Source organism: Anabrus simplex, chromosome 10, assembly GCF_040414725.1.
Source record: "Anabrus simplex isolate iqAnaSimp1 chromosome 10, ASM4041472v1, whole genome shotgun sequence".
Lineage (NCBI taxonomy): Eukaryota > Metazoa > Arthropoda > Insecta > Orthoptera > Tettigoniidae > Anabrus > Anabrus simplex.
The window spans coordinates 49,796,458-49,868,546 of NC_090274.1; the positions used below are offsets into that span (position 1 = coordinate 49,796,458).

General features: G+C 39.0%; 1 protein-coding gene across 1 annotated transcript; it reads left to right on the forward strand.

Annotated features, from left to right (window-relative positions):
- The first annotated feature begins 7,716 nt into the window (after positions 1 to 7,716).
- On the forward strand, positions 7,717 to 50,102 carry ken (ken and barbie). Its single transcript, XM_067154983.2, has 5 exons — positions 7,717 to 8,016; positions 22,636 to 22,881; positions 26,866 to 27,129; positions 31,555 to 32,596; positions 49,569 to 50,102. Exons 1-5 carry the CDS (start codon positions 7,717 to 7,719, stop codon positions 49,739 to 49,741), a joined length of 2,025 nt encoding a protein of 674 aa, XP_067011084.2. The 3' UTR covers positions 49,742 to 50,102.
- The last annotated feature ends 21,987 nt before the right edge of the window (positions 50,103 to 72,089 follow it).

Sequence of the window (72,089 nt, forward strand, 5' to 3'; positions counted from 1 at the left end):
AACCTAGCCAAATTAACTTATTTACATAATGCTTTCTGTAACGTGTTCCTTGGCTCAATACCCTCAGGCGTTTTATGATTTTTTGAAAAATATCCATACTCTACATTGACTCACATTAGCGCTCGTAGTGGTAGAAAAAGGCAAACTGTTAATCTAATCGACCAGATAACGAGGATTAAGAAAAGGATTGTAATGATTAGGAATAAATAAAGAATATATGCACATTCTTTCTTCTTGTTTTGTTTCATCCTCTTTGGGGTATGTTGAAACAATCACTTCTTTGTGTGTTGTTCTTTTCTTAGTGCTCAGTATTTCTTAATTCTTTCTGATCTTCGCTTCCCCTCATCTTCCGAGGTAATAGGTGATGCAGATTTGTCCTGGAACCTTGTATTTTCAGCTCTAGTTATTATTTTAGCTGTTCGATCGAATAGTGAATTTTCTATAATTTTAATTCTATTAGGTCTTTTTCGGTTTCTTTAAACCAGTTGGGTTTTGTTTTGCTGTTACGGAAGAAGTGAAAGATTTGGTTTGTTAATCTGTTAGAGTTCATTCTGAGAAGATAACTGTAAACATTTATCCTTCTTTTTCGCATAGTATCTGAGAGTTTTTCAATTTTCTTGTATTCATTCTTGATGTATGTTATCTTATTGTCCTGAAATTTTGATCCTATGATATTTTTTAAATTTTCCTTTCTTTCAGCTCGAGTTTCTCCATCTGGCCTATGAAATTAATGTTTTGTGTTTCTGATGCGTATAGTGCTTCTGGTTTAATCACTGCTTATACTTCATTATATTGTATTTACCTAAAATACGTAGCTCATATCCCTAGGATATTTTCAACATCGAGTTGCTTACCTGTGGATTTTTTTTTTAAATCTGCACGAGCTGTTGGTAAATATATATAGACATAATTTACTTACATATTTTTTCTACTTCAAGGTTAGAACATGGAAGTACACCTCCTTAGTAACCATGCTTACAGTCGAAATACAATGACGGGGGTGAGGACTATATTGAGGGAATTGGAGCAATGAAAGAGTTTGGGAAAGGGGCTGTTCAACGGCTCTGTGTTATTCTTTAAAGGGTCTTTCTGACCCAACACTACAATGTTAAATGTCAGGTGAAGTTTTTCAAGGTTAAGAAGAATGTCAGGTAGGCAGACAACCTTCAGCAATACAAAGTACGTATTGAAGAAGGCTAAAGAAATAACATCCTGTTTATTGCCGATGGTCAAGGTAAAAATAAAGAAGGTCCCCCCACGTGCGTCTCAGACAGTGTTGAGTCATGTGGATATGTCGTGTGAAATGAGTAAAGTAGAGCAGACGTCCGAGAAGTGGGGACCGTCTAAGAACGGAAGTTTATATGACGATACAAAATTCATCTCATTGTTGAACAGTTATTGCTATCCTCAGATGCTAAGTACAGTAAGCCAGGCAAGAAGCTTTCCCATTCCTATTCAAAACTATATACTTTCACGGAAACATTCGCTACGCTTCGGGAATAGAATAGAATAGAATAGAATAGGTTGGCTTGCGCAAGTTCTTAATTTTCTTAGCAAATAAATATCTCTTGATAAATTTTTCTTCATTAAATCAATCCTCTTTCTTCTCGGTCTTTCCATACATTGACTTCCTTCAACAACTCTTTCAAACTCCCTCCTTCGCTGTTAACGATTTATTTCGTTCTTCTGGATCTGAATTCTTCTTTTCTCTACATGTCCCAACCAGGATATATCCACCCCTTCATATTCCGTATTCCCGCCTCTCTCTTGTTCAAAGAACTATTTATCCGCATTCCAGCCCTCCTTAACTCTTTATCTTCTGGCAGGAACTTGGACGTTTTTTCCTTCGTATGCTTCCTTTTGTGGATTCTTCCATAACTTAACCTAGCCCATTTCCTTCATATCCCTTTTCTCTCTTCTCATTGCTGTCCCCTCTATTGTACATAATGTAATATTTATTTTTTACTGTACTATACCGTTATTATGTATCGTATCTATATTTATCTTACTGTGCTTAGCTAATACATACATACATACATACATACATACATACATACATACATACATACATACATACATACATACATACATACATACATACATACATACATACATACATACATACATACATACATACATACATACATCTCTTCGTTTTACTTTCAATATTTAATTTTTCTCGCTTATTTCTTTTGCCACTATGTTTTATTGTTAATTGTTGTGCCTCTACAGTTATTTTGTTAGTTTTTAATTTTCTTCTGTTACTTTTGTCATTAGATGATTTTTCGTCATTCCTCTTTCATTTTAAAAAAATTCACATTTTGCTACTCCATTGTATATATATTTTTTCATTGCGGAACCCTGTAATTCGGCTTCTCGCTGTTTTGGTTCCCCAAATAAATAAATAAACCCCATTTTAACTCTAGAAAATAACAATTTTGTAAAACATATCCTTTAAATTTTGTATTTCTAACTTGAAAAATCTCGGCTGAGCGTTGATGAGGGAATTAATTAGTTCTTCAGCCGTTTGTAACCCCCTTTTAAGTCGAACTTAATTAAATGCAGAAATTGCATTTTTAAATATTTATGTGAAAAATAAATGTTTTAGTACAAAAACGTTGACTTTCATTTCGTGACTGAGAAAATCGATAAAAAGAGGTAAATTTCGAATATACCATTGTAAGTCGAATTTCAAGAATCAGAAGTTATATTTTAGTTGTTTATATGAAGAATGTTTTAGTGGAAAAACGAAGCTGTTGTGTTTTATTTCGTGACTGAGAAAATTTTAAAAAGGTAAAATGTTGTATATAACCCTTTTTAGCACTCCTTTACACACTTAGGGCCTATACGAACATATCCTTAATATTTCATGTCTCTAGCTTTAATGATGTCGGCTGGGCGTTAATGAGTTAGTCAGTCAGTCAGTCAGTCAGTCAGTCAGTCAGTCAGTCAGTCAGTCAGTCAGTCAGTCAGTCAGTCAGTCAGTCAAACAGTCAGGACATCCTCTTTTACAGATAATCATATAGCATGTGCAAAGTTATCTAACTCCCCAGCTACTTTTCGCCAATATTCAGACATGCTGTTTCACTCGGGACGCAGTAGTAATCCCATCAGAGATAAGTGACAGCCAAATCACCTCAAAACAATGGTCAATGTAACATTATTCTTGATAATTTTTTGAAGTTTCGATATTGTAGGCCTTCACCTGTAGTTTTCTTCCAGCTCTGGGATATTAAGTAGAGCATCTAGTGTTAAGGCTCCTTCTTTTGTGACTCCCTCTTGTTTTATTCTTCAAGACGACAGGATCGGGAATTTTAACCATAACTGGTTAAATTCGCTGGCACGGAGGCTGGGTGTATGTGTTGTCTTCATCATCATTTCATCCTCATCACGACGCGCAGGTCAAATCAAAAGACTTTGCACCTGGCGAGCCGAACATGTCCTCGGACACTCCCGGCACTAAAAGCCATACGCCATTTCATTTTTTATTCTTCAAGCGATCGTGTTTATCGATTTTTCTCATTTCTTTAAACAATAATCTTAACAATGTTCCCTGTTGATACGGACAGATGACCAGTGGTTTTACACTTTAAGACAATCATGACAAAAACCATCGCCACGTAAAACAATTGTAAAATATTTCCATGCTAGCAATGCATGTTAGCAGACGGTTGAGGCGCTGGCCTTCTGACCCCAACTTGGCAGGTTCTCAAATACGCCAGCCTCGGGTCGGTAGATTAAGTGGCACGTAGAAGAAATCCTGCGGGACTAAATTCCGGCACCTCAGCGTCTCCCAAGAAAGTAAAAGTAGTTAGGGGGATGTAAAGCCAATAATAACATTATTGATATGGACTTAGCAACAAAAATCGAAATTCATGAATGGGGTCTATCTCTGTTATCATAGCCGGTATGGTAAAAATGTATTAAGACATAAATGATCGGAACTCTAATTCTATATAACTTAAGTTATTTAGTATTTATCGCCAGAACCTCCATGAAAATGAAATGTCGTAGGGCTTTTAGTGCCGGGATATCCCAGGACGGATTCGGCTCGCCAGGTGCAGGTCTTTCTATTTGACTCCCGTAGGCGACCGGCGCGTCGTGATGAGGATGAAATGAGGATGAAGACAACACATACACCCAGCCCCCGTGCCGTAGGAATCAACCAATTAAGGTTAAAATCCCCGACCCGGCCTGGAATCGAACCCGGGACCTCCTGAACCGAAGGCCAGTACGTTGACCGTTCAGCCATTAACATAAATATTTAGAATTGAATAATAATAATAATAATAATAATAATAATAATAATAATAATAATAATAATAATAATAATAATAATGTTATTTGAAGCCTCCGTGGCTCAGGCGGCAGCGGGCCGGCCTTTCACCGTGGTTCAAATCCCGGCCATTCGACGTGAGATTTGTGCTGGACAAAGCGGAGGCAGGGCAGGTTTTTCTCCGGGAACTCCGGTTTTGCCTGTCATTTTTCATTCCAGCAACACTGTCCAATATCATTTCATCTGTCAGTCATTAATCAATGCCCCAGAGGAGTGCGACAGGCTTCGGCAGGCGGCACAATTCCTATCCACGCTGCTAGATGGGGCTTAATTCATTCCTTCCCTGACTCGGTCACTGACTGGAAAACAGGTTGTGGGTTTTCATAGCCTAGATTAAAGTGCCTCATTCTCCGAGATTACATGCCAAATTGTAATAAATTCTCTTCAGCCATTTTCTCATGATGCCCCGTACAGACAGACAGACAGACAGACAGACAGACAGACAGACAGACAGACAGACAGACAGACAGACAGACAGACAGACAGACAGACAGACAGACAGACAGACAGACAGACAGACAGACAGACAGACAGACAGACAGACAGAGATGAAGGAAAATTTATAAAGTGCATTTTCTTGTTATTGTGGACACGACCGACACAGAAATACCATTTTTAAACGTTCTGAACAATGTACAGACAAAACTCTTATATAGATTACAATTGCAGCTGATATGAAGACTCTGAATTTAAGACCACATGATGCCCAAAACCGTGTAGGAAGGAGAAAAATAAGAAGATTACAGTTATAATTTGCTTTACGTCGCACGAACACAGATAGGTCTTTTGGCGACGATGGGAGAGGAAAGGGATAGGAGTGGGAAGGAAGCGGCCGTGGCCTTAATCAAGGTACAGCTCCGGCATTTTCCTGGTGTGAAATTGGGAAACCACGGAAAACCATCTTCAGGACTGCCGACAGTAGGGCTGGAACCCACTATCTACCGAATACACGTAACTGATAGCTACGTGACCCAAACCGCACAGATGCTTGCTCAGTTTCCTTCTTCTTTCGCGGGCACTCCTCAGCTCACTCAGGGCCGGTTCGTCTTACTCAGAGAGAGTTTTCAGATGTCAGCAGCAGTTTGTCTCCATGTTCCCTAGGACGACCTCTGCCTCTGTTCGGCTCCTCCATGGAAAGAGCTTTCTGTACTAGATGATGTTTCATCACGTTTTCCGAGGTTGCCGCAATAGCGGAGCTACTTTTACCCCATCCTGTTGGCTGTGGGGATCCTCGTACTTTTGTCATGCAGCGTGCCGCTCGCCGACAATTGCAGCATCCGCACCTCTGTGACATGCTTTCGCTGGTCATGCTTTTTTAAATCTCTCTTGTCCAACATTTGGAGCTATATGTAGTGGTTTTGTACACTATGCCCTTCAGTGTGACTGGTATCCACTTACCACACAGAACACCATTTCATCCAGCCAACACTGATCTGGTCATTATCAGCGTTTCTCCAGCAAGGAAGACTACGTATGTCAGAAAGAAATCTGGTATTTTTGGAAAGTGTTAGTGTGCTGTTTGTACGTGCGGAAGCAAGTTGGTTAGGTGCGGTTTTTCCATGGATTCGTCCAGAATTGCCCACCGTCGGCGATTCAATTTATGACCGCTAATAGTGTTAGCGGGTCCGACATTTACTGTCGTATTAAGGATGGGTATGGGAATGAGTGTGTATTACGCTGTTCAGTGTCCGTATATTCTTGGGAATGTCATCATGGTCGAATAAACTACTTTTCTCTTTGCAAATATCAAATGATCATAAGTATGTCTCTTGGTCATGGCCATCCATCAACGGCTGCTAATTTCAGGTGGCAACCAGTCATAAGACGCCTGCATGGTTGTTAGGTAACACTGTCTGACCATCCATCCCTACCTGCCAAATCCAAAGTCAACCTAGCAAGATGAGGCTATATCGATGCCAGCAACAACGAATGTGACTGCGGCGAAGAACAAACTATGCAGCATATGCTCCAGTGTTCATTGTTTCCATCTTCCTGCAATGAAGATGAGCTTTTCCATACAAAACGGAATGCACTGGATGTTGCTAGATTCTGGTCAAAATGTGTGTGAAGTGCTTTGATTTTTATCTGTGTTATAGTTTGTAATGTTATGTTTGTTATGCATAATTGAACTGTTTAAATGATTTTTTTAAAATACTACTAATGGCATTAGGTCTCGGAAGACCATGCGGCCAGCATTTACAAAGTGAGGATACAACATTTCGTGGTTGAGAAAAAAGTCATAACTTATAAATTAATGCTTCAGTCTGATATATATTGGAAAATTACAGCGCATAATTGTGGAGACAGGTTTGATAACAGTTGGCAGTGGGGTATTTAACTTCACTAAAAGAGAGTAGAGATGGTTCTGTTGTTGGGAGTACTTCTTACATGACAGTATGATGTGGTTCAAGTCGGCTATTTCTCCAGGGTCCTCTGGGCAGTGAGGGGTGTCTAAGACCTTGATCCTGTGTAGATGATTCTGATAGCATCCATGACCCAGACGCATTCTTATTAAAGATGAAAAGTGTCTGCAATTTCTTGAACCAGATTTGCGTTGGTATGGTGGGCTGAATTTTAGCATAGTGCTTTCCTCTTCTAAGCTGTGACATTTTCCAGTACACAGACCATGACCTGTTGTTTGGTTGTGGGTAGGAAATCAGAATATGGTAACTGTTAGTAAAGGCGGAGTTCACATGTTGTGTCTTCTTTCGCTAGCTGGTCTACTATCTCGTTCATCGTTATACCAGTGTGGCCTTTAATCCATAGGAGATGTACTTCCTGAGCTGCTTTCTGGGCAGCATAGATTAAGTTCAAGATGTCTGGTACATACTGATGTGTAGACGGGTCCCAACGAGAATTTTGTAGCTTTTGAAGGACACATTGTGAGTCAGAAAGTATTTGGAAAGCTAAAATTTTTGCAGTAACGATAGACATCTCTTGAGGTAAGGAGTACTTTCTTGACACCTGAGAATAAATTATATTTCTGATACGACAATAATCTCTGCCTGCACGGCTGCTGTGGTTACACTTCTGTCATACATTTTGTAACGTCAATCAAGGGATGCAATGGTGGGCCCAAGATGGCGTTGAAGCATGGTTCCGCGGTTAGCCACAGACATTGTTTGCTCGGGGTATCCGTTATTAAGCGGACCGTCAGAACACTTGCTTGAACTAACAAGACGAGTAGCCTATATTTAGGGAAATATATGCCCCATACATCACACTCTACTTCCTGTATGTTTACAGTACATATTCCAGTACAGAAACCAAAAATGTCTCAAGTTTCATCACCATTAGCATCTATATTCTGGAACGTATTTTGCTGGTATGCTGTTTTCACTCACTAATGATACTTTCTTTTGTTCCAAACAGGCTCGGCCATGTTCGACAGCAGCGGTTACCTAACGCTGCACTACGGCAAGCACCACGCAGCTCTGATTGGAGAGATCCGCGCTTGGTTTCAAGGAGAATGCTTCGCCGATGTCACGCTCATCTGTGATGGAAACGAGCATCTTCGAGCCCATCGTCTTGTCCTAGCCTCGGCCAGTCCTCTCATCAAGCGAATACTCCAGGAGACACCCAATGTTGAGAGTCCTGTAGTCATCCAGCTGCCTGGAGTTCGAGCGGTAGACATGAGACACCTTCTGCATTTCCTCTACACAGGAGAAACCTACGTGCAGGTTTGTGAAGTTTATGTATAAAAATATCTTTTTGGTTTGTAATTTTTGAATTATTGAAGTTTTGTTTTATACTTCCTTATTAATTCAGTCCGGCTACTTGGCTGAATAGTCTAGTTCAGAGGACCCCGAGTTCGATTCCCATTCGGGCCGGAGATTTTTACTAAGCGTGATTAATTCCTTTCGCTCGGGGACTTATTGTTTCTGTTCATCTTCATGCACAGCTCTTCATCTACACACTACACACCGCAGTATAGTATAACATAGGCTATTCCTATTACAGTCGAAACCAGTTATATCAACTCCGAAGGGGCCGCCAGTTAATGGTCGTTATAGGCGATAGTCGCACAAACCGGTTATAACGACTGTGAAGGGACTGCCAATTATCGGTAGTTATAGACGATAGTCGCACAAACCGGTTATAACGACTCCGAAGGCACCGCCAATTATCGGTTGTTATAGGCGATAATCGCACAAACCGGTTATATCGACTCCGAAGAGGCCGCCAATTAACGGTCGTTATAGGCGATAGTCGCACAAACCGGTTATAACGACTCCGAAGGGACCGCCTATTAACAGTCGATATAGGCGTTAGTCGCACAAACCGGTTATAACGACTCCGAAGGGACCGCCAATTACCAGTCGTTTTAGGTGATAGTCGCACAAATCGGTTATAACGATTCTGAAGGGACCGCCAATTAACGGTCGTTATAGGCAGTAGTCGCACAAAGCGGCGCACAAAGCTGTTATAACGACTCCGAAGGGACCGTCATTTAAAGTTCGTTATAGGCGGTAGTCGCACAAACCGGTTATAACGATTCCGAACGGATCGTCAATTATCGGTCGTTATAGACGATAGTCCCACAAACCGGTTATAACGACTCCGAAGGGACCGCCAATTATCGGTTGTTATAGGCGATAGTCGCACAAACCGGTTACAACGACTCCGAAGGGACTGCCAATTATCGGTCGTTGTAGGCGATAGTCGCACAAACCGGTTATACCGACTCCGAAGGGACCGCCAGTTAACGGTCGTTATAGACGATAGTCGCACAAACCGGTTATAACGACTCCGAAGGGACCGCCAATTATCGGTTGTTATAGGCGATAATCGCACAAACCGGTTATATCGACTCCGAAGAGACCGCCAGTTAACGGTCGTTATAGGCGTTAGTCGCACAAACCGGTTATAACGACTCCGAAGGGATCGCCTATTAACAGTCGTTATAGACGATAGTCGTACAAACCGGTCATAACGATTCCGAACGGATCTTCAATTATCGGTCGTTATAGGCGATAGTCGCACAAAGCGGTCGTCGTTGTTGTTGTTGTTGTAACTAAAATGACATACAGTCGAACCTCGATACTCCATTACTCGACTTTTCAATATCTCGAAGTAACTTAAATTTTCTGGCTGCTTTTCCTGTTCTTCACGTGTAGGGTCTATTTATTACTCGAAATTCGGCTACACGAATTTCTCGATTTCTCGAAGCAAACATTTTCTCCCTTGAAGCAAAAAATACTCTGTAACTCATATTTTGTACAACATTAACTGTGCAATACGACATTTGTGGTTTATGAGGAACAGTTAACAAGTAAGGAAAGGAGCTAATATGACGGGAACCGAAAAAGTAAAATTTCTAGTGATCAGAAAATCGGCGAAGCCTCGCGGTTTCTCGCGCGTGAATTAATTACCGTTCACGTACGAAAGCAACCCCTGAAGTCGCAGATGACAAGCTCCATTCACGAATCTCGGCGGCGTGGTATTGACGAGAAGTTTCAACGTGAAGGGAGGAAAGGTTAAGAGTAACAAACAGAAGACACTAACGGATTTTTTTCTTAAGGTGTTAACAGAGGCATATTTCTTGTTTCACTACTGTATGTACTGTATCCTGTCTTCTAATAATAATAATCGTATGGCCTCAGCTACCGTGTGCAGACATTTCGATTTGACGCCATCTGACTGTCTGCTAGTTAATTTCGACGTTCCGTTTTACTCTAGGTCCGTTAGATGGCAGACAGAGTAAACCGGATCTCTCTTGGGCGTCTATGGCTGAGATTTAATTAATTTTGTCGGGTAAATACCAAATGTATCACCAGAGATCTTTTACATGCCGACATCGTACGACATGGAGTGTCGAATGGACTTTTTTCCGCCCTTCAAAAATCCGACTACCTCTGCCGGGTTTGAACCCGCTATCTTGGGTTCCGGAGGCCGACACTCTACCACGGATCCACAGAGGCAGCTATCCTGTCTTGTAAAAAGTTACTACCAAGGATTATAATTAAAGTGAGGCTGTAAAATAGAGTTTGTTTGTATATTTTTAAACACTGTCAAAAATAGTGTTTTAAGTCCCGAGGTGATTCGAGATGTTGAGGTTCCGCTGTATATGTAAATTTTAGGTTGAGTACTTTCGTGGTTATTTATCAGAATATGTTAAAACTACCAAAAACTTAAGTGAAATAGTAGGGTCAATGGCGTGCGCTGAACCCCATCTACCCTAGCGCTGCTGGGGTAAAGAACTTTGTATTAACATTTTCTAATTATTCCTTAGAACGCTTTTTATAATGTTTAAAAAATTGCCAACATCCAAGCCAAGTACAGCTGTCCCGCACTGCCTCAGTTCAGCTTCTCCAGCGTGCTGGGTTTCCTTGCCGGCGCAAAAGAGAGCTACCCAGCGAAATTTACGTTCGCTTGGATGACGCATGCACTTGAAGCTTACTTGTCCTGGGAGCTGGGCGGAGCTGTAGGCCCTTCCCCGACAGCAATTTACGGCGACAGGCCAGCTAGCTTAGGTAAGGTAATGTTAGTTTTAATACTTGACACTCGAAGTTTTCAGCGCCACACACTAAAGACTACAAGAAAAATATCAACATGTTAACAGTATAGCCACTTTCACATCGTCTTGCTAATAAAAATAGAGCCAGTATATGAAATCCATTGTAATATAGAAGAATATATTTTAGTCTTGGGTTTCGGCATGTATATAGTTTATTCGAGCAATTCATTGATGGTACGTGAAGAGTATGTGTTGCGATAGCCGCAGAAAAATATTTAGGTTGTCCAGCATGAACACAGTTGTCTGTGATGGTGGTATATAGTTAATTTTTGTAGTGTTCCCCTTGGATTATAGGTGAAGGTTTCGCGAGTTCTGTGGCATTCTTCATGAATATAACGTATGTTATAGGTCGCGACAAATATTTTTCCTCGTTTATCGTTGATGCACGTACACTCAGTATGCGAGTGAAACTATAAAACTTCATCGACGGTAATACACCAGTTAAATTTTGCTGATTGGTTTAGATTAGGCTTTTTAAGTAACAAACCAATAGTTAGTCCCAGTGTATTTTTGTGAAAACATGACTGTACTATCACGAAGCGTCACCGGATGAAACTGTAAGTACATAGTTTAAAATCTGCTATAGATTAAGTTATGATGGTGTCGTCACTGCCGTGAATAACAATTTGTAAATATGTGCGAGCATGTGGTTGAAAATATTCTTGAAATATCTTTCTCAGGTAGACCTTTCCACGAAAAATGCAGCTTTATAAAATGGTAATGTTGACTTTAGAGAGTGTAGTGTTTATATTTAAACAAAAAAAGTTTTTTTTGCAGCTGGGATAATGAATATGTTCACTGCACGCCACCGAGTAGGGGAAACCAGGGCAAAATGATCCCCCGGGGCAAAACGATCATCGTTAATATCTGCTCGATTGGTGGTGGTGCTATCGTGTGGAGAATTCGGGAGGGAATATAATTTCGTGTGGCTATTTCTAGCCGAGTGCAGCCCTTGTAAGCCAGACCCTCCGACGAGGGTGGCCGGCATCTGCCATGTGTAGGTAACTGCGTGTTAATGTGGTGGAGGATAGTGTTATGTGTGAGTTGCAGGGATGTTGGGGACAGAACAAACACCCAGTCCCCGGACCACTGGAATTAACCAATGAAGGTTAAAATCCCCAACCCGGCTGGGAATCGAAGCCGGGACCCTCTGAACCGAAGGGCAGTACGCTGACCATTCAGCCAACGAGTCGGACATTCGGGAGAGAGGTTATAGTTACAAAATTATGATAGATCACAGTGAAGGTGCGTGTGTGGTGCGCGCATGTAAGACTTGCCTTTGCCCTGAAAATGGTTTTCCGTGGTTTCCCATTTTCACACCAGGCAAATGCTTGGGCTGTACCTTAATTAAGGCCACGGACGCTTCCTTCCCACTCCTAGCCCTTCCTTGTCCCATCGTCGCCATAAGACCTATCTGTGTCGGTGCGACGTAAAGCAAAAAAAAAAAAAAAAAAAAAAAAGACTTGCCTTTATAAGGGTACTGATGCAAGTGAATGATGATGACATTCAGATTGCAGCGCACTACAAAATCTTACATTAAAATACAGAACAAACACAATACCATCAAGGGCCACAGTTTTACAGCGAATGGCATGTTCAGTTTACAATCTAAAATCCAACTTTCGAGGCTTCCTCTTGCGAGGGGATGGGAAGATTAGAAGGGATAGACAAGGAAGAGGGAAGGAAGCAGCCGTAGTCTTAAGTTAGGTACCATCCCGGCATTTTCCTGAAGAAGTGGGAAACCACGGAAAACCATTTCCAGGATGGCTGAGGTGCAAATAGAACCCACCTCTACTCAGTTGACCTCCCGAGGCTGAGTAGACCCCGTTCCAGCCCTCGTACCACTTTTCAAATTTCGTGGCAGAGCCGGGAATCGAACCCGGGCCTCCGGGGGTGGCAGCTAATCTCACTAACCCCTACACCATAGAGGCGGACCAAATAAAATATCGACATTCATTAATACGAGAAATGCACGCAACTGTGCGATGTTTATTGAAACCCGTAAATCGCGACGCGTATATCTCTTGTTCTCGCTTGCTATGTTCGTGTTCGTTCACATGTTCACATCAGTCTAGTCGATTCTAGAGACTAGTTGCTAGATTTGGTGTCTTTTAGTAATTTAGTGACAGAATTAAATAGACAGCGACTAGTAACTTTTCTAGAGATTTTAGGAGCCATTTGGAGACAATTCTGGCGAATTTTAATTTATTATTTGACAAAAATAGCATTGCGCATCGCATAATCGATGGGCGCGTGATGCAATATATTAATCTATGCATTTGCTAAGTAATGGCATCTAAGTGGACGACTGATTCACACGCGTGGAGTATGAGGTCATCCCGTTTTCGGAAGGCTTATCAGAGACCGATCATCTCACTCACATGCTTCCTGTGTGGGAATAAATGTGTAATTTTAGCCATGTAGCCTCAAATAGTAACAATTGGGTTTTGGGACAATAATTGTTATAGTACCATACATGTATTGTGCAAGACATGTAGAATAAGCAGTTTTGACCAATTGTATCTCCTGGTTTTTCCTGATTTTCATATCAAAATCTCCTGATTTTTGGTTTTGTTAAGTTACCAGGTATGCAGGGGATACCAGGTGTGTATTCTACTGCTCCCACACTTGTTTTCCTACGAGTGGGACTTGTTTGTTATCAGCAACCTAGAGTGGAATGGGGAGGTCCTTACTAAGGAGATATCATGACTAAACTATCGGAAACGTTCACTGTTAAACTATTGGTCAAAACCACAATTATCTGTTTTCCATATCTAGTTCCCTCCTTCAACTGTTCAGTTTCGACCAATTAGCGACTGGAGATACATGCAAGGGTTAGGCTAGTTCCTCCAATCATGTCACTGCTACATTGCAATTCGCTAGTTTATTTTAACATGAATATGTTTCATGGGCTTGGGTGGGGGGGTTTCTATCTGGAAGTCGCGTCAACAATTTTAGCGTGGACAGAAAATCGGTACCGTGGTAGCCAGGCAACCAATGTTCGTCAATTTCTTTCTCACGTTATTAGCGTATGCCTGCTGTCATTTCTTGATGGATACAGTACTTTTGCATCCATCTCTTGGCACATGTCAGAGTAAAGTGTAGCTTCCACCGAAGTCCCAGTCAACACCCATGGCTGTGACAATATGGAAGCTGCTGGGGTATGGGTAGTGCTGAGTAATGACATTCAGAGCATGACTAGTGCATCTGAGTGTTATGAAAGGGGCTGCTCATAGGGTCAGTCGTGCTGCAATAGTACTTTCTGACCCATTGAGGAAAGCAATGGTAAACTACCTCACTCCTCATCTTGCCTAGTACGCCTCATTTAGGTGCTGCCATTGGTTTTTAGGGTTGCCTTATAACCGCATAACCTTTGGTGGTGCTATTTGAGGATCCAACCAGCCTCTGGGCTGATGACCTAACAAACATACAGTGGATACAAATAGCGCCGAGTTTTAAGGAGATACGGAACCGCCTATCTCGCCAATGTTAAATTTGTTAAGGAATATTGAATTTTCACAACTGCATTGTAATCGAAATCGACTTTTAACCTATTAGGTCGTGTTACATACATTTAGTAGGCCTTCGCGTTGAAGAGATGTTAAGTACAGAACAAAAAATGGCCAAGCGGACATCAGTAGGAATCGAGCCCACAACCTCCACTGGTGTCCAGTTGGCCATTTTTGTTCTGTGCTTAACATCTCTTCGACACGTACTCAATGTATGTAACACGACCTAATAGGTTGAAATTCTATTTCGATTACAATGCGGTCGTGAAAATTCAATATTCATTGACTTGATCCACAACGGGCGACTAGCACGCACTCTACAGTGTGATGGCAGTAGTGTCAGACATATAGCTTAGATCCTTTCTAAAAGAACAAAGATGGCCTTGCCCACCATAGCTCAATTGGTAGAGCAACCGACGCGAAATCGGGAGGTTGTGGGTTCGGATCCCACTGGTGTCTGGCTGGTCATTATTGTTCTGTACTTAACATCTCTTCAACGCGTAGTAAATGTATATAACACGACCTAATAGGTTGAAAGTCGATTTCGATTAAATTTGTTAGGTTCATGTTCTTTTTCCTTAGGATCTAATGCAGTTATGATAAACATATTCGTCGTAACTAATTTAACCTATTAACATAGCCGTTATTTGATTGGGCTTCAGGTGAGTCAGAAAATTATTTTTTTAAATGCCAAATTTTAATAACTTTTTCCTTAAAATAAACAGCCAAACCTCAAATAATCTTAACTAAAGAAACTCCTCCGTTAAAATGTGACTCAGACAGTTAATGGGGGAAAATTACCACAGCTGTGTGATAAATAGTCACGTAGAATAAGGAACAAAGTCTTACATAAAAATAAAAAAAGAAACTGAGAAAAATGCAATTAAAACTTTTCTCACATGTGTTCACAGCTCAGTGCATCCCTGTCCCATACGAAGGAGAAACTGGGTCTTCCTGTGATTCATACAAGTCTTCTAGGTTTCGTTTAGTCTTGTTTCTGGATTCCCTAGCATTTTGTTTGTACTTTCTGAGCCATTTATTTTTTTAGCTTGTTGTAGTCTCTCTCGGTCCAACTACTTCATGGCATTGATACAGTTCCTTCCTACTTTTAATCCTAACTACTGTAATACATGAAATTTGACAATGTCACCTTTACATTGGACACTGCATCCAGAACTCCAAATTTTAATGTTTTATGCCCACAGAAGTGCATTTAGAAATGTGAGATCATATAATATTGTTTACCGATTTGTTGGGGTTTTGACTTTTGCCACGAAGACATTTCTCCAACATCTGGGGACTGGACAGATCTCTAAAAATGAGCTTCATTTCTTTCATGCAGGCAAGAGGAAGATGTGTGTGCTTGGACAGCATATAGAGAATTCTTTCTTCTTTTGCTTTTAAATATTTGCACCAGTGATGGCAATGTAACTCATTTCGTTTTCGCTGGCATTGGTGGCAAATTTCTTATTGCTAGTTCATGTTTAAATTAAATTTATGGCAATTTCTAATTGTAATCATTTTAAAAGACATACCTCAGGAATTCATAAAATAAAAAAACATAAAATATGATTTTGACAATAACCGTTTCGTATGTCCTTAAACGATTTCCACTGTCCTTCCTTCGACGTCAAAGCAAAGCCCCTTAACACACAATAACGTCACCGAAGGTAGCAGAATAATACGTTATCTTGGAAATATTTCTTCTTCTTCTTCTATATCTGTTTACACTTCAGGGTTGGTTTTCCCCTCGGACTCAGCGAGGGATCCCACCTCTACCGCCTCGAGGGCAGTGTCCTGGAGCGTGAGACATTGGGTCGGGGATACAACTGGGGAGGATGACCAGTACCTCGCCCAGGTGGCCTCACCTGCTATGCTGAACAGGGGCCTTGTGGGGGGATGGGAAGATTGGAAGGGACAGACAATGAAGAGGGTAAGAAGCAGCCGTGGCCTTAAGTTAGGTACCATCTCGGCATTTGCCTGGAGGAGAAGTGGGAAACCACGGAAAACCACTGCCAGGATGGCTGAGGTGGGAATCGAACCCACCTCTACTCAGTTGACCTCCCGAGGCTGAGTGGACCCCGTTTCAGCCCTCATACCAATTTTCAAATTTCGTGGCAGAGCCGGGAATCGAACCCGGACTTCCGGGGGTAGCAGCTAATCACACTAACCACTACGCCACAGAGGCGGACCTTGGAAATATTTATGCCCATAAAATTGTGTGCTACAGAATGTTAATGGCATAACAAATGGTAGTAATATTACAAATGTGACGAAGTATTTTTATGTTCATAATGCAAATGTTGTAGTTTAATATAATATGTTTAAATAAATATGAAAAAGAATAATAAATCTATTACCTGTTTAAAACAGATTGAAGACCGATATTTTTAGCAATGTATATTTTGTTGCATTTATATCTACCGTAATTACAATTGTAATTAATATTGTGAAGTTTAATAATAGAAAAGAAGTAATATGTTTATTTAAGTCCGACAGGAATAATAATAATAATTTCTTATGGCTATTTCTAGCCGGGTGCAGCCCTTGTAAGGCAGACCCTCCGATGAGGGTGGGCGGCATCTGCCATGTGTAGGTAACTGCGTGTTATTGTGGTGGAGGATAGTGTTATGTGTGGTTTGTGAGTTGCAGGGATGTTGGGGACAGCACAGACACCCAGCCCCCGAGCCACTGGAATTAACCAATGAAGATTAAAATCCCCGACCAGGCCGGGAATCGAACCCGGGACCCTCTGAACCGAAGGTCAGTACGCTGACCATTCAGCCAACGAGTCCGACAGGAGTGAATGTCAGTAACATTAACCGTCATAAACGTATTATGGCTGGTTTCTTGAAATCAGAAATAATCGTCAACTTCCATTGTTCAAAATGATTCGCAGAGTCATGTTTTAAGGTAAAAATGCAGAATCTCCCAATGCAGCAAAGCCGATGGTAAACCAGCTGTAGTATTACAGTACTACTCTAGTGCTGCGTCAGATATTAATTTATTTATTTATTTTATTTATTTGGGAAACCAAAATAGCGAATCACAGAGTTTTACAATGAAAAATATACTTACAATGGAGTAGCACAATACAAACATATGAAAGAGCAATGATAAAAGTAGCGGCAGAAAATTAAAAACTACAGACACAACAATTAACAATAAAACACAAAGGCAAAAGAAAAGATTGAAAGAAAAACGAAGATAAGAACTTATAGCTAGGCACAGTAAAATAAATACTGATACGACACGTAAGTAACGGTATAGGACAGTAAAAAATATACATTATGTACGATAGAGCGGACAGCACTGAGAAGAGAAAAAAAGGACTATGAAAGAAATGAGCTAGGTTAAGGAAGAATAGGTTAAAGAAGGCATCATCATCATCATCTGTTTACCCTCCAGGTTCGGCTTTTCCCTCGGACACAGCGAGGGATCCCACCTCTACCGCCTCAAGGGCATGTCCTGGAGCTTCAGACTCTTGGTCGGGGGATACAACTGGGGAGTATGACCAGTACCTCGCCCAGGCGGCCTCACCTGCTATGCTGAACAGGGGCCTTGTGGAGGGATGGGAAGATTGGAAGGGATAGACAAGGAAGAGGGAAGGAAGCGGCCGTGGCCTTAAGTTAGGTACCATCCCGGCATTCGCCTGGAGGAGAAGTGGGAAACCACGGAAAACCACTTCGAGGATGGCTGAGGTGGGAATCGAACCGACCTCTACTCAATTGACCTCCCGAGGCTGAGTGGACCCCGTTCCAGCCCTCGTACCACTTTTCAAATTTTCGTGGCAGAGCCGGGAATCGAACCCGGACCTCCGGGGGTGGCAGCTAATCACGCTAACCACTACACCACAGAGGCGGACTAAAGAAGGCATACGAAGAATAAACGCCCAGTTCCTGTCAGAAGATTAAGAGTTAAGGAGGGTTGGAATGCGGATAAATAAAGTTCTTTGAACAAGAGAGAGAGGCGGGAATACGGAATATGAAGGGGTGGATTTATCCTTGTTTTGCGAGTTGGAACATGTAGGGAAAATAAGGATGGACGTTCAGGAGAACGAAATAAACCGTTAACAGTGTTATATAGGAATCTAAGGTCTGCTACTTTCCTGTAAGTTTCTCAGATAATCGAAGAAGAAAGTTCATAATGTATACATGGAAAACTGATCGTAACGTTGGGTCTTTCGTCATTTTGTATATCTCTATATATTAAAAATAAGAGTTCTGTCTGTAAATTGTCAGAATTTAAAAAAGAATGGTATTTCTGTATCGGTCGTCTCTACAGTAACAAGGAAATGCACTTTTTAATTTTCCATAATGTCTGTCTGTCTGTCTGTCTGTCTGTCTGTCTGTCTCTCTGTCTGTCTGTCTCTCTGTCTGTCTGTCTGTCTGTCTGTCCATGTACGCGCATCAGACAGAACGGCTGAAGATAATTAAATGAAAATCGGCATGTAAATTCGGGGAATAAGTTACTACAATCTTGGCCATAAATAATTTTATTCACGCTAAGTGAAATGGTAGTTTAGGGGAAGGCCTAAAATTTAATTCTCAAATATTTATGTTATTATTGGTCCTATCGTCCGCCTCTGTGGTGTAGTGGTTAGCGTGATTAGCTGCCACCCCCGGAGGCCCGGGTTCGATTCCCGGCTCTGCCACGAAATTTGCAAAGTGGTACGAGGGCTGGAACGGGGTCCACTCGGCCTCGGGAGGTCAACTGAGTAGAGGTGGGTTCGATTCGCACCTCAGCCATCCTGGAAGTGGTTTTGTTTTCCGTGGTTTCCCACTTCTCCTCCAGGCGAATGCCGGGATGGTACCTAACTTAAGGCCACGGCCGCTTCCTTCCCTCTTCCTTGCCTATCCCTTCCAATCTTCCCATCCCTCCACAAGGCCCCTGTTCAGCATAGCAAGTGAGGCCGCCTGGGCGAGGTACTGGTCATACTCCCCAGTTGTATCCCCCGACCAAGAGTCTGAAGCTCCAGGACACTGTCCTTGAGGCGGTAGAGGTGGGATCCCTCGCTACGTCCGAGGGAAACACCGAACCTGGAGGGTAAACAGATGATGATGATGATGATTGGTCCTATCGATAAATACTACATAACAAAAGTTATAGAGAATGCAATTTCCAATCATTTATGTCTTATTCAGTTTTACCGTATCGACTACGATAAGATTGGTGGTAGTGGTGGATTATTCATTGCTTTTAATCGCGACATTTCTTCTGATGTCATTGTGATGACCTATGTTGACTTCAGGTGGGAAAACCACAAATACAGTTTTTCTGAGGATGTAAAAAAAGGCAGGTGGTGAATGAGTGTCTGCCATTATAATGAAAACTGAACTCGATTTTAATTGGAAGTATACGTAGAATTCCATTAGTGCGGCATCCAATAGTCCGGAACGCCCGATGGTCCGGCAGCATTCCAGGATTTTTAATATTATTATCTCTTAATAATGATCGCTCCTGAACAATTTGATGCATTTGTCGAAACCATTGAAAGTGTATTTTTTATTGTTTCAAAGTAAATAGTGCAAATGTATCTGATACAATCCAGTTGTTATGCAATGACTTACTTAAATATCTCTATCTCTGGAAATATTCAGTCTGGAAGGCTGTGTGCTATACTGAGTACTGGAAAGCCAAACCAAAACCAAACCCCACGGCACTACAGCCCTTGAAGGGCCTTGGCCTACCAAGCGACCGCTGCTCAACCCGAAGGCCTACAGATTACGAGGTGTCGTGTGGTCAGCACGACGAATCCTCTCGGCCGTTATTCTTGGCTTTCTAGACCGGGGACGCTATCTCATCGTCAGATAGCTCCTCAATTCTAATCACGTAGGCTGAGTGGACCTCGAACCAGCCCTCAGGTCCAGGTAAAAATCCCTGACCTGGCCGGGAATCGAACACGGGGCCTCCGAGTAAGAGGCAGGCACGCTACCCCTACACCACGGGGCCGGCTACTGGAAAAAATTGAATGTATGGGCCACGTTCAAAAACGGATGGGAACATGCCTTCAACAATTGAAGCAGACAGAAGGAAAAGAAGATTTACAGATAAAAACATCGATGAACTTTGGCATTATTATGGAATGACAATAAGAAACAACACGATTGAAAAGAGGAGTGTGTTATTAAACTAATGATTCTGCTGATCAACATTTTACTGCAAAACGCGGTGTTAGAGCTGTTTTCACTGTACGCCTTAACCTATATCGTAGTAAGAGGTTCTACTGTAGGTAAGTGGGCCTACAATCTTAATGAAAACTTCCCAACTTGATTATGACTGATAGTAAGCAAGAGAAACGACGCATTGTGGCTTCCCCGTCGTGTTTCTGGGGGGTAACGTTAAGAGCTATGCAGTTTAATACAGTCTTACTCACAACTTGTACACTACTTAACCTAGAATTTAGTATACAGTGTAGAAGCTAGTTTCTCAATAAGAATCGTTCCCGTCTCCCGTACCACAGTTTGAGAATCGCTGATCTATATGATGTTCAGGTTTGAAGTCTTCAATGCAGTATTTCTAACAATTGTTGTCAATATTTTAATTTCGTAAGTTATCCTGTTTAGGTTTCGTCTTATTTCCAAACCTTGGCGCCTCCGGCTTTGTGAGTAAAAGAAATATGAAAGAATGAATAAACAAACATAAATAGTTTGCTTACAGTAATAGCATTGGAGTTGAGCTGAGAGATGGCTGTTGGAATCCTTCCAGAGGAGAGAGAATGAGCTAAGAGTACGGCTGTTACATAACGACCCGAAGGGGAAAGTGGTGTTACGTGTGGTAAAAGTCGGCGATACTCACCTCGCCTGCTTGCTGGTTCGCTCTGCTTTAGCGAGCATGTAATGCACTGGTTCTCCAACTTGCACCTCCCATTTCATTCTCGACATTTTTTTACCGTGCAGGAAACATTGTGAGATGTCTGGTTTCTTGACATTTTAAAATGTAGGATTTTTCTTAATCTTAAAAGAACATTAATAAATAAAGGTTGCAGATCTTTTCATGTGGTTAATGAAAGTATTTAGGAACGTGTAATAAGTACAGGGATGCCATATCATCAACCTAAGGAAAGAGGACACACTCTACTGATGGAATCTCCAGTACCGTGTCCACCTCCGTAGCGTAACGGTTAGTATTATTAGCTGCTGTCCTCGGGAGCCCGGGTTCGATTCCCGGTACTGCCAGAAATTTAAGAATGGCAGGAGGGCTGGTATGTGGTTCAAATGGTACACGCAGCTTCACCTCCAATGGGGGTGTGCCTGAAAAGAGCTGCACCACCTCGGGATGAGGACACGAGTTTACCTTACCAGTGTCGTGCGGTTAACAATACATTACCCCAGCTGCAATCAAGTTTAAAAAAAAAATATAAACAATCGTAGCCCCACTACACTCTCTGAAGTCAACATTACCATTTTATAAGGCTGCATTTTTCGTGGAAAGGTTTACCTGAGAAAGATCTTTCAAGAATATTTTCAACCACACGCTCGCGCATACGAAACCGTCATAACTTAATCTACAGCAGATTTTAACAATGTACGGTACGGTTTGTACCTCGAAGTATTTTTCAGCCCCCGATGGCTCTTTTTTTTTAAAAAAAATTTCTTACAATTGGCTTTACGTCGCACCGACACAGATAGGTCTTATGGCGACGATGGGATAGGAAGGGGCTAGGAGTGGGAAGGAAGCTACCGTGGCCTTAATTAAGGTACAGCCCCAGCATTTTCCTGGTGTGAAATTGGAAAACCATTTTCAGGACTGCCGACAGTGGGGTTCGAACCCACTATCTCCCGGATACAAGCTCACAGCTGCGCGCCCCTCGCCCGGTATGCAGGCATTTCGAAAGTTCGACTGTACTATATAGTTGTGAAGTCAAACTGATAAACCGTTCTTGTAATTTTCGTTATCAGTTAGTTGATCTCGAGTAAACAAAATTCTGGCGCAAATTCGTCATCCTGGGAACGATGTCTTCCCTTAAATTTTCAATTTTTATTCGTCATCCTGGGAACGATGCCTTCCCTTACATTTTCAATTTTTATTCGTCATCCTGGGAACGATGCCATCCCTTAAATTTTCAATTTTTATTCGTCATCCTGGGAACGATGCTATCCCTTAAATTTTCAATTTTTATTCGTCATCCTGGGAACGATGCCACCCCTTAAATTTTCAATTTTTATTTCCATGTATAATATATAAGCTTTCAGACATAACAATAGACAACATTACAACTCACCAATGACTTTACAAAGAAAAAGCACTAACATTCTTCTTCTTTCTTCCAGTCTGATGACATTGATGGCCTTCAGGAGCTTATCCAGTTGTTGCAGATCAAGTCAGACTTAGTGCACCAAGGATCCTCCTCCCCTACTCCACAACAGCAGCAACACCAAGCGCAGACATCGCAACAGCCATCAGCGGCACCAACCACCGCGCCACCCAGCGAGAGTTCCAGCCACTCGGACTCGACTCGGGAGAAGATCCTGGATGAGGGAAGTCGGCATAGTGAGACAGATCTTCCGCTCGTCAAGGTGACTTGATTTAATTTTTTTCTTATTGATGTCATCAGTCCTTGGATTGGTCTTACTCTGTCCAACTCCACCTCACCCTCCAGATTCAACCTGCTGGTCTCATGGAGCAAACCAGGCCAGCTCTCTGTTCTCACCTGGGCCACAACTTAGGTAAATACCCATGTGTGTCAGTACAAGCCTTCTGAGGAGATATTGTGATATATTGCCCGGTTGGCTGGATTTGATGCAGTTTCCAAACCACCCTATCCTTCCTCACTAGGCCTACATCCTTCGTAATGTCTTGTCTGGTGGTGGTGTTTATTGTTTTAAGAGGAAGTACCCAAACTAGGCAACCATCCTCTATATAACATTTAACTTCTGAGATTGTAATAATGTTTTGAGCCTCTGAGGAAGAGAACTCTGTTTCTAGAAATGGTTTGTAATAAATTTCATATTTAGTATTGACAAGGTGGACATTTAATCGGATACGTTCATGTGATATATTATGTCTCAATATGGACCATTTTAATATCAACCATTATGGTTAAGATTATCAATTAAAATGTTTGGCCTTCACAGATGATCTGGTAATTCTATCCAACAGTAGGCAAGAAGCAATTCAATCCCTGGGAAAAAGTCCATGCAACTGCACCTAAAACTGGACTCCAAATATCATATGAGAAAACCCAATACATGGAAAGATCTCATATGAGTAAACAACACAGTAAAGGTTTCCACCTATTCAATACAAAATATATTCACAATATTTTAAAGTTACATGGAACTAGTTTCGACCGATCTAGGGGTCATCATCAGCCACATCAAAGCAAAGATCACTCTTGACGAAATCCTAAGAACATGTTAATTTTAACAGTAAGATTATTATGGAATAACAAGTGAATGTGGTAAATGAAAAGAGATGTTAGTATGGGACAGGTGAGTAATAGCTAATAAATATACAAGGAATATACATAAGAGGTTTGGAACAAAGTATAAAAGGGGGCTTAGTGTAAAAAATTATATAATCATGGAAAACAGTAAGTCCTTATATTGAATGCAATGTGAAATGACACATATAAAATTATATATGGCTTAGGAAGAGTGGACGTGGTTTAGGAGGGGAAGAGGGCTTAATGTGGGGTTGGAGGGTGCGGGAGAAAGGGTAATTGTCTCGGAAAAGTATCTTTGATTAAATTTAGGATTGATTTGGTTGGCTGCGTTATTGTTTCTGAGGAAAGTGATAAATAGATCGAAGAGTATGTTGGGTTTCTCTGAGATTTCATTGAGATTGTGACTGGCATTTAAGTATTTGAAATTTATAACCCTTAATGGAAGGATCTCCTCGACACTTAGACAAACAAGCTTCAGTAACTCAGTTTGGAAAAATTCCTCATGTAAATAATTTCAAATGCGTAGGGTAAATCATCGAACCATCTGGATTAAATCATGAAGCAAACTGGGAGAGAATTTCTAAATTACAAGAAGCCTATAGAATCACATGGAACAGGTACAATAAAAAAAATCAGTATCTCAGTATGCTAAATTAAAAAACTATAACACAGTAATTAAGCCTAAAGCATTGTACACCTCAGAAACACTGATGATTGGAGGCAGATCACTAAGTAAAACCTTAGAAAAACAAATAAGAAAAATCCTTAGGAAAAATCTTTGGCCCAGTACGCATAGGAGTGTGGATGAAAAGGAAGTTTCCAGAGTTATATCAGCATTCTGAGAAAATATCAGATAATAGTATTAGAAAAAGATAGGTCCGCCTCTCTGGTGTAGTGGTTAGCGTGATTAGTTGCCACCCCCGGAGGTCCAGGTTCGATTCCCGGCCTTGCCACAAAATTTGAAAAGTTGTATGAGGGCTGGAACGGGGTCTACTCAGCCTCGGGTGGTCAACTGAGCAGGGGGGTTTCGATTCCCACTTCAGCCATCCTGGAAGTGGTTTTCCGTGGTTTCCCACTTCTCCTCGAGGCAAATGCTGGGATGGTACTTAACTTAAGGCCCCGGCTGCTTCCTTCCTCTTCCTTGTCTATCCCTTCCAATCTTTCCATCCCCTCACAAGGCCCCTGTTCAGCATAGCAGATGAGGCGACCTGGGCGAGGTACTGGTTATCCTCCCCAGTTGTATCCCCGACCCAGAGTCTGAAGCTCCAGGACACTGCCCTTGAGGCGGTAGAGGTGGGATTCCTGAGTCCGAGGGGAAAACCGACCCTGGAGCTAAACAGATAAAGAAGAAGAAAAAGAAAAATATGACTGAAATTTTATGCCTAGATTCAAAGAATATGGACATGTACTGAGACATGACTCTCTTTCCAAACCATGATGAAAGTACTGGGAAAGAGACCCAGCGGATGACCCAGAATGTCATACATCAAAAACTCCATCGGTGAACTGGCATGTGGTTCGTAATAACAACATAAAGAGTCTAGCAGAAGTGCGTCAGATGTGGCTACAGCGACAAGGCATTGCCTTTAGGAGATGATGATGATGATGATGATTCAAAGAATGGACAGTGAAAGACTTACTCAAAAGATATTTAATTATGCCTTCTCGCTGAAGGTCAAGAATAATTAGATAATCAAAATCAGCATAACAGGTGCAGTTATGTGGGACAGGCCTAGTTTTAAAACATTGGTGAACAAACATAATTTTGCTGAAAAAGCCAAAATGAGAACCACCACTGCATTGTCGGAAGAACGGAAGAGGATGGAGAGATTCTGTGTAGAAAAGAAAGCAAATTCATCTGCTAAATCAGTTCAGTCACACTCCTTAGTTGGGCACAAAGTTGTGAAAAAGATAATACATTAAATTCAAATGTCACTAGTTAGGATGTGTGTATCATTCAGTCTGTATGTTTTTTAAGATGTTTACAGCCATTAGAGATCACAATAAGCAACATTTACACATTTTTAGAAGCTTTCTTGGCAGTCCAGTATCGTGAGCCTGTCTCCTTTCTGCTGTTCTTCTTCATGAAAGCCCTCGAAGTTATTGATCTGGTGTCAGTATTTAGTTCTGTTAATAATGTCTTCTTGATTTAGTCCAACATTTTTTCACATCCTTCCTGACTTCTGTGAACCACTTTATCACATGTGTTAGGTCTACTATCGAGTTTCTTAGTCAACCGCTTGTCTTCCATTCTAAATAGGTGGCCATAGAACTTGAGTCATCGCTTTTTGATGGATTCCATCAGTTGTTCAGTTTTCTGATAAAAGTTCCTCATGTCCTCGCAACCTGCATTGTCCAGCCACAATCTTTGGGCCATTATCTTTCAAAGGATCTTCCTCTCAAACTTTTCAGGTTTGAAACGTTTGAAAATAGTTCAGTAATTATTCAATTTCCAGTAACTTGGAGGCATTCACTTCCACAGAGACATTCAGGTTTATTCACAGTGTTGTAATGTCCGAGTTTAGCTTGCATTGAAATTGGCTATTTCTTGTACAGGACATGTGTTCTTATAAGCTATAAATTTCATTTTAATTGGACACAACATTGTGAAAAAATAATACCTTAAATTCAAACATTTCTAGTTAGGATGTGTGTATCGTTCAGTCTGTACATTTTTTTTTTTTTTTAGATGTTTACAGCCATTAGATACCACAATAAGTAACATTTACACATTTTTAGATGCTTTCTTTGCAGCCTAGTATTGTAGCATTCTCTTTCTGGCAACCTGTTTCTTCTGGTGTATTGTATTGAAAAGGTCAGTTTATTTCTTATAGGTTCTGAAAAATGCTGTGGCCATCTTATCTTGCCTACAGTTGTTAGCTTCTCTTTCATTAGATCCCATCTGCACAATCTCGCTGAAATATTTGAAGCTGTCAACTCTTTCACATATTATTAGTTTTCCATGATTGAAATTCTGTGTGAATATTGTCTAATTTTTGTTAAAATCAGGTCCAGTGTAAGGTTTGAAAATAGTCCAGTAATTATTCAATGAGTTAAAATTTTCTAATGTTGTTTGTTTTTCCTGCTTCTGAATATTATTTGATCTGTTTCCTAGGTAAAGAAAGAAACAGATCCCAAGAGCGAGGGAGCAGAGGATGCAGAGGAGACGGAGCCAGAAGATGAAGAAAAACAGCAGGGCGGGCCTTGCGTTAAGTTCATCTCTCAAAGAAGGAGGAGGAGTTCTCTGAACCCAGTCAACCTGTCGCTCACAAACCCTGACAAATCTCAGTCTCCTCCAGCTCGACATCAAGATTCAGATTCCATGGAGCAGGAGGGAGAGGAAGTTGATCAGTCAGCTGATAGGGATGATAAAATTAAGGTTTGTAATCTGCCTCATCTATGCTTATCTTCAAAAACTAAAAACATTTTGGTTAATACATTTCTGCAGACATCAGGAATAACAAAGTGTGCAGGTTTAGCCAGTGGCAAAGGTGTGCAAATTTTCTTTCATAATCTGAATGGTATATGACCTTTCATGAAATAATAATAATACATTTTTACGAGGGAGTGTGGAAAATATTTCCTGAGACACTTGCGAAGGGTTCGCACTCCACAAGCGTGTGAGATTCTTACCGACTTAAAACCACAAACCCTTTTCCCATGATGTGCATCTCCGCCCCAGAACTGTTCTCGTATTACTTCAGGGCGGCATCGTGCTTTTACCCTCTCAGGCTTCTTCTTTCTTCGTTTCTCCTTTACTGACATTCGTGAGCATCCAAATCACTCTTTTTCTCTTGTAGGATACTTTCTGCGTATGCAGCTATCTGATCCCCAACATTCCTGGTTCCGTAACATCACTAGGACAATAAATTCTGCTGTCAGTTCTCCTTGCTAACAGGCGAGTTGGCTGTGTGGTTAGGGGTGAGCAGCTGTGAGCTTGCATCCGGGAGATGGTGGGTTCGAACCCCACTTTCGGGAGCCCTGAAGATGGTTTTCCATGGTTTCCCATTTTCACACCAGGCTGTACTTTAATTAAGGCCATGGCCACTTACTTCCACTCCTAGACATTAGAAGTGAGTCTCGTAAATAATTTTTCTCCTTTTAAATTTCTTTTCTGTATGTTTATTCATTCCCAGTTCTGGCTATCATTTCCATATTTACTTCTTTGCCCAAGGTCCTAAGTCAACTTCAAGACATCATATTATGACAAGAAGATCATAACCATAATTTTTGTTATTATATGTATTTTAATGTTATTATTCCTGCAACATTGTCTTTGTCTGGTATACATATGTTTTAATTATCACATAATCTGTTTAATTTTATTTGGCTGAAGATGGCCACCCTGGCCCCGCAGTGTTGGGATAGCATACCTACCTCTTACCCAGAGGCCCCAGGTTCGATTCCCAGCCAGGTCAGATATTTTTACCTGCATCCGAGGACTGGTTCAAGGTCTACTCAGCCTATGTGATTAGAATTGAGAAGCTATCTGATGGTGAGATAGCGGCCTCGGTCTAAAAAGCCAAGAATAACAACCGAGAGGATACCTCGTGCTAACCACACACCTTGTAATCTGCAGGCCTTCGGGCTGAGCACGGTCGCTTGGTAGGCCATGGTCCTTCGGGGCTGTCGCGCCATGTGGTTTGGTTTGAAGATGGCCACCAAGTGGCTGAAACTAGTCCCAAGACTGATGTAATATTATTTGCTTTCATACAGTACAATCTTGATAATCCAACATATATGGGACCGGGCAACCGCCGTATTATTGAAAAATTCCTGATTATCGGGAGTTTAAAAAAAAAATTTACAGATAAGTACAGTACATTTCTGTTTCTGGAAAAAATAAGACTTACACAGGTTTTGGCTATGAAAAATAATAATCGATTGTTTTTTGTTTCTTTGATTTATACATTTTATCAAAACACACTCTTGTAATCGTTTAAGCACCAGGACATCATCACTTGCGATGCCATTTTCTTCTGCCCATTGAGAGCATTCAATGCATCGCTGTTGATCACAGTTCACCGAGTCAAAACCTCCAAGTCATCATTAGATTCGTCATCCGGGGATCGAATTTGGCTGAGGATTTCTTCGTCAGACAGGGATTGAAAATTTTCCTCGCTTGCCCCTTGAAGCCACTCGGTGATATCCTCGTTTGTCAGGGTAACATCCACTTCACATTTGTTAGAAAACTCTTGCAAAAATTGGGAAGTCAATTGTAAAGAAGAATTATCATCTTCAGAATGGTCAACCACATTTTCAGAACTGAAAGCAGGGTGCATTGGCCAAACCCTTTCCCACAAATACTGGATAGTGTCACATTTAACTTCGTTCCAGCTGTGAGCTAGATTGAAAACGATGTCTCTGATGTTTTTTTTTTTTTCAAAAATGTATTACTCCATCAGTTTGTTTTATTATATCAGAAAGGAGCGATTTTTTGTAATTAACCCATTGAGCCCTGCATATTTGTTGGATTGAAACTGCATTGGCGCTGGGATTATTTTGGAGGAAATATAGTGTCGCTTCATATCGTGAGAAATTTCTTACTTACGAGACCATTAAAGATTTAAATATACACGAAAACAAAAGGCTTTCATACCAGAAAGTGCGGAACAAGGAATACAGTAAAACATTTTATTTTATTAGCATCACGGTTCCGTGCTCAGTCCGCCTGCTGAGCTATAACACAGCCTTCTCTTTGCATTTCCTCTTAGATTTCCACATCTATTTGTTCTTCTGGAGCATTGCTCACACTAGTACTAATATTACTACTAATTTCACTGAAAAAATTACATTCCTAATCATCATTACTTCCTAAAAGGGGTTATATATCGGGAAATATCAGTTCTATACTGGCAGCCATCTTGTTTACAAGCGAATCTCAAAGTCGAGAGATAGCCCACTTCAAACTAATATTACCAAGCACACTATCGATATATATTGACAAAGATCATATAACATTGCAAAGAAAGAGTCCCTACACAAATCACAAATGCAACCCACTCTGCCATCTCTTGAGGAAAAGTTGAATTACGTAGTAAAATGAGACAACGGAACAGTTCCGTGGTCCGGCATTTGGTCCACTGAGACGAAGCACGGAACGGTTCGGTGGCTCGGGCCCAATGAGTTAACTTTTATTTGCTGAATTACATTTTGGTCCATGGGCTGCAAAAGTGGTGTCGTGTTCGGAGGCATGTAGAGGACTTGAATTTGCCTGTCTTTGGAATGTAGATCCTCTTTTTTAGGGTGTCGAGGAGCATTATCCAGAAGTAGCAAAGTTTTAGGAGGTAAATTGTGGTCTTCTGAAAATCTTTGTTGTATATGGTAGGTTTTGAAGGGATTTGAATTTCAAGATTTTGCATTTAACTGGAACGAACCAGAGAATTTGGTAACTACGACGTGTTTAGTATCAATAGCCTAAAATTTATGTAATTAATGTAAACGTCTAGTGTTTTTCAAAAACTGAATTACAAAATGCACCATAAATAACAGTAGTCTACCACAAGATATGAATCTCATGTTTCCGTATTGGCAACTAAATTCACCAATAACAATTTATTGCTCAAGTTATCCTCCTGTTCAATACATCGCAATAAGACCTATCTGTGTCGGTGCGACATAAAAACAACTAGCAAAAAAAAATTTTTTTTAGATAAGTGCCACAGTTTCTATGAATTTTGTCTTTCTGACGCACTAAAATCAACTTCCCAATTTTGCGATAATCGTGTAACTCTTCATTAATGTGCCAGAGAGCAGGATCAGCATCAGGAAAAGAAGTGATTAAAGTCTGAGTCTCTTTTCCTCTTCAATGTCGACGTCATTGTTATAAATACTGTAGTTTAATTTAAATCAAAGTGTGAGGTACTAGGGAAAGGCCTGGATAAAGTAAAATTAGTACTACAACAAACTTCCGATTATCCGGGTGCGAATTATCTGATTTGCAGGTTATCCATTCAAACCCAACGTTTATTGATTTATTTATTTATTTTATTTCCTTTATTTTTGTCATGGTATTTTAAATATGTGTGAACTGATCCCTTAATGTTCCTTTAAATTTTTATGATGTAAATTGAGCATTTCTGAAGCATAAAGACCTTCAGGTTTGATCACTGTTAAGTAGTGATGAATTTTACTGTTCCAGGACTAGCATTTTTTGTTATAAACATTCTTTGTATATTGAAAAGCCATTTCCATTTTCTGAATTCTTGAAGCTACTGATTTATTTTTAATGCCATTTTCAGTGACCCATTCCCGTAAGTACTTAAATTCCTTTACTCTTGCAATTTTATTCATATCAATTGTAAGTTCAGGTGGAGTAGTTTTGATATTTGTCATAAATTTAGTTTTTTCATATGAGATTAAGTCCTATTTTTGCTGGTTGCTCTTCCAGTATAGCAATCTATTTCTGTGTATCAGAGGTGCCTTTGGCAATGAGTGCCATATCAAATTCACTTGAAACTTTCAGTGATTTCAAGGCTTTGACTACAAATTTCCACAGTGTCTTTCCCTTGTCTTTTTCCTCTTGATACCACCATGGTCTTGCTTTGCTCTGCACAAATTTTGATATCATACTTTTCAATTTCCTCTTTCAGAAGTGTAGAAGTATTAATTGAATATTTGTTCATTTATCTTTTTATAGAGTAATGTGTTATCTTATGCATGATGTTAAGATGCACTTAACATTTCTTAAGAAATTACTACTATGAATTGCAAGTCTTTGAGATAGTTACCTCTGGTCTAACAACCACTGAGTCACTTTCTGTCTGCTTACAAAACGAAATAATGTTGTTGATTTTGTTCACAGCCCCTTTCGAAGAAGACTCCTGCAAGTGAAGACGTTCCCCATTATCAAGTTGACAAAGTGGCTTCGCATTTCCTCTTGGAAGCTTCCCATCATCGCGGGAAACGGAAGTCTTTGTATCCCGAAATCTACTCCGATGTTGATCCTGACTCCAAAGTGGGCGAGGATGCTCACAAGGCAGGTGATGATGGAGTAATGCTGCAGACTTCTCCAGAGAACTATGTCGTCACACCTCATCGCAAGAGACGTCCAGGTTTCCATAATTCTCCAGCTCAGAATCCACCATTTGTACCCTACTGTCCATCGTATATTGATGAAATATCTCACAGACATCGAAACAGTCTTCACAGTCCAAGCCCTAGACACTTAGCTCATCCTTTATCTGTATCGGCCCCTCCATATCTTGATCGAGGATCAACAACTCCTCCATCAGCTGGACCGTTACAGGTTTCAGCACAAGAACTGGGAACGACGCTGGCGTCTGCCCAGCACGCTGAGGATGTAGCCGTTAAGTATCGTCCGCCGAGTGGTGACGGAACAGCTCAGAGTGTAGACTACACAGCTAGATCGGGTGAAAGTGGACCGTGGGGAACGTGGGCACTATGCCAAGCGCAAGTGGTTGGTGGTGCCGATGAGGGTGGTGGTGGAGGTGGGTTCTTGTCTCTAAGCAGTGGTCCTGGAGAAGGAAATGGTCCAGGTGATGGTAGCTTCACCACAAATACTGGCTCTGGTTCGACATCCTCAAACAAATCAGTTCCAGTTCGCGAATATAGGTGTGAGTATTGTGGCAAACAATTTGGTATGAGCTGGAATCTCAAGACACATCTTCGCGTTCACACGGGGGAAAAGCCATTCGCATGTCGACTTTGTGTTGCGATGTTCAAACAGAAGGCCCATCTTCTGAAGCATCTGTGTTCAGTTCATCGCAATGTCATCAGTGACGGAGGTGAAGGTCGTTTCAACTGTTGCTTCTGTCATCTGTCTTTTGAGACCCTACAAGAGCTCATCAGACATCTCTCAGGACCTCACAACAACCTCCTCCTGAGTAAGAATTTACATGAATAACTCAACCAGGGTGGACAACAAAAAGCTGAAACTTCATGAACCTGAATACTGTAATCTAAATATTTTAACACAGTGTTGTGTTATTTCCTGTGATATCTGTATAGGTATTTATATTATATTATCCACGTGAGAAGATCTGTTCTGTCTCATAAACCCCACCTCAATGACACTAAACATGCAGTGTTCAGGTGTTAGGATTGCAGTTATGTTGTCCACCCTCTCTGCTGTAGTTGATAATGGAACTCTAATCCTCGGTGTATTATTCAGGGTGTGAACTGTATAGTTACAAAGCTTTCAACAGTATATTCCTCAAGAAAAGAGCAATAAAAATTGCATTTTCGACTCAGTACCGGTAATTCAGTGTTACAAGAGCTAATTTATATTATTAATGGTAATTTTCATTTTATTCATTATGCAGTCAAACCTCTGTGCACAAGTCCCTGCAACCATTTAGCTTATTCTTTCCTGTGTGAATTTGTAATCAATAGAAATCCCATTAATTTGGTGATGATCAGCTCATTCCAGCCTTGGAGAAGTAAATCTACAAAACTGTTTTGACCTGTTGTCTATCATTCATGGGGCTGTTGAATATAAAAGTTAGAAATTAGCTCCTTCACTGGACCCAGACTGGAAAAAATACTAATAATTGTATGGCCTCAGCTACCGTGTACAGACATTTTAATTTGACGCCATCTTGCTGTCTAAATGTAACTTAAAGGCTCTTCCATCTGTCAAACATACAGGTTAAATATAAATTGTACCGCAATGTACCTGTAAAAAACATTTATTAAACAAGGGATAAAAATACACACTATAAAACATAGAATGATACGTTTCGTTCTTAAAAGAGCATCATCAGATTCTATCAAGTCACGCTCAAATATTTAGAAATAATATTTATGTTTATCTCTGTTTAATACCGTATTTACGCAAATAATACCCGCACATTTTTTAAAAAAATTTGGGGCACGAAATTGGGGTGCGGGTTTTATTTGCGTCAATATTGACATTTTTTTTTCAAAATCAGCCTTCCTACATTTAGCGTGCGGGATTATTCGGTGGCGGGTATTATTCGCGTAAATACGGTGGCGGGGATTATTCGCGTAAATACGGGTATTTACGCGAATAATAGCCGCACATTTTAAAAAAAAATGGGGCACAAAACTGGGGTGCGAGATTTATTTGCGTCAATGTTGGCATTTTCTTTTCAAAATAAGCCTACCTGAAGTTAGGGTGCGGGGATTATTCGCGTAAATACGGTATTTAGGAACTCCACTCCAGTATGCTGGACATTATTAAGATAAGTGCTTGAATTTAAGTTCCTAAATATTAAACAGAGATAAACATAAATATTACTCATGTTGAAAACACTTCTTAACATACAAAGTAGGGATCCCCAAACTACAAAAAACATAAAAAAAGCAATTTCCTCAATTGTGCTGAAAGTTGAAGGGCTAAAGGGCCCAGAAGGTTTCAAATTGTGAGTCTTGGATAGCTCTATCAAACTAAAAAAGAAACAAATTTTGAAAAATCACTTCCGGCCTAAATGCATTTCCAGAAAAACAGCCTAAAATTACCTTTTTCTCTACTTGCTTTCGTTTTTATTAAAATTCTAGCCAAAATAACTTATTTACAAAATTCTTTAGAGCCTCCGTGGCTCAGGAGGCAGCGTGCAGGCCTCTACCGCTGGGTTCCGTGGTTCAGAATCCACCAGAATTGACAGATTGAACGTGATGCACATGATTCAATTTTCATTTGAATATGCGAACTGGGATTCAACCTGGTTGAATGTGCTGCATTGACATTCAGTTTTAGGGAGGCTGGAATTTTTCCATATCTTGCGTGAAATAACTATCACGGAACATATGTAAGCTGTAGTGATAAGCGACTACCCTTAATAACTCAACATTTATTCTGCACTATTTGGAGGTTATATAGATATGTGATACAAGATGTCAAACATTTAACCTCACCAATATTCAGCCCTTTGATAACTTTCTTCCTTGTGCCTTCAGGAATATATGTTGAAGGTTATGGAATTATCCTTGACACTCTGTAGACTTGTGGTTTGCTATCTTATACTCAAATAACAGCCTTTGTTTTACAGCAGTGAGAATGAGGATTTTCAAGTTGACTAAAATACAAGGCAGATCTTTGAAATTAAATTTCAAGAATATCTTAGGTAAGTTCTGAATATTCTTAACAAACTGAACAGAAAATGTTCGACTCTTCTGGAAGTCAGTTTTGATATCTGTTTGGAACTATTAGCTCTGTCATCACAGATATAAATTAAAGAAAGAGTCACATTTTCAGTTTCTAAACGTCGGAGAAATGAAAAACTTACAAGTACGGTATCCAGTTTCAAAAGCCATTTATAAACAAAGACTTTTGTACTAATTACCAGTCAAGAAAATTTGACATCAATTTAAAATGTTTATTGGTGATTTTGTGATGCTGATTATGAGTATGTAACAAGGTTTTCCTTCAAACTTCAATGTTATACCTTCAGTTGAATATCGTATCTTTAATTTTAAGAATAATGATTTGTGTTCTTCCAAAAATTATTGTCTACAAGCAAACTGTATTGGATAATCTTTTCATAGCTCTTGGCCAAGTTTAAATGTAGGAGCTTTCCTTTCTATAAGCAGTGAATATTTTCTTACATATGTGTCTAAACTTACTGTTATGGTTAGATTGCTTGCTCATCGATAAGGAAATTATTTATTAGACACCTGTAAATTAAACTTCAATTCATCCAACAATCATTTCTTTAGTTATTTTCTCAAATTGTTTTTGCAACTTATGAGGGGTATCTTTCTAAGTAAGGACCGTTTTGTAAAAATACATGAACTACAAAATATTTTGAGGTACTGTAATTTATTTTTTATTAGATTAAACATACCTTCAGATACTTGCCAGATGAGAGATGCTGAATGGTGTTTATCAAACAAGGTCGGGAGAATGTGCATGATAACCAACACTCAGACCAGTTATCTGTGCAAACACAGTTGATAACTTCCACAATCTCATTGCAATTTCCATAAGTTACAAGATCAGCTTGTACAAAATTTTCTCATTTTAAGATTTGTTCTTAAATGTAATTTCTTGTAGACTCTCATCATAAAAACTCTGCCATTCCTACCTGAATTATCATTTTCAATTCATTATTGCTGTTGAAATGCTTGCCTCATAAGATACAGGAAGATGTGGTTATCACTAGGTATAAAATCAGGACTTCAGGTGCAATGGTGATGTCGTATGGCTTTTAGTGCCGGGAGTGTCTGAGGACAAGTTTGGCTCGCCAGGCGCAGGTCTTTTGATTTGACGACCGTTAGGGGCCCACGTGTCGTGATGAGGATGAAATGATGATGATGACGACAAATACACCCAGCCCTCGTACCAGCGGAATTAACCAATTATGGTTTAAATTCCCGACCCTGCCGGGAATCGAACTTGTGACCAAAGGCCAGCATGCTAACCATTTATCCTTGGAACTGGTCAAGACTTCAGGTAGGGCAGTGATACAATTACTGCCAGTCTATAAAATTTTAATGGGAACTTGGATTTGAGACTTTGTATTGTTGTGAACCAACAAACCTCCAACAGACAGCAAGCCATTGAATGTGCATCAAAGTTTCTTCAAGTCTGATACAAAACAACTGTATTTAGATTATTTTTTTTCCTTTTGCTCTGTGGAGGCCACCAGCCAAATTTTTGTTTGTCCTAAAACATGCTTCTCCTTATCTTGTGAATTGAGGATATCTGTTTTAATTTCATTTTCATTGGTGATGATGCCTGCTACCACTTCATTGATTGGTGCTTGGATCCAAGAGTTAACACCTGACACTCATGTCTGGTCCACTTTGATGGTGTGGTCCAATAATTTGATACATTTCTTGTGGTCTGGAATTTAAAAGCATTGGCATATCTCTTTGTTTTAATGTCGAAAACATCTCTTAGCATACTACGAAAAATGTAAACTTAAGCAATTTCAATTGTTCCAAAAGTTGAAGGGCTAAAGGGTCTGGAAGGGTTTTAAATTGTGAGTCTTGGATAGCTCTATCAAACTAAAAAAAAAATATTTGAAAATTACTTCTCGGTCTAAATGCAGTTCTGGAAAAACAGCCTAAAATCGCTTGTTTCTTTACCCATTTTCTTTCTTATTCATATCCTAGCCAAATTAACTTATTTACATAATTCTTTCTGTAATATGTTCCTTGGTTCCATACCCTCAGGCGTTTTTTGATTTTTTGAAAAATATCTCCACCGAATGTAGTTATAAGGGTTTAAGTGAAACTCTGCATTGACTCACATTAGGGCTCGTGATGGTGCTTAAGTGAAGCAATGTATTGACTCATATTAACGCTGGTAGAGGTAGGAAAAGGCAAACTGCTAATCTAATTGACCACATAACGATGATCAAGAAAAAGATTGTCATTTTTAGGAATAAATAAAGAATATATTCTCATACTTTATTATATTTTCTTTACCTAAAATTCGTAGCTCATATCCCTAGGATATTTTCAACATTGGATTTTTTTCCTTTTTTCTTGGAAAGCCATTTTCGAACATACTGAGAGCACAGCTTTCTGAAATTCAAGTTTTTTGAGAAAATTTTATATAGCACTAATCTTGAAACTTATGGAAATTGCAATGAGATTGTGGAAGTTGTGAACTGTGACTGCACAGATAGCTGGGTTATCATGCACACTCTTCCGACCTCGTTTGATAAACACAGCTTCACCATCTCTCATCTGGCAATGAAAGTCCTCTTACATCATATTTCTTGCTGTAAATATTTGGTAACTAATCTTACTTCACACGTGGCTACAGATGGTGTCTGTCTGTGTGAAAGGGATGTTGGGAGTCATTGTGAAAGTGCAGATTTACAAATTTAGAGGCTTTCAAGAAATATTGACTAAAGGTCCTTACTTAAAAGTTATCATCAATTTTATCATTTAAAAAATTTATTTAATTTAGATACATCTCAGTTATCAACATTGGATTAAACCAATATTCATATTCAGCACACTCTTGTCTTTTTGTAGAACATTTCAGAATAAACATTAGCAATTGTAATAGTATACTGTACTGCTATGGTGAAAAGTCACTCATTAAATCAAGACCATTAAGTCTTAGTCTGTATGAATTAAGTAATGGAACCCTTAGCCATGATACTTGTTGGTTCCCTTCTTCTTTCGTTACGGACAATGGGCAGCTTTGTCATGGTTTGGGTTTCCTTCTTCTCCTCCCAGAACTTCTTCATCCCTCTCTCCTTCTCTCTCATTCATCAGCTGATATTTTCAGTACCCTCTTCTCTTGTCTTCCCTATTGGCTCTTCACTATCCTGTTCCTGTACCTTTCTTGGTCATTGAGCTCTGGCATATTGTTTGGTGTATATTTATTTCTCCAGTTCTCTGTTATTTCCACCTTCATCTCCATCTTAGTCCAGTACTTCCGGAGTTCAACAACCCACTTAGTTCCCGTCTTTCCGCTTGTCCTACCTGTTGTCCCCCATACTCTCCATGTCTATCCTGATCACATGTCCAGAAAATCTTGCTCTTTTGAGTCTTATTTCTTCTGAGATCACCTGCATGTTTTGGTACAGTTCATTCCTTGATCTTCGTTCCTATCTTTCACCTCTTTTTGGTCCGAGTATCTTTCTCACGTTGCTCTGCCCCATGCTTTCCTAGTGTCATCATCTCGGCCATTTTCTTCGCTGTTGTCTTGTAGTGCCTGAGCTTTTGCGTCTGTTGATATGTTTCTTTCATTGTACACTTCTCTGGTCACAAGGTCCTGTCCTAAACTTTTTCACCCTCTGTTTTATCCCATCATTGGTCCTGTTTCTTCCTGTTACATATTCTTCAAGTTAATTAAACTTTTCCACCTTCTGCACAGTGCTTTCTGGTGTTTTCCAATCACTAGTGGTGTTCAGAGTCTTAGTATTTTCGAAGACGATCCTTAGCCTTACCCTTCTGGCCCTCTTGCTTATGTTATTGAGTTGTTTCTTTGCACCTTTTTCCTTCTCGCCTACTATGGCTATGATATAGATGTTGATTCCCTCAGGGAACCTGAAATATTTGTCCCAAATGAGTAAGTTTATAATACCAATATAGTTGGTCCATTATTGGACATTATAAATTTTTCAGCTAACTCATTCCTGGTTGCCAGCATTTTGCCCCAGTATGTTATTTGGGCTCATCAGTTGGCACACCTACCAAGAAGCATGGCTAGTGCATACCATGGAGGCCACTGCATAGGCGTGAACAAGAGTTCAAGTCTTTGTGCACAAATATATTTTTCTTGGTTTTCACTTGTACAAGAACAGGTTGTAGTTTTCTCACAGTATCACATCAGGGTCATCAATATTACTGTAACATTTATTAATTGTAAACTGCAATCATTTTGAAACTGACTCCATATTCTTTTAATCAACAACAAACTTATTTTTTGATGTCTCCATAGCAACAGAGCAAATACCATACCATCTAATCTCTCTTCCTTTTTTTTTCTGTGCTTAATCTCCGTGTCTCCATGGAGCTACTACAAAACCTTGTTTTAAATTCCAGTGAACAAAGTTACCATGGAGTAACTATATAAGTACAATCTGATGACAGTAATTTTATATTGGGAACATGTACCCATGCTAACTTTGACTTTATATTGTGTCTTTCTTTGTGTGATTTTTCACCATTACTGTTATTATTTCCTGGTATGTTTGCTACATAGTTTAGTGGTCATGAGTACAAGCATTATTCAAAAGAAAAATAATGCAAAATGTTTGTGTAACAAATTTTGAATCAGTGCTTCCTACTTTAAAACCAGCTGATACACAGATAGCAAATACAAGTGTAATGTGAACTTATTTTTCAAGAATATAAGAGAAACATTCTAAGAATGTTTAAAAGTAAAGTTTATTCTATATAAAAGTGATTTCTGTAAATAATTAACATGGACATACATATGCCAGTATGTTAAATCTGTGTATACAGTAATTATAAATGTGACTTACTATATTGCCTTATATTGTATACTACAGAAACTTGGGTCCAATGTATTTAGAGTGGCTTGTGCCCGAACAATCACTGCCATTTTGCCCGAAGACAGTCAGTCATTATGTATAATTACTACTCAAAAGGGAATCACCAGCATTTTCTTTAAAAAATGATATGCTGGTAAAGAAAAATATTTGCTTTTTAGACATAAATTTTCAGTTTATTTTCTTCATCTTCTTCCCTCTTTTATTTCTGGTGGTGGGCAGTCTTGGAGCGGCTGGTGAGATAAAGAATTTGGATGAGCTTTACTTTACTGTTCTATGATTTATTCCAGCTGTAGATGAAAAATTATAGATCGTAACCTGCTTCTTTGTAGTGGCAGAGATTTTTATTTATTGTATCTGTGATTTTCACTGACTATACAAATTCTTCTTTGTTTTATAAGGATAAAAAGGGCATTAAACAAGTAATACCTGCAAAATAGTTATGTGATTATTAAACTGTGAGACAGAAATAATCACTTATTATCAGAATTGAACTGCTCTCCACACTTTTTATGAGGGTCACTTAAATCCAATGTACCACATTTTTTTCCAAAACAAACTTTTAACACATTGAGGTTGAAACCCGTACGGGCTGTGTCATTTATTGTGGAGAACAAAGCCGACACAGCGTACGTTCTCTGGTTTTTATCGTTGTTACTACAAAACAAACATACTACGTGTGTTGATCAGCACTGCAGTATAAGATATGGTTCATACAGTTCTCAAAAAATAAATATAGATGGCAGCAAACTGCAGCTCTACACATCATATTCTTCCTTCCAAATCGTGTCCGAGCTGTGTCGACCCTACAGCAGTGTGCACGTAAAGGCGGCCGTGCGACAACAGCGATTTATACCAATTGAACAGACCTAACAGGTCACACATAATATTTATGTACTAATTATTACATAGATTTATCTCTTGTACAAATAACTCTGAATGGCCTAAAAGCCAGATACACTCAATATCAGTCATACTTTATTAGTTAAGGTTATCAGTTGAACTTTAAAAAAAAAGTGAAAACTTACTAACTTCAATCCACTATTTCCATGGTAGTGGATCTATCAATTGTATTACAGTTTCTACAGGTATGAAGTATGAGTATAGTGAAACAAAAAATTACATAAGTTCAAAACTAGTTGTTTTGTTTTTCGTATTGAACCTCTATGGACTGCGTGTTAACAACCACTCTCACTTTCAGTGTCTGTGTCTTGTTCATCCTGCCAGTACCTCTTGAGCCCATCGATCAGCGCTTTCTTCTGTTCCTCTGGTAAAGGGCCTCTCCATCTTCTGGGTTCTGTCTCCACCATAAAATCCTGATAGCTTTTCATCATCCTTTTGAAACTAACCCTGTCATTGATTTTACCCTCCATAGTGCCCACCTCCCTCAGATCTTTCTCACACTCTTGGAATCAACTCAACTTAAATGCCTTTGATTTTAGAAAATTTCAGATTTTCTTTGTGAGCCAGTCATTATTCATACAGAATATGTGCTCATAAAACAGCAATCTTAAACTGTTGTTGTAATTGGTTCCACCTTGTTGTATACTTCTTTATTGGATGTCAGTCAAACCTGCCTGTCAACCCATCTGTTGCCCAAGATATTCCGCACTAGCCTGCGTTCTCTTTTAAGTACGGTAGTTGATTAACTTGTCCTTTTCGATTCGTGCACAGTGTCTCCGAAGCATATAAACCTTCTGGTCTAACAACAGTCCTGTAATACCTTAATTTGGCTCCAAAACTCAGCATCTTCTTATTATAGATGTTTTTAATGAATTGGAGCGCTCGTTCTAATTTCCGGATGCAGATAATGGTCGCTTCTTGTTCTAGCCCTTTCTCTTGGATTACTTCACCCGGGTACTTAAATTTCTCGACTCTTTCAATCTTTCCATGGTCTGTTAACATCCATTCTGGACCATCACTGATGTTCGTCATGTATTTTGTCTTCTCAAAGGAGATTTGTATTCCTACTTTCTCTGCTGTTTCTTTAAGAAGGTTTATCTTCCTGATTGCTGAACTGATGTTGTTGGAAAATATGGCTGAGTTGTCTGCAAAAGCCAGATAATCAACATACACTCTTTTGTGTTTGGGGCCTAATCAAAACCACTTCTTTGTTCAGCAATTTTCTTCATTCTCGAATTACCTTTTCTAAGATACAATTGAAAAAAAATTGAGAAGGTCCATCCCCTTTGACCCCATCTTCATCTCTGGGGAACCTGCACCTAGATACTTAGGAAAGGATTCTAAGACTAGACATGGGAAACTCAAGACCAAAACTAGTATTTAATTTTAAAATCTGAAATTACTGAAAAATGGCCAGTCCGAAGTATGAAAGTGAGCAAAACCTCAATGTGTTTATCTTTGATCATTTTTCTAAAAGGGAACATTTCTCTGAACTTGCTCTCCAAGTTTTCATAATGGTCTTTTGTGCATTCCTAATGCTCTTCCTGTGTCAATAATACTTTTTCACATCATTTCACCGTGGATAATGCTAATAATACCGACAAAGTAAACTCCTTGCAGTAGATTGTAGATACTATAGAAGTCAAACTATGTAAACCAACAAATGTTGATACGTATATAAAACTCCTGTCACAAATTAATATTTTGCTCTTTTGCTGCTACAGTGAAGCAAAGCTGGAACATAGAATAACTGTTTTTTGGAATTATTATTTATAAACCAAATTTATATTAGAGATCTTACTTTCTTTCTTAGTTTCTGTTAAAAAATATTATTTTCACATACAGCTGTGATATGAAAAAAACTCCATTTGTGTACATTTTCATACATGGTTATATTTATACAATTAAAAGGAATATTTTGATAATTCTGTATTTGATATATAAGAAAATATTGCAGTCTATTTTTAGGAAAACGGTGTTGTAAAGATCAATATTATTCATTCTAGAGACAATTTGTAGCCATGACCATGCCGTCCCAATTCTAAAACAACTTAGGAAAGCTGACTTGAAAAACAAGATACATTTTCTTTTTCTTATTCTTCCTTTTCTTCTTCTCTTGGTTGTGAAGTTGTTCATTCGATCTTTAGTAGTAATGTAGACTATAATATGAGGAGGAGCACTGATAGAAACACAGTTCATTGACAATGAAATGAAAATAACACCAATAATGTTGTGAAATTAGAAAAATGTAAAACAGAAATGTATTTGTTCCCATGGGGATTAATTTGTTTAGAAGTGAATAATAATATTCCCTTCTCCTTAAATTTTTCAACTCATGAGTTGCTGGACAACGTGGGTCCTATTACTCTATAAAGACATTTTAAGGTCCAGAAACAATTAATTTTGAAAATCAATTCGCTTATAGTGAATATTGCCAATCATACAAAACAACCATAGAAAAATAAACTGCAAGGAGAGTATACAAAAGGAAAGAATGAGTATTTTTGAGTAGGTCGTCTAAACGTTAGAGATGAACAAATAACAATCATTAACCTAATTGACTCTCATTTAAATACCCCTCCATGTCACACTGGCTCAGATATAAATCCCAATGGAGGAGCTCACCTAATAAGATGTTTTTGTGTGATAGATCTGAAAACAGTTTGGCAGACATAGTGGAGTTAATAATAATAGTGTTATTGGCTTTATATCCCACTAACTACTTTTATGGTGTTTGGAAATGCTGAGATGCTGGAATTTAATCCTGCAAGAGTTCTTTTAAGTGCTAAGTAAATCTTCTGACACAAGGCTACATATTTGAGCCCGTTCAAATACCACTGGATTGAGTCAGGATCAAACCTGCCAAATTGGGGTCAGAAGACCAGTGCCTGAACAGTCTGAGCCACTCAGCCCAGAAATAAAGCATTTCTTGCACTGCCACATTGTCTCACTTCTTTTCTGGGACACCAGGATACACAAAGCGAAGTACGCTTTTATTTCGTCCTCCTTTGCGTCAAACCATTTTTCGTCATATTTGTACTTTTTCTTATCCTCATCTGAAAGCTGCTTCCGAGCATAATTTTTTGTTTCTGTAGCAATTACAGAAAATAACAGGTTGAGATAATCTAAAAAGCTCTGATGAAGCTGTGACTGCATCTTTCTTGGATTAAAAACTCAGAAATGCCACCATTTGCTTTGAAGTGGGTGAATGACAAGATTATCCTCTCTGCTTATCTACTCATGTACATGTTTTGGTTATGAAAGCCTGGTGCGCAAGTTATGCTCATGATCACCCTCCAAGTTATTAGCGATAATTTTTGGCTCACTTACACTTAACACTTCCTCATACAAATTATCTATCGTCTTCTAATTCCTGAAGACCTTCACTTACACTGTCCTCCAAATCACTATCTAAAACACTATTCATTAATTTTACTAACTCGTCATGTTGAGAAATGCTATTTGCTGTAATGGCTAATGGCTTGAAAGGAACGTGTAGTATTTCCGAATCACCCTGTGCACGTGCTGTGAAGATCAAAGCAAGGGAAATCTTTTAAAAATTACCTTCATCCCAAACTTTTAGTATTCGAAAACCTTAACACAAGAGCTATCTGCGACAAACTAGGCACACTATAATTAGATAAGCGAGGCTTGGCAAGACACGGGCTCACCTCGTCACTTTAATTGTAGGCCACATGAGCCAAATGGGTATGCCTTGTCATCCAAGTTCATCGGGTTGAGTACAGATATTTACTTTGGCATGAGTATCTTTTGATGTATGCTTTAACATTTTTGAGAATGCCAATGAACTGTTAGCTCTCTTGTGTATGCATGAAGCAAAATATACATTTTTCTCAATATTTTATTTATTGAAAGCTTACAAAATACAACCACATTTTCTTAAAGAAATACAGGTCCATTTTCTTTGAACATTTCAAGAAAATGACAATAAAAAAGATAGTGTCATTGGTAAGTACAATATTCCTTCTATTGAAGACTTTCTTTACTTGTCGATTTCACATACATTATATAGGTATACATACTTCAGTAGCTTAGTATGTGTGGTATAACTAAAACAGTTCGTGGGCCACGACAATGTTTTTACCTTCCATCTCTTGGATATAGGTGGAATTACTGTTGTAATACACCTCAGATTAGGTCTCAAGTGGAGTGTGGAGTCATTGCTTTTCATACTTTCTTAAAGGGAAGTACCAAAAGGTGCATCGAATAAGACACCTAACAGAGACCTCATGTGAGATTTGTGTGCATGAGAGGGTTAAATTTTGTGTTTCTTTCAGTGTGACTCAAAACTTTTTAGTTTTTAGTAAAATGTATGTGTAAATAAAATTTATGTTGGTTGGTTGAATAGAGTTAAGTATAGTGCCCATATCTAATCATAAAGCAAACAGAACTCTCAATATATTGTTTTTCCATTGTGTTGTGAATATTATACAATTATGGTATAAAATGTCGTAAGACAAATGTTCCCACCGAAATGGCATTTTTAAACCCTGTGATGAAATTTGTGTATAATAACTGTATAGTCTTAAAATAATGTGTTATTTATTCTGTAGGCAATCATAATTTCCAAACTTTCACTCATGTATTGATCTTTAATAAATACTTACTATGTTCAAGTGTTATATTGTTTTAACATGCTGGTGTAAGATGAGCATGGGGAAGAAGAAATTGGACTGTCTCAGAGAACTTTTAATTGACTCAACAAAAAATTTTCAAGTCTGTCTCTGTCTACTTGAGTCATATTTAAGTGCAAGATTGAACTGTGGATACAAACATAGTATTGTAAAACTCAGCTGTACAAATTACTGTTAACAAAAACAATGCTCAACCATATAGTGCTCTTCGTAGTCGCTTCCTTGCTGTCTCGGGCTGTTTGCAGTTTCGTATTTCTTTTCAATGTTGCTCATCTTGATTTGATCTCCTCCTTCCGTAATAAAAGATCCAAGTATTGGGTTAATATTGAAAAAATACTGACAGATGTACAAAGCCTTTTAAAAAGTTGCTGAAACAATCTCCAAAGTGACTCTCTTTTAAGTCTGTAGAGCTAGTTACTGGTTCTTGGACTTTCATAGGTATTTTAAAATGAAATTTTAGGTGCCTTTCCCTAAACTACCATTTTGTACTGCACAAATAAAATGATTTATATCCTAGACTGTAGTGCCTTATTCCCGAACATTACATCTGATTGTCATTAAATTCTGTTCTCGCATTTTCTCGTGGCTCAAAGCTGAGATGCACTTAGCAGCAAAAATCGGAATTAACAAATATCTCTGTTATCATAGCCAGTACGGTAAAAATGTATAAGACATAAATGATCAGAAATTTATTTCTGTACAACTTTGGTTACAGATATTGATTTCCATAGAGAACCTGAATTATTTGTCCTGAATGAGTAAATTCATAATTCTGATATAATTGATCCATTATTGGACATTATACATTTTCCAGCTAACTCATTTCTGATTGCTAGCGCTTCATCCCAGTGTGCCAATTTGGGCTCATCAGTTGGTAACTAGCACACCTACCAAGACCCATGGCTAGTACGTAATATGGAGGACAAATATTTCAGGGTATCATCTGATGGCCTAGCAGGCATAAATTTTTGTAAATGAGACAAGCTCTCTCATAGAGCATTAGCACTGCTAGTGGATCCAAGTAGCCTATGCAGTGGCCTCCACGGTATGCACGGTATGTGTGCGTCTTGGTACATGTGTAATTACCAACTGATGAGCCCAAATTGGCACACTGGGGCAAAAGGCTAGCAACCAAGAATTGAGTTAGCTGGAAATTTTATAATGTCCAATAATGGACCAATTATATTGGAATTTTGAAATAACTTTAGTTATGTAGTATTTATCGATAGAACTACTAATAACATAGATTTTTGAGAATTACATTTTAGACCTTCCCCTAAACTACCATTTCACTCAGTGTGCATAACATTATTTATAGCCTAGTTTGTAGTGCCTTATTTCCCAACTTAGCATACTGATTTTCGTTAAATTCTCTTTAGCCATTTTCTCGTGATGAGCGAACATACATACAGACAGAGATAATGGAAAAATAAAATATGCATTTCCTTGTTACTGTGGACAAGATCAATAAAGAAATACCATTCTTTTCAAATTCCAAGCAATGTACAGATAAAACTCTTATTTTATACATACAGGGTGTATCCATGATGATGTTACAAACTTTCATGGATGATGGAGAACAGAAAATGGATCACTTTGAGATAAGGAACCATATTCCGGAAACGATCGAGTCAAAAATTCTACTCATTTCAGTCCGTTTACCCGCACAAGTTTCACAAGCTGCTCCATTTACAACAAATGTTCGAAACAGCTTCCTCCCTGCCTCAATGCAAGCATGGCATAGTCGCACAAAGTTCCGTCGTACCCGTTTGAATATCCCGGTGTCATTTGAACAGCGTTGCAGGCAGGGAAAATTCTTACCAAGAGATCCTCTTCAGTCTCGAGAGGTGTCTCATACACAAGGCTTTTCATATGGCCCTACAAGAAGAAATCATGTGGAGTGAGATCAGGTGAACAAGGAGGCCATGAAATAGGACCTTCTTCTTCCTATCCACTATTCAGGGAATTTCTGAACCAGGCATTCACGAACCCTCAGTCCAAAGTGAGTTGGGGCTGCATCATGTTGGAATCGCATCCGTTGACGAAGGGTACATGAGATGTGTTACAGGAATGTGGGTAGTATATGTCTGAGCACCACTGTGTACACTGCTGCATTTAGGCAGGGAGAAAGAAGTTTATTAATAACTTTTTACTTGAACGTTTCCGGGCTACGGTTCCTTATCTCAAACTGATCCATTTGCCGTCCTCATCATCCCTGAAAATTTGTAACATCATCGTGGATATGCCCTGAGTAGATTGTCACAGGCACTATAAATTATGCATTAAACACATCTGTTTTTACATATTACATATAACTGAGTTGCTAGTTTGTGTCTTCACAAATTTAATGTTACTGTTATGCTTTCGATGATATCGTCCATATGCACAACCACCGTCTTCTTCCTCATTGTATTCTTCTGGTGAAGTTCTGTTTGAGTTATATGGAATATGGGCACTAATATGTTAGGTGATGAGAGAACTAGCTGGCGTACAACATAATAATACAAATGGATATTTTATTTGCACCAAAGATGTTTTTAGTTTGTTATCAGGGTTTAGTTGTAATGAGTGCGTAAGTGTGTGTGCGTTTGCGTAGATGTGTGCGTGCATGTGTAAATAACTATGTGACTAGCTGCAACATTTTATAATTCATCTAAATCATTCATGCTAGTCTTGCCTTTCTGTTAATTGGAAGAATTATTGCTTAATGATTCTTTCCAAATTTTCAAATTTATTTGGTATCTTAAGTTTCTGAATTATTTCAACATTTCATTGTTCCTTTAAAGTCCCTTTTGTTTAATTACATAGAGCTGATACTTGCCATGGATAGCAAAACTACAAACAAATTTTCTATACTATTTTCTTTCATCACTTATAATTCTACTTATAAAATGTTCTTGAAATTGAAAACTGGAACTAATTAAAAACATTGTGTTGTTCTCAAAAGGCCTTCACAATTATAAAACCATTACTGATTCCACACTTCGAAGATCATTACTAAAAGATTAAGAAAAAGAAAAGCATTGTTTAATAAGTGCTCTGAAATTGAGAGTCCAAAATGTGCCCATGTTCATCAAATGGGAAATGCTTAAACCCTGATTATGACATCGTCACCTCATTTTTCCTCAAAATAGTGAGGCTGCCAGGAATGACAAAGAATTTTAAAAAATTCACTTTAAAAATAAAATAAATGATTGTTTTAATGGAAACAAAGAAAAATAAATCGAGCACAAGGAAATCTTCCAGCGACATATACACAATCAAATATTATTTCTGTAAAATCTGCCTTGGTGTATCAAAGGCAGATTTGAAAGCTTCATTTCAGCTGGCAACAATCATGACACACTTTGCAATAATTATTGTAGACATCTGTTGTAATCACAGAAATTTCAAAACTTTGTCCATCCAACAATATTAACTATCCAGTAAAGTTACGCTTCACTGATAGATGAGAGTGCAATAGGTTTGCAGGTCACCTGAATGGCACAATTTCAAAAGGTTGCAACTATTAAGGGCCTTGGCTTGCCAATGCAGCTGCTGCCCAACCTGATGGCTTGCAGATTTTGGATCAGTGCGATGACGTCCTCAGACTTATAGCTTGGTATCCACAAGCGGGCCACTGCTTCTCATATCAGATTGAACCCAGGGGCAGTCCATTAACACCTGTTTCTTGCAACATCCACTGGTGCAGCAGATTCATGACCTTCTAGCCAGGTTATCTGATGTTGGCACCAGAATCATTTTCTCCAAGTACGGAGGAAGCACACTATCCTTACACCAAGGAGCTGGCATTATTAGTATCATCATTATGTCTTCATAGTTGACTGTTTTGATTTTTCAACTTTTATTTGTTTTGATCTTTGTGACATTTTAGTACTTAAAATGGCTCTGAAATGCTGCAGCTGGTCAATTCGTGCTTGTTAATTTATTAATAAATATTGCTTTCTGAAAAGGGATACACCCTAGTTTACCTCATACTCCAGAGGCGTTGAGTTGAATTAGTTTATAAGTAATTTGCTTGTAGAACAAGTTTTATTCACTGAAACTGGATTGACTATAATTTGCAAAAAAATGGAACCATCTTGTTGGAAGTTCATTAGTAATGAAGACAGAGGCAAACAATGCAATGAGTCATGGTAGTTTGCATTCACTATATTACTAAATATTTAGTAATGAAACTGCCTTTACGAACATTTTTATTTCTAAATTATATGTAAATGGGCAAAAGTGCCACATTAAAAAAAGAAAAACAGCTTCTAACTACAATTCCATAGGTCTTGAATTTGTCTTATGAGTATATTGTAATTTTTAAATGACTCATTATTTTATATTTTGCATTCTCTGGTTACTTGCAGGATACAACAAGATGTTACCAACGTTTCAGAAATATCTGCTTCATTCTCTTGTTGCCGATAGTCATCCGAGTTTACCTTTGTACGATAACAAAGTTTACAGACAACATGTTCTTTGTTTCCAAGATGTCATAAGGATTCTGCTTTGTGAAATGAATTCGAAGCTAATAGTTTAAGTAGAAAAGAAAAAAAAAAAGAAAAATGTGTTCTGGGTAATTAGATTAACCAGTTTTATATATATCTCAGCTTCGAGCATAAGATGATGAACAAATCTCATTTAGTGAGAGTAAGTTGTAAGATAGAACTCAAATAATGTAATTTTAGTGGAAAGAAAACTATAGTTTGTATACATTTTTGTGTATGGTGTTGTGTACATAGCTTAGTATGATTGTAATTTTTCTCGATTGTGAGTGAATGTTAAAGAAGAAAAAGACATTAAAAAGACAATTATGATTAATTTATGAAATAAATATTTTCTGAAAATATTCCCATTACTTGTGAGTGAATTTGTGAAGATAAATAATTCTGTTGTGTAGTACCGTATATTTGGTTTGCTTTCATACTTAATATTATTCAACTCGTGTGACCATTATACACCATAACTCTTTTTCTTTTAGTCTTTTCATGCAAGGTGAGTCATGTAAGTTAAACAAACCAGTCAAATGTGACTATGGGATGTGACGTAAACCGTTACTTTCACCTCCGTTTGTAATCCCTGCTTCTTTAAGCCCCCTGCACATGGGGATAGTAGTGGTGGCCACTGGCTGTCCAGCCCTGACGTTTCTCAGACAGTGTTGCCGAATTTGAACCGTGCGATATAAACAAACGCAAACTCCTAAAATATTTCATGCATACATAGATCAGATTCTGTGTTAATGTGATGGAAATCCGTATGGAAATATGCGAAAATTACCTTTAATGTATTGAAAACCAAGAATAGGTAAGGAACTTCATCTTATTTGTCCGTATTGAACTGAGATCACAATTATTTAAAGTCTATCAGGTTCCACCTTTTCAATACTAATACAATGTTGTTTGATGATATTTACAACATTATTTATTACAGTACATGTTTCGGTGCTCTATTATGTCACCATCATCAGCTGATTTATAAAATGTGAAAAAACTTGGCGATCTAAATATTAAACAAAATATTGTCATACTTAACTCATACATATACATATTTACTTACAATGGAATATTGGTTAAATCCTAAACATCTATTATGCTATATTAATTATCCTTAATATATAACAAGAGAATTCTTGTAAGTCATGAGTATAAAATTTTTCTCATCTGGTTGACGAGTTGTCTTTACATTCCTTAATGTCTGTGATTCTATGCTCTCGTACTGTCTAATTAGCACTTAAAATTGAGGAATTAAAATTGCATGCAGTCTATTTGATGTTAAAATGTTCGTTTCCTTTGTATATTAGCTCATCGCGCGGTAGCCGTCACGCGAAGTACACAGCCTTAGAGGGTTCCCATTGAACTGAGAAGATAAGTCCGCCTAACAACAGCAGGACAAATTAATTACAGTTCCAACCACGCATAAAGCAATAAAAATACGAAGTTTTAGTACTTAATAAATATAAGAAGACGGCTCAATTTTCAACAATTATATTATATATAATGAATTTTATCCAACAAAAGCAGCTAATATACAAAAGAAACGAACATTTTAACATCAAATAGACTGCATGCAATTTTAATTCCTCAATTTTAAGTGCTAATTAGACAGTACGAGAGCATAGAATCACAGACATTAAGGAATGTAAAGACAACTCGTCAACCAGATGAGAAAAATTTTATACTCATGACTTACAAGAATTCTCTTGTTATATATTAAGGATAATTAATATAACATAATAGATGTTTAGGATTTAACCAATATTCCGTTGTAAGTAAATATGTATATGTATGAGTTAAGTATGACAATATTTTGTTTAATATTTAGATCGCCAAGTTTTTTCACATTTTATAAATCAGCTGATGATGGTGACATAATAGAGCACCGAAACATGTACTGTAATAAATAATGTTGTAAATATCATCAAACAACACTGTATTAGTATTGAAAAGGTGGAACCTGATAGACTTTAAATAATTGTGAACCAAGAATAGTGTAATCAAAATAATAAAACGTTCCAATTAAAATTAACCACACTCCAAGAACTGCGTAAATATAATAACAAAACATTCCAGTCAAAATTAAGCACACTCCAAAAACAGCATAAATATAATAACAAATCATTTCAGTCAAAATAATAAGAGTAGACTATAGGCGTCATATAAAATAACAACATTAAAATCCAAACTCTGTAAATAGTATCACCGTAATTAAAATAAAACCCTGCAAATAGTATCACTGTGGCAATTAAAACATCGCCGTTACAATAAAACTTCAACATACTCATAGAAAAATAGTGCCAAAATAATAAAATATCGCAATAAAATGAAAAAAGTATGTACTCCCAGTAAGTAATCCATAGGGAATAAGCCACACTCTCCAAAAATATTGGTGTCTTCGTCCTTGTCACTAATGTCACTGGAGTCACTGCTATCATCCTTAACCATAGAAATAATTTCTTCCACTCGACATTCACTGTAACAAGTTTGACTGCCTCATGCACAGCTTTTGACATCAGTGAAATGGAAAGATTTGTTATTTTCGGCAACATATCCCTTCACTTGTGCCCAAATTAACTCGATTGCATTGAAGTGGCAGTGGTAAGGAGGAAGCCTAATTACCCTATGACCCTGAGCCGTAGCGATGGAGTGCACTTCGTAGGTGCAAAATCTAGGCTTATGGAGTTTTACACTTTGTATATCTGCAGATATCCCCAGTACATTATTTCCCACCAACCACTGAAGAATGATATCTTTTCTGTCTTTCATTGTCGGTGCTTTGTTTAGTTGCACAGGGTGATAGGGGGCATTGTACATAACAATTACGGAATTGGGACTTACGTTTGATAGCAAGGCATTATTAAACCACATTGTGAAAGTAATCCCATTCACTTCTTTGTGATAATCACGAGTGCTCTTTGATCTAAAAAGAAGCTTAGTTCCCAAAGTAAATCCATTAACGCCACTTGCATGAATTAAAATAAGCCTACTTCCCTTCCGAATAGGTGGTTTGAAGGTCCCTGCTACAGTTTCATCTGTCCAGGCTATCGCTTTAGAATGTCCGGCGTTTGCCCATGTTTCATCTAAGCACACCATTCTATCTGGGGGAGTCTTCAGAATTTCCCTCAAAAATCTACCTCACCATGATATAATTTCACTTCTCTCCATCGCAGCTTTTCTCCCTGAAAATTTCTTCCAACGTAAGCCAAGTTCTCTCAGTACTTTACTTAAACAGATTTTTCCTCCACTGAATAAGTGAGATTCTTTCAAAGAGGAAAGTAGTTTATCAGGCATGGGAACTTCCCTCCTCAAAGTAATAACTACAAATGTCACTTATCGCTTCCTTTTGAAATGCATCTAGTGATGTCTTGGGACAATGTCTTGGTCTTCGTTTTTCGAGAATACGCAGCACTTCAGAAAGTGTATTAAGATCCACTGGTCACTTTCCTTTTGTTACACTTTTCGCAGTTGTCCTACCTACTTTTAAAGCATCACAAACTCGATCAGCCACTTTTGTAACAGGAAGAAGAGGCCCTAACTAAGGTTAAGTTATAACAAGATTCCCACCTTTCAATACTTGTCAACTTCTTATAGCTAGTTATTGTTTACATGACATTCTTCTTCTTCTCTCGGTGCCTATCCGTTTCGGATGTTGGCGATCATGATGGCTATTTTCGTCCTGTTTGTGGCAGCGCGGAACAGTTCAACTGATGACATATTGCACCAGCCTCTAAGATTGTCAAGCCAAGATATTCGTCTTCTTCCAGGACCTCTTTTGCTGTTGATTTTCCCCTGGAGTATTTTTTTAAGTAGGTTGTATCTATTTGCATTGCGCATTATATGTTCCAGATACTGCAGCTTTCGGCATTTCACTATCTTGATCAACTGAGGTGTTGTGTTCATCCTTCTCATTACTTCCACATTTGTCATTCTCTGGATCCAAGATATTCTCAGGATCTGCCTATAAAGCCATGTTTCAAAGGCCTCCAGCTTCTTCTCTGTGTTTTTATTTAAGGTCCATGTCTCTTCACCATCTAAAAGAACAGAAAATACATAACAGTGCAGAAGTCTGATTTTAGTCCCTAAAGTTAGATTGTAGCTTTTAAACACATTACTCATTTTCTGGAACACACTTTTTGCTTTTCCAATGCATACCTTGACTTCTTGTGAGCATAATCCAGCTTAATCTCTAGGTGTATACTAAATACAACATGTTTCATTCTGATAATGTTCTAAGTTTCATTCCGATAATACAGGACAAAATATGAGATTTATAAGCTGTAAGAAGAGGCCCACCGTTAACACACTCTTTCTCAAAATATTCATGTAGCCGGTATATAAATTCACAGCTTTGGCTCTTATGAGAAATGTTTTTTTGCTTAGTTATTTCCGATGATCCATTGGCCACATCACAATAACAAAAACAAATGGCTTACACACGCTGTGAACATATTATGCACTTCATGCAGCTAGATAGCAACTGAGGCCACATATTTCTCTTCAAAGAAGTGGCATCACCGCACTAGCGGTACAAGGGACTCGTGGCGACATTAACAGTGATTGGTGCTTGCTGTTAAATCTTAAATCTGGTGCGCCAGTGACATCAGGCATTGCGAACCGTGACAATTATTCTACCACTAGCAGAACTCTTAGTATTCTTTGTGGTAAAATAACTTTAATTAAAACAATAACATCAAATTGACGAAGGGTGTTGGTTTCAGCGATTTAATATTAAAATCATACAGCACATTGTAAATTCATAACAGTGTTTTCAAGGTTATACCTATAGTTTCAAATCGCCACAGGTTGGCAATACTGTTCTCTCCTCTCTTTTTTCTTTACATCACAATCTGTCAGGGCCAGACAGCCAGCAGCTGGACTGTAGTACTAGCCTGTGTTGGCCGCTATTAATCATCCCTCTACTGTCCCCGTGTGCAGGGGTACTTCAGCTTCAATGTCCAGTTGGCTTCTGGCGGCCACCAAACTCAAGCATATTTGATGATGATCATGCTTGTTGTTTTAAGGGGCCTAACATCGAAGGTCATCAGCCCCTCCAAGCATGTTTGAGTTTAGTCACATGACCTAGTGACAGCCATTATTAGACGTGTCTTAAAAGGTACTGGCCGCCAGTAGAGCATTAGAATCTGTTGAAGGAGGAACTACGTTTGTGATTTACTTTACTTATTTACTTTCATTGCCAAATATGTTCACAATCTGAAGAAGTGAAGACAAAACCAACTGCTAGTATAAAACGGAGTATGGGCAATATCGGTACATTCTTAGAAACTTACATAAACTATGAACTACTATGGAACGTTTGTCATTCTGATTATGCCAACAAGGTGAAGAGGGAGAGTTCAATGATAAAGTTAAAGGGTGAATTAATAGGACTAGGGGTCGCAGTTGTCGCCCGTGTAAAGGCCACGTACAGAGGTGAACTCCTGAAAGTGAGTGAATCAAAAGGAAGTGGAGCGGGAACTAACAACTTCTACGTACCCTATTTTTGATTAATAATTCTTGAAGCTCTTCCCTAATGTACAATATCACTTACAGTTTCATGAACAGCTTCTTTGTACTCTTCATCAACCTCCTCCATATTCTCACACATCCTCTGACAATGTTGCACTCACCACATCCACTCAAAAACTAGCTAATGGCTGCCACTAGAACATCACAATGGAAGCCATTACTGTCCTCTTTTGTCAGTCTACTGTCCCTGTGTGTAGAGGGCTTTAGAATAATGAATAGAAATATTGCTAGAAGGATTTTAGAGGATAATTTCCTCTCCAAACAGTGATCTCTTGTAGTGATAATTATTAACTAGGTAAGTATTTATTTCTGCTACTAGTGGTCTACAACTGGTGGCAGCATAAAATGCACATTCCAAAAAGAAGTAGGTACACAATAGATTGAAATGAATAAACTACTATATACTGATTATGGATGTCAAACGAAGATAAAAGTAATAATGGTGATGACCCCTATGCACATAGACTTTTTACTATAGATATTCTTTGTCTATGACTATAGGGGCCAAGTTCTGACACTATCACACAGTTGTAAAACCTGAGGGATTATATGCGTCTCAAACTTTGACCTTAAGTAGTAAAGGTCAAGCTGACCAGCTGAGAAAAAGAGAGCGTAGGATACTAAGAAAAATCCTAGGTAATAGGTGGGTTGTTGATGGACAATGGCGAATGAGACCAAATGAGGATTTGTACAGCAAGACAGAACCTCTCACAGCATCAATTAAGAAGAGACGGCTATTATTTTACAGTCCTCTCTTGAGGATGACTGATGATCGACTAACAAAAAGAATATGGAATTTTATTCAATCTAAGGCAACAAGGCTGAGATGGTTCCAGGAATGCGAAAAAGATCTGAGGCAGATTGGTATTTCAGACCAAGAAATTCATGACAGGAACGCATTCAGAAGATTGGTGAACAACTATCAAGGTTTCAAAATGGCATCAACTTCCAGAAGACGGAAAGGACCTTTGTCTGAAGAGCATAAACAGGCACTTGTCACTGGGCTCAGAAGATACTGGCAGGAAGTCAAAGCCGGAACAAGAACAAGACCTAGACACTAAAATGAAGTCGGTTGTTACCATGCAGTCCATAGAGGCTCAACTCGATGTAAAAAAAATGGTGATGACCCATTAGATATTACAGATATTTCCAATAATACTTTTGCTGTTGATAAATATGAGAAAACATTAATAAAAACCTATTAACTTAGTCAATTCAGAATTAAATTAAACCACTGTATTTTCAAAATAATAATAATCTTAGTCACAAATATCAATTGTAACAATGAGGTATAAATAATAATAACAATAGTCTTACAAAAAATGTATTATTTATTTAGTGTATGCAACATATTGAAATATACAACAATATATAAATTATATAATAAATTAACTGGGGCATTATATTACAATTAGACATAAAACAGAGTATACAATGACAATGTATGCACTTATATACTGAGAGTTAATTTGTCTATCCAGTTAACAGCATCTGGAGTCAACGTAAGAAAGTTCTTCAGATCACCCGAATATGACTGCACTGCTGCTAAATGTGTTGGATGGTCTTGGGATCAGTCTACAAACACAAGATGGATCAGAAATTTTGTTTCATTTGTAGAGGAAATAATTACATACTCCATGGTTTGTACGAATCCTGTTGGCAGTTTTCCATGTATGTTGAGGCAGATGATCATGTCCGTAGGAACTACCTCCTCTTTACCCTACACGTGTCCCCCGGGTGGTGCTAAGCGAGCAACAATAATTCATTGGTGGCCAAACTCTCAACAGTTGTTGATCTCCTGGCCATAATACATATGGATAATACTTCAAAAGCAAATAACAGTCCTTTGAGGACCACCAGACACTGAAACTAGGACAGAACATCCGTATTGGTCAGATGAACATAGAAGGCATCAGTACGTCTAAATGCCAATATACCTCAAGGCTCTTACAAAAATATAAAGTAGACGTACTTCTTGTCCAAGAATCTCATATAGAGAATGAAGACCAAAAACAGATCAGATATAAGGCTTTTCAGGCGTTTGCTCTATTAACCAGGGCGAAACGCTGGTTAATAGAGCAAACGCCTGAAAAGCCTTACATCTGATCTGTTTTTGACATGCTCTATTGGTGAAAAATATCTAATTCCCTCCATGAGAACTTAGAATTTTCCAATGAAGACCAAGCCGGAAAGAGAGCAAGAATTCCTGGATAGATGTGATAGGGATAACCTATCATCATCATTATGGTAATATAACATTAGTCATAATTATAATAGTAATAACAACACAGTGTTCTGTCTGGCTCGCAAAGCACCTAAAGGCAGGCCAAGGAAACGGTGGATCAGCCAAGTAAAGCAGGACCTGGAAGGAAGAGGAGTGGAATGGTAAAGTTGAGAAGGAAGAAATGTACCTGGATGGACAAAGATAAAGAACGCTGGTGTACCGCACCAAGGTGACTGGAGACGGTTAAAGAAGGATGATGATGATCATCCATCATAGTCTCTGTATAACAGGAGAAAGTGAAAATCAGTCAGACTTTGAAAAATATGTAGGTAATCACAAATTCAGAGTCCATCATTTATGAACTTTTACTTTTCACTAGCACTAATGATCTTCTTAAAAGTTTTTATACCGGAAGGGAATCTATCAAAGACTGTTGCAGGTAATTTATTCCAATCTCTTGTGGTCTTGTTTACGAAGGAGATATTGGATGACTTCATGACTCAAGTACAAATCCTTCCAGATCTTAGAAGGGTTTGATATTATTATTAATAATATCATCATCTTCATCGATTCTCCACTCCAGCAAGCCTGGTGCAGGTGTTTTCAAGCCTCTTCTAGTTTGTCCTGTCCATCCACGGCTTATGTTCTACCTTTTGCTGCCAATTTACATCATGTTTGGCAAGGTCTTTGAAAATTTGCTTTTCCCAACTATCATGAGGCCTCCCTCCAGGTCTCTTACCAACAATATTCCTCTCTTGGGGTCCTAATTTGAGTCATCCTTCTCATATGTCCATACCATCATAATCTGCTTAATTCTAAGGTTTCCAACAGGCTCCTGTCCAATCCAAGTTGATGCCAAATACTTTAATTCCTTATTTTGTCTCTTCTTGTCTTTTGAAGACATGACTGAAGGAACTTCATTTCAGTGGCTTGTACGCGACTTTGTTCAGATCTGATCAACGTTGCTGCTTCCAGTCTGTATGTTAGAATTGGTACAAGATATGTTTTGTACACACATGAGCTTGCAAGGTTGGGGAAATGAGTCATCCCAAAGTAATTGACGAACGGAGTGGTAGAATTTTGATGCAGCTTGTATTCTATTGCCTCTTTCTTGGTTTATGGTATTGTCAGAAGATTGCATAAAATGAATTTCATTATAAAGCCCGTATTGTCGTACATATACTTAAAAGGTATGGTCAAATGTTCCACCACCGGGCGAGTTGGCCGTGCGATTAGAGGCGTGCGGCTGTGAGCTTGCATCCGGGAGATCGTGGGTTCGAATTCCACTGTCGGCAGCCCTGAAGATGGTTTTCGGTGGTTTCCCATTTTCACACCAGGCAAATGCTGGGGCTGTACCTTAATTAAGGCCATGGTTCCTTCCTTCCCACTCCTAGCCCTTCCCTATCCTATCGTCGCAATAAGACGTATCTGTGTCGGTGCAACGTAAACCAAATTGAAAAAAAAAAAAAAGAAAAAAAAGAAAAGAAAAAATAGGTAGATAGATAAAGTCTTTATTTTCTACGGCAAAGTTAGGACTCTTGGCCCTTTCTTACACTTAACCACACACATATTATTATTTCATACAATGACAATGATTAACTTAAAATACTAAGAACTACAAATAACACTAATTTTTAAGACAAAAATATGAATATATACACGCAAAGAAGGAAGAAAGAAAAAGGAACTGCCTACATAATACAGATTTGAAAAAAATTTCAATACACAACGAAAGAAATAGGAACGTAAAAATACTAGTAAGCTTAGTAAAAATATTAAATGAAATTTAACTAATTGTATCCTTGCAATACTAGATCTAAGTTAAACACTGTAGTTACTACTAGCTATGTTTAGGCTACTTCTACTTCGTAAATACAATATGGATGTTTTTAATTTAATTTAAATTACCATATTAATCCAATATTTTATTTTATTGTGCAATAATCTCATATCATTTTCACACACAATCACTCGTTCCATTCATACAGGTACCTTGCTGGAAGCACTTAATGAGGAACTGCTGGTAAGAGGTTTTAAATATACTTTTTGATGCAGCATCCTTGATGTCTTTGGGAAGAGCATTCCATCATCCCGAAACAGTGATAGTAAATGATCGATGGCATGTGGTTGTTCGGTGGACAGGTATTTCTAGGAGGGACAATGAGTGAGTATCATGGAGATGTAAAGAACCAAGGTGACGAAAATTGCTGGAGAGATAAGCAGGGATGTCTTCCGAAAGTACCTGGTACACAAGAGTATTTGAATGTAGTTTACACCTATCATCTAGTCGTAACCAAGATAACTGTTTATAGTAGGGAGAAACTCAAGCGCCATACCGTAAATCCATAGCATATCTAAGACAAGCATTTTGAGTGTGTTGTAGTTTCAAGCTTAATTCATTTGTTATATCCATAAAAATTACATCACAGTAGTCAAAAATGGGAAATAATAATTACTGAACAAGTTGAATTTTTAGTGATCGAGGGAATACATTTCTGAACCATTTTAAGGAGTGCAAGCCACAATAAACCTTTAATCACTTTCATTTTTACCTTCCCCAATTTCCCTTGCCACTTTTTTCATTAGCTCGTCCATTACTACAATGAAGAGCAAAGGTGAGAGAGCACTTCCTTGTCTTAATCCACTTCTTTCCTCAAACCAGTCTGTTCTCTCTCCTCTTACTTTTACATAACTGACACTCCTGTGGTACATCTCCCTTACTCTTTCTCTGGTAAGACCCCAACTAGAGTATGGTTCCAGTGTATGGGCACCTCACCTGATTAGGTGATTCAAGAACTGGAAAAAATCCAAAGAAAAGCAGTTTGATTTGTTCGACAAAAGAGTAGCGTTACAAAAATGTTGCAAAGTTTGTGCTGGGAAGACTTGGGAGAAAGGAGAAGAGCTGCTCAACTAACTGGTATGTTCCGAGCTGTCAGTGGAGAGATGGCATGGAATAGAACTCACAGAATTAGGCTAGGCAAAGCTTTATATGACCCTGTAATAATTAAGAGGGGAATTCCTCAAGGCAGTATTATTGGACCATTATGTTTTCTTATACATACAGTATGTACGATATGAGTAAAGAAGTGGAATCAGAGATAAGGCTTTTTTCAGATGATGTTATTCTGTACAGAGTAATAAATAAGTTAAAAGATTGTGAGCAACTGCAAAGTGGTGTCCTTAAAAGTAGGAAAGATCACAATATGAAGATAAAGCTGGTATTCAAGAGGACAAATTGGGGCAAATATTCGTTTATAGGAAGGGGAGTTAAGGATTGGAATAACTTGCCAAGGGAGATGTTCAATAAATTTCCAATTTCTTTGCAATCATTTAAGAAAAGGCTACGAAAACAACAGATCGGGAATCTGTCACCTGGGCGACTGCCCTAAATGCAGATCAGTAGTGATTCTGTACAGCTGATCTAAGGAACTTCATTGCAACAGCTTGCAGTTGACTTACTTCTCTTTTACGTATGATGCAACTATCCAGACTACACGTCATGATGGGCTGGAGATAAGTCTTAAACAGGGTCTGTTTAATTCACTGAGGAACTCTCTTGCCCCATGCTACGTTTTGTACTTGAAGGAAGAAGTTCGATCCTTTTTGCACCATGTTCAACACTTCAACCTTGGCACTTCCGTCATTTGACATTGTACTCCCCAGTAACATTAATTTGTTTACTTTCCAGGCCATGAGGGCAACATGAAATTAACTACAACAATACATTGTATGATATACTCTGTATAATATGCAAAATTGCCATAGGAAACCAAAAAATCAAAATTGTAGATAAATTTAAATATCTGGGAGAAATCATAACTTCAACGAAAAGCCAAGATAGCATAACAGAATAAATAAATTGACCAGAGCACAATATGTCACTAAGAATACCTAGAACAAAAAGGGCCTGTCAATAGCAACAAAATTAAAACACTACAAAACAGTCACTCAACCAGAAATAACATATGCAAGTGAAACCATCTTCAAAACAACTAACACTGCACAAGTAGACAAATAGAGAGGTAGCTTCCATGGCTCAGGCGGCAGCACGTTGGCTTCTCACTGCTGGGTTCCATGTTTCAAATCCCAGTCACTCCATGTGAGATTTGTGATGGACAAAGCAAAGGCAGGACAGGATTTTCTCCGGGTACTCCGTTTTTCCCTGTCATCTTTTATTCCAGCAACACTCTCCACTATCATTTCATTTCATCTGTCAGTCATTAATTATTGCCCCAGAGGAGTGTGACAGGCTTCGGCAGCTGGCACAATTCCTATCCTTGCTGCAAGATGGGGCTTCATTCAATCATTCCATCCCTGACCTGATCACTGACTGGAAAACAGGTTGTAGGTTTATTCATTCAAGATAGAGAGAAACATTTTTAGAGCATGCATCAACAAATCCTAGCAAAAAGAAGGACACTGGGCAGTAATGAAACAGCCTACAGGCAAATAGAACCAGTAATTAGCAAAATCAGGAAGAAATGCATATTATTTTTAGGATATCTAAACAGGACACCATAGAACCGGAGCATCAGGAGAATAGTAGAAAATTTATGGAATATTAAGTGCAACATTAGGTGGATTACAGAAATTAAGGAAGATATGGATGAACTACAAATCACAGTGGAAAAACTAAGAAACAAAACTGACAAAATCAGGAAACTCACAAACAAACCAGAATCAACAAATAGACAATAGGAAGGGTGATTTCCAATGAAGAAAGAAAGATAAGATCTGAGAGAATGAAGAAGTACTGGGCTGACAGGAAACTGCAAAATTATTTGTATGAAGTTGGCTAGAGTGGTCCAATGAAGGCCATAAAATGTAAATAATAATACTCTGCAATTTCTAGTGCATAACATTATTTTTAAATATTTGAATTGATTATGGTATGCCTTTAATTTTATTATTTAATACTGTCAGAATTAGAAAGCAGGGGACTATATAAATTATTCAAAACAAGAATGATGACTTGGGAGGTATATAAAACAATTTTATTGTCTTATTTCATAACCATATATCACAACAAAAGAATTTTTTTGTAAATTTAGTGCATTAATACTATTACATATTTAATTACATATTTCACTGATATTTACTACATTTTTATGTACACTCATGTTCACAAAAAGCAGAACACCTTGAAAGACTAGAGATAGGAAGTTCATATTCCCAGGAGATGTTCATTAGTATATTCTGAAGAAACGATTAGCATTTGAACCATGTCGGCCCTCAGGTAGGTCCACATCGATATTTCGGCGCACCACCACCGACTGGTAAAATGTGCCTGCGGCTCTCGTTGTCGCTATAAACTGAAAGTAATGGATCAGTGTGACTTGAGCAGACGTGCAGGATGCCTCGCGAGAACCATACCGTCAAATGAGTGAATTTGAAAGAGGGTGCATTATTGGCATGAGGGAACATGACAAGTCCATGTGGGAAATTGTTGCTCGTGTGGGACGAAGTGTGTCAGTAGTGCAACAGGTGTGTACAGAATGGTTCACAGAAGGCCATAGAATACGACGACATGGGTCTGGTCGCACCACCCAGACCACCGCCCGAGAAGATTGACGCCTCATCAGAATGTCATTGCGGGACAGATCTGCATCCTCCTCAGCTCTGGCACAACAGTGGAACAATGTAACACATCGTACACTATCAGGAGTGACCGTCCATTGCTGTTTATTATGGTCCGGATTACTGGCACATCGTCCACTTCTACCTCTACCTTTGACTAATGTGCATAAACATGCTAGACTGCAATGATGTGCGGATCAATGTCACTGGGGAGAGGATTGGCAGCAGGTAATGTTTTCGGATGAATCCAGGTTCTGTTTGTTTGAAAATGATGGCCACATTTTGGTTTTCCACAGACAGGGGGAGAGGCATCACACTGACTGCATTCACACAAGACATACAATGCCAACTGAAGGCCTGGTGTGTGTCCAGGGCACTGTGACCAGTTTGACTTACGTGAATGACATCCTGCGGCCCGTAGCCATACGTTTTCTGCACGACACCCCAGGCGCCACATTTCAGCAGGACGATGCTCAACCACATGTTGCTGCATGAACACATGCCTTTTTGTTGTCACAGGATGTCAGACTGTTGCCCTGGCCCGCCAGATCACTGGACTTGTCGCCAATCGAAAATGTGTGGGATATGGTGAAACGACGGGTGCGGCGCTGTGACACAATGCCAACCACCAAAGATGAACTGTGGAAGCAGGTGAATGCAGCATGGGTGGCTATATCCCAGGCCGCCATTCCAGCCTTATACGCGTCGATGCCATCACGCATGGAGCAAGTTACCAGAGCCCATGGAGGACCCAGTGCCTACTAGGCAACAGGACATATGCTGAACCTAGGTGACTGAAATGTCAATCATTTCTGCAGAACATACTAATGAACATGCCCTGTGAATATGAACTTCCTATCTCTAGTCTTTCAAGGTGTTCTGTTTTTTATGAACATGAGTATATTTTGTACTTTGATATTACATAAAAATCCGGGCCCTACTGATAGCTATCAAGGGTTTTCTGTATCTTTCTACGTGTTCTTGGTTTTTGCCATATATTTGTTCATATTAATTATGTTATTCATAAATAAGGCATAACTAAAAGAACAAGCTGGAAAACAGCGGTGTGCTTGGCTATTCAGGTCTTTATTTTTAGCGCTGGTCGCAGCGCCACTCAGAGCACAACATGGCTGGAAAATTGACAGTCTCTAGCCAGTATAACACATGCCTTTTGTGATATATTAAAGTTCCAATGCAACACATTTATTAACTGATTTGCAATTAAAGTACAAATACATTACAATCCTTCATATGGAAAAGGTAACATAGCATAAAATATAATAGTCCTCATACTGAAATCCATATAAGCTTACTTACACTGACACAATGTTAACAGAAGAACCTACCAGATATCCACTTGAATGTCCAATGGTTAAGGTACTTGTTTTCTAATTTTTTTTGCCAAACTGCATTTTACCATTACTTTTACAGTCTAGAATAAATATCAGCTGTCGTGGTATCACCAACATTGAACAAACAGCAAATAAAGGCAATACACACACACACATATGTATATAGTCCTGTGGACAATACTCCTACAAATACTTCAGATGCCAGTGCTTGAAGGCACTAAGTCCTGGATTGAAACTCCGTACGACTGCAACACAGTCCACTACCTTATTAAATTACAATAAGTCGCCGTGCCCGTATTGCGGTATCAGTGATTCGTTGGACATTGCTCTTCTCAGCAGCATGACTCCTACATATACTGTTAGCCGCAATCACCTGACCGGCTCAGACGCCATCAGCAGCCTGAAGCCTGCGATGTTCGAAACATTACTACCACACCTTTCCTCCCCACTACATCGCGGAAATTTACATTTATCGAAAGCTATTTCTTATGAAATTATTATTCTAAAAACTAACTGGCATCACATTTGATGTTCAGAATGTTGTACTTCAGCTGTCAAACATGCCTGACACCTCATAAACAGATTTGCAGACACTCGGCGAATCTCAGCCTGTGTGATGTTTGAAATAACTTGTGCAATGTTCTCATGATGCTCTTCTCTTGTGTGAGAGTTGTTCACATACACTTTTACCTTGAGAATCTCTTACAGGTAATAACCACAGGGATTTAATTCAGGAAATCTAGTTGGATATTAACCACACGATCTTCAAAAACTTCCTGTATTATCTCCATAGACCAGTAGTGCATGCCACCACATCATCTTGCATGAAGAAACCATTAAAGCATTCTTCTTCCATCAGATCTTGAAAGAATGGCCTGAGAATGAGGTCTATATATTGACACAGAACGAAAAATAATGGCCTGTAAGTCGACGACTCCTCCAACTTTGTCAGCAATGACAAATAGAATAATAAGAGAAGATATCTCACATGATTTGTTAAGATTGAAGCCATACTCCCCCCTCCCCTCTCCACGGTACAGTGTACTCACCTCTTCATCGAATAGGAGTGATCCACAACGCTCCACAAGGCCCCTCCCATGCTACCCCTCCCCTCTCCACGAGCAGTGTGCTTTGCCCAAAACTTTCCATGACCACAGTCCTGAAATAGTGTTTGATGACAACGGCAGTCTAGATAAGTACATAAGTTTTCCATTATATTAATACTTGTATTTTTTTTATTTTCATCATTACTGATTCATGTTATCATTAAACTCTCTATCATTGACAAGTTTACAAAACGTAAAGTAAACGTAAAGTTTTTATTGTATTTATCTCACATGATTTGCTCTCTGTGTCTCACCTGGTAAATAGTTGCAGTAGAAGGAGCAGAGAACCAGCTCTGTCCAAGATAATGTGCTCGCACCTCCAGCAGGGAATGGGCTCTTTTTCAAGCTTCTGAGTTAGGCCAGTGGCACGTATTTATATTAAGGTGAATTCATTCTGGGAATTACGAGAAACAGAATTGACGTCAGGGGAGTGGGTGATTGACTAAGAAGCGGCCAGTATGTGAAGAACAAGAGTGGAAGAAGGTAGTTTTAGAATGAAGTACTGGGGATATACAAAGTAAATCCAGAATATTTGTATCACAGTACAATATCGGTAAGCATTTATTCTTTCATGGAAATATATAGGCCTTATAATTCTGCAAGTTCGTATTGTGCACCAAACTCCTATCTTTACACTGTGAAGTGGATGGACATGCAGCTGGTACAAATTTTCTGCATTCCAGCAGGAAATGTTTTGACTATTTACATGGCCACATAGTGTAGTCATGCCTCATCACTAAAAAATAAAATTTCTGGGTTAACATACCCACCATTAACTAACCAAAGCAACCAGTTACAGTACCAAACCCTAGCAAAACAGTTAGGTCCTCTTAAATGTTGGGCAGCAGTGGATTTGTATGGTTTGACTTTTAACAGTTTTCTTGCTTTGTGGGCAGAAGTTAATGACACATCAGCTTCTATGGTGAGATGCAACAGGGATTTTGCTGGAGTTCTTTCCAAGAGAGTTCCTGTTTCATCAAGCTTTTCCTCTGTTAAAACAGTATGTCTTCTGAGTGTTTTCTTGTTTAGAATGGACCCAGTGGTACAGAACTTCTTCACTACATTACGTACCGTATTCCTATGGGGAGGGAGAACACTAAGAAATTTGCGAATGGATCAAAAGCAGCACTTTGTAACAGAAGAATGCTTCACATGGCACAACACAATGAATACACACTGTTCTACTGTATACATCACTCATTAACACATTGAATGCCAGATACTGGTGACTATTTTTGAATTTCCTGCTAGGCCACTGTGGACGTGGGTGTCTGTTGGCTCAAAATTTACAATGTTCAGAATTATAAGCTTTTATATGGAAGATGACCATATCGACCATATCGAATATCTGGCAGGTCCCCTTTGGTTATTGGGACGTGAGCTGCGAGAGTTTATATATTTGACCTAGTTCAAGTCAATTTTGGATCATTTAAAATTGTATTAAATTTTATCATCTAAATTTGTGGGACACCTTGTACTGATGCCAATGTAGTTGGTCTGTTATTGGACAATATAAATTTTCCAGCTAACTCATTCCTGGTTGCCAGCGTTTCGCCCCAGTGTGCTAAGTTAGGCTCATCAGTTGGTAAATAGCACACCTACCAAGACGCATGGCTAGTGCATACCGTGGAGGCCACTGCATAGACTACTTTCCCATAGGGAATCAACATCTATATAATCTGATGGCCAGGCAGGCATCAATTTTTGAAAATGAGACAAAGTCTCTCATAGTGCACTGGCACTGCCGGTGGCTTCAAGTTGGAATTCAAGAGGACAAATTGGGGCAAATATTCATTTATAGGAAGGGGCGTTAAGGATTGGAATAACTTACCAAGGGAGATGTTCACTAATTTTCCAATTTCTTTGAAATCATTTAAGAAAAGGCTAGGAAAACAACAGATAGGGAATCTGCCACCTGGGCGACTGCCCTAAGTGCAGATCAGTATTGACTGATCGTTGATCAAATTTAAATGTTTATTTGGACGCTTGTTAGGAAACCTCTTGAAGACTGTATCTCGTGCAAGTCCCAGAAAAATCGACACGTACAGTACATGGTGATATAGATGTTGATTTCCACAGGGAACCTGAAATATTTGTCCCGAATGAATAAATTTATACTACCAATGTAGTTGGTCCATTATTGATTGGTTTAAATAAATCGAAAGGTAACTCCTGTGCAGTCATTGGTCATTAATTTGGCTGTGCCATTTCCGGTTACACCATCCAGCGTGGGCTACCTTCGGGAAGCGTATCCCAGAGTGTCTTAATTCTGTCTTCAGCAACATGTAGAGCGGACGTGTTGTCCAGGAGCTCTGTGCTCCATTAGAGATCTCGCCTTCTCTTGCGGTACGCAAATCTTAAATTTCCTAATGTATTGTAACTTACATTAATTTTTCATTAAGCTGGACCTCAGTAACTCTGCTTAATTTAAATATATTTTCCTATGAACTCTATTTTTATTTCTTTGGTGAAGGTGGTCGCTTCATATTAAAAGAATTTTACATGAAGATTAGTACTGCAAGATTGCAAGACTGCAACTTAATTACATCAGGGTTTGTCCACCCACCTTTAAATTGGGTTAACCCATGTATTGGTAACAGGAATTATCACCCTACCACACACACCATATTCTTGAAGTATAACGATGATCTTTACTCAGTTATTCTGCTTAATGTCATCGAGCAGTGCACAACATGGAATTCATTACTTTGCAAAAGGGTAAATTAAATGTACAGGGTGACTAAAAGGTTTGTTAATATTTGATGAGGCAATACTTCACGGAACATTGGAGGTGGAGGGGTAATGATTGACACACATGATTGGCATGACATGGGGTTTTATTGACACAAAAATGAAGTAAATAAAGCTTCACTGACAGTGCCTATTCTGGTAATGTCACGATTGCAGGCATATCTGATGCCCTCTCTCACGACAGTTCCTTTTATACCGTCTCATGCGGCATCACTGACGTGTTGCTGTCCAGCACCATCTGTCGGCCTGTTTGTGCATTCGTCATTATCGTTATACAACTTTGAGTCAGATATCTATTCATTTATAATAAATGACTCTGACTTCACTCCATAATGAAAGTGAAGGCCGATTTCAGCGCTGACTAATGGAAACAATTGGAAATTGCGATCCGAATGAAAAGCCGAATGCAAACGGATACAATCGGTTGTGACGGTAGTTGACGACTATTGAGTAATTCGGTACTTTTCATTCGATAGTCCCGTCACTACGTTAGTATCGTCACCCTACTTTGGAGCTATAATTACGCGAACAGCTTACAAATAATTTAAAACTTAAAGTATTTAAATTATCAAGACCACGCAGGCGGCTGCACCTCTCGGTTGACACAAGCGAACTGGCACAAAATAAATATTCAGCTACTGTCCTGTCGCGTGGATCATGGGAGACTACTGGCAAAAATGAGTGCAATTGGACTAGACAAAAGAGTGACTGAATGGGTTGCTATATTTCTAGAAAATAGATCTCAGAGAGTTAAAGTAGGTGAAGCTTTGTCTGACCCTGTAATAGTTGAGAGGGGAGTTCCTCAGGGCAGTGTTATCGGACCTTTATGTTTTCTTATATATATAAATGATATGAGTAAAGGAGTGGAATCGGAGGTAAGGCTTTTTGTGGATGATGTTATTCTCTATAGAGTGATAAATAAGTTACAAGATTGTGAGCAACTGCAACGTGACCTCGAAAATGTTGTGAGATGGACAGCAGGCAATGGTATGTTGATAAACGGGGCTAAAAGTCAGGTTGTGAGTTTCACAAATAGCAAAAGTCCTCTCACTTTTAATTACTGCGTTGATGGGGTGAAAGTTCCTTTTGGGGATCATTGTAAGTATCTAGGTGTTAATATAAGGAAAGATCTTCACTGGGGTAATCACATAAATGGGATTGTAAATAAAGGGTACTGATCTCTACACATGGTTATGAGGGTGTTTAGGGGTTGTAGTAAGGATGTAAAGGAGAGTGCATATAAGTCTCTGGTAAGACCCCAACTAGAGTATGGTTCCAGTGTATGGGACCCTCACCAGGATTACCTGATTCAAGAACTGGAAAAAGTCCAAAGAAAAGCAGCTCGATTTGTTCTGGGTAATTTCCGACAAAAGAGTAGCGTTACAAAAATGTTGCAATGTTTGGGTTGGGAAGAATTGAGAGAAAGAAGAAGAGCTGCTCGACTAAGTGGTATGTTCCGAGCTGTCAGCGAAGAGATGGCGTGGAATGACATTAGTAGACGAATAGGTTTGAATGGCGTTTATAAAAGTAGGAAATATCACGATATGAAGATAAAGTTGGAATTCAAGAGGACAAACTGGGGCAAATATTCATTTATAGGAAGGGGAGTTAGGGATTGGAATAACTTACCAAGGGAGATGTTCAATAAATTTCCAATTTCTTTGAAATCATTTCGGAAAAGGCTAGGAAAGCAACAGATAGGGAATCTGCCACCTGGGCGACTGCCCTAAATGCAGATCAGTAGTGATTGTATTGATTGATTAACAGTTTACACGGCTTCAACTCGCCCGACAATACTGAGCTCCGGGTGGTGGGGATTGCAGCTGGCTCTAGTTAGTTGTGAGGGCAATTGCCTAGACAACTGGACCGAAGTGTTCACATGTAGCCAATGCTCGTCAAGCCAATTGTCTCATCAACTGGCATCATGTAAACTAGGCATAACAGGGAACTTCTCGCACACTTCCGATTACATTTTCAAATAGCTACACTGGGTAGGGTGGGCATTTATCCATTCAAAGGAGAAGTGCGCCGGCTCGTAAGTTTTTGAGACTGTCCCAGGTAGGATTGCCACTTGTGCCGTATTGTACGGGACATCTCGTATTTGAAGTGAAAATTTTGCGTCCCGTATTATGAAACGAGCGTTTGTCTTTTCTTGTCTCTAAATATTTTAAAATCCTTATTTGATTTGAGTGCCACTGAAGTTCAGAGTGGCACCATTATATTTTTTCTCTTTTGAGCCTCAAAAAAGGAAATCTCGTGATGTCTCGCCATTTGCTGGTAAAGCTGATCATTCTGGGTAATTTACCTCATCTGGCGCGTAGTTCCGTACATCCGTGGGTCTTCCGTTCCACTTTGTAACGTGATTGTTCATGCTGTTTGAGACTAAATCTACGTAAATTGTGAAGTTATCAAAGCTTTGCTAGTGGCTTTACGTCGCACCGACACAGATAGATCTTATGGCGACGATAGGAAAGGAAAGGCCTAGGAATGGAAAGGAAGCGGCCGAGGCCTTCATTAGGGGACAGCCCTAGCATTTGCCTGGTGTGAAAATGGGAAACCACGGAAAACCATCTTCAGGGCTGCCGACAGTGGAGTTCGAACCCACTATCTCCCGGATGCAAGCTCACGGGCGCGCTCCCCTAACCGCACGGCCAACCCGCCCGGCGCGGGGAGGAATCAGCCGTAGCCTTAATTAAGGTACGAAAATGAGAAAAACCATGGAAAACCATCTTCAGGTCTGCCGACAGTGGGGCTCGAACCCACTATATCGCGGATGCAAGCTCACAGCTGCGCGCCCCTAACCGAAAAGCCAACTCGCCCGGTGTACCAAATTTAATATGAAAATTGGCCTAATGCATTTCAAGTATAAATTATTCTCTGAATTCAGCCTACCTGGTGAACATTTGTGACGGCCAGATTAAAACGTCCGATAATTGAAATCTGTCAACAGGCCCGGTGAAAGGTTTCTTGGGCACCAGAGCAACTGAGGGGTCAGGGACCCGGTACCCCCAACCCCTCACTTATTTTAGACCAGAACGTTCAGGTTATTTTATAACTGAGACTTACCTGATTATCAGCTCCTGGCGGCGGAGCTTGTACCAAAAAATTGATGTAATACTGGTGTAAAATCGGTGCAAACGTGTGTTTGTGGTGGTAATTCGGTGCAAAAAGTGACAATGTATGCACCGATTTAACACCAATGAAAATGCACCATAATTACACCAGATATTTTATCACATTAATTTTACACCATTTTTTCACCAACAAAGTTGGTGCAAGAGAAGTGACAGTTTACACCATAGTTACATCAAAAATGATGTACATTAATCAGACAGTTTCTGCACCATGATCGCGCCAAAAATACACCAAAGTTTTGCTTTCAAACTTCTTTATTGTCAACACCATTCTTGAACGAAATTTGCTTCAAAAATGCTCCAAAGTTACATCAAGGATTTGAGTCCATTTATGGAATCACCTTGGTGTCATTTTAGTACAAAATTTGTGCAGTTTTCTACGTATTTCCCCTACAAATATAATGGTTCAAACTGGGTGTCATCTGGGTGTAAAGCTGGTGTATTTTTTGGTGCATCGTTCAAAACGAGCATTGTGGTACGTTTGTGGAGTAACCTTGGTGCCATTTCGGTGCAAAATTGGTTCAAATTTTTTTGTATTTACCCACCAAAATGTGTTACAAAATTGGTGTAATTTTGCTATAAAGTTGGTGTATTTATGGAGTAACCTTTCACTTCTTAAATAACACAAGTTTGTATTCTTATTGGCATATAAATTAGTGCATATTCTTTTGCATGTACCCCCAAAAACATAGTTCAAAATTGATGTAATCTTCCTGCAAATT

Coding starts and splice junctions, on each gene's coding strand:
- ken (XM_067154983.2), top strand. CDS start 7,717: ATGTTCGACAGCAGCGGTTACCTAACGCTGCACTACGGCAAGCACCAC. Junction 8,017..22,635: donor CAGGAGAAACCTACGTGCAG/GTTTGTGAAGTT, acceptor TCTTTCTTCCAG/TCTGATGACATTGATGGCCT. Junction 22,882..26,865: donor CAGATCTTCCGCTCGTCAAG/GTGACTTGATTT, acceptor TCTGTTTCCTAG/GTAAAGAAAGAAACAGATCC.